The sequence below is a fragment of the Camellia sinensis genome, chromosome 1 (assembly GCF_055761805.1).
Source record: "Camellia sinensis isolate YWXY chromosome 1, ASM5576180v1, whole genome shotgun sequence".
Lineage (NCBI taxonomy): Eukaryota > Viridiplantae > Streptophyta > Magnoliopsida > Ericales > Theaceae > Camellia > Camellia sinensis.
Genome location: NC_138961.1, coordinates 67401575 through 67473663, shown reverse-complemented (window position 1 = coordinate 67473663; position 72089 = coordinate 67401575). Strand labels below are relative to the sequence as shown.

The following is a 72089-nucleotide window of genomic DNA, read 5'->3' as shown; positions in this document are numbered from 1 at the left end:
AGTAATCATGCATGATCCTAGTTCATGTTAAAGTAGCTAATGCATCGCATACAAAATGTCATTAGAATAGGCTCAGCTAATCTAAGGATGGCATGTGAAATACAACAACTCGGTGCACGTATTCAAGTTTGAAATTGAAATACTATGCGGTTAACATGATGCGCCGAGCCCGGTGTATACAAGACAAATGTATGAATGCACGCATGCACAGCATAAGGTATGATAATTTAAATATGCCCTAATACTAACCATTGAAAGCAGGTAAGTAAAAAGAGAGAAAGAAATAGGGGTTGGAAGACATGCACACACGCACCCACACTTATTACAAATTCGCCCTTGCTCAGAGGGACCAAAAGAGTAATACAATTTAATTAACCTGTAAGCTTATTAAATATTACAGACCACCTAATTAATTAACAAATCAATTTAGTAAAGAAAGCGATGAAATGCCTCGGGAAGTGGGTCCAATGCATGCATGCTCGGATTTGCTCGGAAACCCGTCGTCATGCACAAGTTGCCTCTGTTTTCCCTGCTCTGCTTCTCTGAAAATTGCAAGAGTCCCAAAGAGCACTCTTTGGACACTATGGAACACCACCGGCCAGGGGGAATCATCACCGGCCAAAGGGAAGTGGTCATCGACCATTGGTTGAGCTATCGGCCCAAAACCTTTGGTCGATCGGCACTCTATGTAGTTGACCGGCCATCTTTGTCTACAGAAACCTGTTTTGACAACAGCAGAGGGCAAAACATGGCATGGCAATGCATTTCAAGCAATGTTTGCACCAACCACTCTCCTTATCGTGTTTATGACTCAAAGGGGTATGGTACTCAATTCTCGGACCACCAATCGCGCATTTCAATGCGTGATGGCCCAAGAAACCAAGTATGCATTTTCAATGTAGAATGAAATGCACATAACAAACAATGAGCTCAACCTCTATCATACTCAATTCAAGAGGAAAAGCATGCATGCCAATGCAATGCAACATGGCAATGCAAACAAGCATATAAGACATGTGACAATCATGCTAATGACAAGTATGCGAGATGCAATGTGGATGGTCAAGCATGCAAGCAGGCATGTGACTTCATTCAATCATGCAACAACACATGGGGTAAACATTTAACAAAATGTTAAACAACCTAAACATGCAACAACACACATGGTAAGCATGCACCAACACATAAAGGGTGGACTTAAACCAATTTGGGCAGCCCTCAAAACAGTGACCAATGCTAAGGAAATGGGGGCCAAATGCACATACAAGCATGCATGCAAACATGGTCCATCACTTAGGCGTCAAAGAGCAACTTCTAAGCACACTTAAAAGAGGCTAAACATGGGCATAGGGCAAGCAATATAAGCTCTGAAAATCACATGAGGATGGTGCCAAACCAACCTAAACCAAGCAATCAAAGCATGCTAACAAGCCCAAAGCTTGAGGCCAACCAAAGGGCTCAAACCATGGCCATGCCAACCAAGCCTCAAAGGGCCAAGGGGACTCCAAACAGCCCCAATGCAGGTCTAAACAAGACCAAAGACACACCTAGATGGCGTCTAAATGGTTTAAACATGCAAGCATACAAAAGAGACCAAACATGGAGCATAAGATGACAACCTTATAAAGCATTAAAGGGACATCAAATGCAAGCATAGAAGCATGCCATGAGAACTGAAATGATGCTATAAGTGGTTCTAAGCCACTGAAATGATGCAAGAATAGCATGTTAGAGGGTCCGATACTTAAGGCCTACAAGAGGGATTACATGGTAGCTATACAAAGCGAAGCATGGATGACCCAGATGACCAAAAAATAGACCTCAAGCACACAAAAACAAGCATAAAAGCTTCACAAAGCTAGGCCAAAACACATGAGCATGGTAGTCTAAATGCTATGTGCATGTTAAGGCAAATCATGGCATTACATGACATGTATGCAAGGCAAGCATCGTGTGTCTAAACCAAGTAAAAACAGTGTTATATTATGGCATAATAAGCATAAAAAATAGTTAAGGCATGGCCAACATACACTTAAACAAGGTGCTCACTAATGAGGCTTAAATGGCCATTATTGAAGACAACAAGGAGAGGGGGTGGCCCTCTACTTCCTAGGACCTTAAGGCACCATCCTCACCACCGAAATCCCTCAAGATTTCAGTGGTGAGGAGGCCCAAACAAGGTGGTCCCGGAGCTCAACCAAAATGGCACAAAATGGGGCCAAACAAGCCCTAAGAGGGGTCAAACAACCCCGAAGCTCAAAACATTCTTAAACAACTATTTTAAGCAGGTAAAAATAGAACTTTTATATGTTATATGAAATGTCTAAAAACAATTGCAAGATAGTCAAAAAAAGCTATTCAAAAATGGGGAATAAAGAAGTAATTTCTTACCCTTGTTGACCCTCTTCAAGAATGATGCTCCAGCAGCTTCTTCAAACTCAAAACCACCCAAAAACGCCAAGAACAGCCTTCTGGTCCCTCAGCAACCAAGAGAAGGTGTAGGACTAGACGTTTGTGTGCAATAGTAAGACTAAACACACACACAAGGCAAAAAGAGAGTGAGAGATAGAGATGGAATAGATACAAATTCAAACCCTAATCTCAGAGCTCTTCTGAAAATTTTGTAACCCTAATGGAGGGAGAAGAGGCTCCCTCTTATAGACAATCCCTCTTGTAAAGCTTTCCAAACAAGCTAGTTAAGAGGGAGATCCCTCCATACACGTGTATGGTGGGGAGCAAAGTGTGTGCCAGCTAGCACAGCTGGCATAAAAATATCTGCAAAAGCAGATGAACAGTGGTCGGCCAGCCAAAAATGCAATTTGACCAAAATAGATGGCAAAAAAACACAGCCGATGGCCTAAAGCCATGGCCGTGGAGTGTGGGATGGCCAAAAAGCCATTCCCTACCCTCCAAAGCAAAAACACAAGTGTTTGGTGCAAAATCAAACACAAAACAGTCGAGTCGAGAGATCTTGAGGCAAGGCGCGTAGCCGAGACCTCCGGAAACTCAAGACGAAAACAAACAAGGATGATCACCGAGTGTTCAAACGGTGACGTCCAAGTCTTGAGGATGGTCAAAAATGGGGTGTCTACAACAGTGCGATACAAGGTGAATGCACAAAATAATGCGGTACAATTCACAACCAAGTGCAAGTAAGGTGCACAAAATAGCGCGATGCAATGCACAAACAAATGCAATTAAGGTGCGTAAAATAGCACGATGCAATGCACAAACAAGTGCAGGTAAGGTGCACAAAATAGCACGAGGCATGTTCTATGCAAAAGATATGAGTATTTTCTATGCAAGGTGAGAGCATGTAATGAAATGCACAAGATAGTGCGATGCGCTAGAAAGCGCAAATGTAAATTTCACCAAATAGTGCAAGTGTGATACAAAGTGCACAAAATAGTGCGAACAAAACAAATGCACAAAATAGTACGAACAAAGCAAATGCACAAAATAGTGCGAGCAAAGTGAGTAATTGTGTGATAAATGTACGAGTAAGATTAGTGTGCGATAGATGCACAGAAGTGAGATTATTGGTTCACAATGCAATACATTGACAATACATGCTCCATGCAAGATAAACAACTGATGCAGGATGTTCATTGAAAGCATGTTCTAAGCATGAATAAACGCATATTCTATGCATGATCGAAAGCATGTTCTATGCATGAAACATAACGACGCGCGGCACACATGCAACAGAAGTGTATGTGAAAATGCACATTCTATGCAATAGAAGAGAATCAAATATATGTTTTGGTGCCTCCAATTTACCTCTTGAAGGACCTTTCAACATGCTCAACTCAAAAAAGATACATTCCATTCATATTGGCGAAGGGTAACATCTGCATGTGAAAACCACGGGTGCTGCTTGGACTGCCATTCTGACTTGAAGCAAGCTTAAGCTTGGGGTTGAGATACATTCATACTCCAGAGAAAGGCGAGGCCTGAGAAGGTGCTGGAATGCAGTCTCAGAATTTGCTGAAGTTAAAACACACTAAGATGCTCCAAATTTTCCCTTTTTTCTTTTGCCTTGCAGTCTGGAACTCATGTAGCTTCAGATAGGTCCTTGTTTAATTGTTCTCACATGACCTGGGTTGAACCTTGTAGTTTTATGAAAGAACAAATCCTGTTTTGCACATATGTGGAGAACGGCGCAGCACTCTGAGCACAAAACAATTTATTTTTGAAATTGAAATTGAGAAATGAGTTCTTAACCGGGTATTGAGCCTACGACCGACCACAGTCAAAATGACTCAACAAAGGAAAACAAAGGTAAAACAACCTAAACACATCTATTAACACTCGAAACGACTCAAAACAAGAATTGAGACAAACAAAACAAACAAACACAACACTCAAATGTGTTCCAATGGCGAGAGACCTCTCAGTTCACGAGGAGCCTGTTTCTCCGGGTATTGTTTCCCACCCTTTCTCATTTGTGATTCTCACATCATTTTGGCACTCAATCTTTAGTTTTCTAAAAAAGCATTTTCCTCACTTTTTCTCTTAACGCACATCTCTATATTCTTCAATCTCTCTTATTTTTTTTTATCCCTCCCCTAGGTGGTTGATGGATAAGCAAGAAGTTGTGGGCTCTTGCCCCTAGTATTCTACTAGGTTCTCCTTCGTTCGCTCACAACTAGTGAACTTTCCCACAGAGGGGTTATGGTGTGACTGGATGTGTAGTAGATCTGTAACTGACATCGGTTGACGATGCCCTTGGCTTAGCTTGACGGAGATGAATTACAGCATGTCCCACCAGCCAGGTATACAATTGATTGGTCTCACACATTGCGTTTTCTATGTCCCTATACCAGGCCAGATGCCAATTTGAGCGTGATCGTCCAGATAAGGGAACTGAATATCCTGCTCCATTCTTGTTCGTGCTTCGCACTTGGCTTGATACCTCGCTACTTGGAGGATGTGAGCTTTTGGCCTTCTCCTGTTAGCTTCAGCTGTGCCCTTTCTGGCAAGTATAGTGCCCTTTCTAGCAAGTATGTTGACGAAAAAGACAGAAAACCTGACTCAACTGTGCCCCTAGTTCATCATTTTGACCATTTTTTGTTTTTTGGCTTTCTGCTAAAACAATTTTGACCAACATGAGAGTTAGATTAACATACTTGTTCCATTTTCTAATTTGAAATCATGCAAGTCAGGCTATGAGCACTGAAAATTTTCCTTTTTTGGGTCCAAGAAATGGTCCAGTTTTGGAAAAATGGAATAATTTTTTAGAGAATTAGTCAACCTCATTAAAAATCCTCAAAACTGTTTTTGCAAATGGCCATTGCTCAACCAACGCAGAATCTACTGTCAAGATGCACAACCTCAAATCTGAATTTGATTTGTCTTGCAACTGAATCTTGTAACGGAATAGGACACCCGAATTTGAACGAAGACAAGCCAATTTGCACATGGATAAGATAGCCAAGTTGAACAAGGATAAACCAATCAACAAGGATGAGCCAAGCAGGTTGAAAATTATTGAGGCCGGACTTCGGGATGAAGTTTCCTATATATCCCAAAGATGGGAATCAGGCCGTACGTAGTTCCGGGTTGAGGTTCACTCAGGTGTTGACACTCTCCTTTTGTGCTCTAACGTTTGCCAAGGCCGCCCTTCCGAGTTTTCAACCTTGCGAGCTATGTTTTTCTTTTCCTTTGTTCTTCTTTTTTTTCTTTTCCTCTTTTCTTTTCTTTTCTTTTTTTCTTTTCCTTCTTTTTGCATTCATTCTTTTCTTTTCTTTTTGTTCTTTCTTTTCTTTTTTTGCATTTTTGCTCTTTCCTTTTTTTTTTTTGCTCTAATTTTTTCCTGGGTCACCCTTTTGGGTTTTCAGCCCAGCGAGCCTCTCAAGGATAGGAAAGTTTAACTTGTTCATGTTGATTGGCCATAGGATCTCTAAGCCATCTGAATCTAGGAGAATGGCTACTATTCACTAATGATGTAGGAGTCCATCTAATTGGGGTATGAAATTTGTCCCTAATGTTGTGGATAGGAACTCGATTGTCCTTTCAGCAATAATTTCTCTTCTCTCAGATTCTGGGATTTGGCTTTCTTGCCAATCTTCATCAGCTTAAGAAATGACTCATCCTTGACTCTTCTAGCACATCTGACATTCTTGCCCCTAGTTCAACAGCTACTTCTAATCTGGCTTTGCAAGCTTCCTTTGATGACATCTGACCTTCTTGTCCCTAATTCAAGGGCTGCTTCCAATCCGGCCATACAAGCCTTATGTTTTGGTTGATCATTGAACATTCTGAATTAAAGTTCAAGGTTTGGAAGCAAAAGGGGTCGAGTCTTGAGGCCAAGAGTGATCCTCTGCTGTATGATCTCGAGAGCGATTTCACGCATGTCTTCGCAGGACCACGCAAAACATTTTTTGAAATCTTTTAATAAAGCGAGTAGTCTCTGAAGACAATGCAGAACCAATCTGGGTCAAGCTAGGATCATTCTCAGTACTCACATTAACAAACATGATTTCATTCATTAAGGGCCTCTCTTTCTCTCAATTTGATCAAATTTTTGCAAATCCGGAGGAATTCCTCCCTCTTTGTTTTCATCACAGTGTTAGAAAAGTTTTGAAGAACTTAGGTCAATGCAATGACTAAAAGACACAGAAAAGTAGGTGAAAATCTTTGTCGTTTCATTCAGTTCTTCTGGCACAACTGGGTCAATGGCAGAAATAGATGCAAAAGAAAGAGTGTAAAAGACAAACACAAAACAAGAAAGTGATGCCCGAGTTAACACGCTCGAAAGCACCAACCTCCGACACAACAAGACGGACTCCATACAAAAAGACTGACTCAATACAACACAACAGAACTAACTCAATACCCAAGTCAGAAAGTACAATAAATAACATTCGCACATTGCTCGAAACAGTGCGTGCTATCCGCCATATCTAGAGTAAAATGAGCGCCATCAACAAGTGGTTCATCCCCCGATCACATAATCACATTATCCCCCAAGTTCATCGATCCAGTACCGATAGACTTTGCAGGACCTCGTGCGACGATGACCTCATTGTCAATCAGATCTTGAACTTCATAGCGAAGATGAAAACACCTGTCAATGTCATGGCCAATTTGTTAATGGAAGGCACAGTACTTGGTCAGATTATGTTTACCTGGAAGGGTATCCAGGAGAGGCCGAGGCTCAAAGGGTTTGAGATGGCCTTGTCCTATAAGGATTTGAAGAGCTTTGGACAAGGTCATGTAAAGCGGGGTGAAGACCCTCTGGCCTTCGGGTTGGTGCTTCGAGGTTTGTGGAGTTATGTTGGATGTACCAGCAAAGGGGTTGGCAAGTGCTGATTGGGTTTGATGATCTTTTCCAAGTGTAGGATTGGAGCTGAAAGGGGCATTTCTGGTACACATCCCTTTTCCCGGCTTGCTCCTTGATTTAGAATGCTCTCATCCTAAGTGGCAAAAGTGCTATCCACAGTCTTTGCAACAACTGGGACCACTTGCTGTTTGTTCAGTCTTTCGGCTTTCAAAGCCTTAACAGCCCACAAAAGGTGTTCGTGGGGACCAATGCCTGCCCCTACCTTGTTCTTGCCATTTGCCTCCACTTTGCCAAGGGATTGGCCTTCTTCCAATGCAGCTTGTCCCAAGATTAGGAAGCCTTTTGACATGAAATTCCTGGTATGTGATGTAGGCGATGACAGAGCTAATATCCCAAATGTTAAATCTGCCACTATTCTTTAAAGATCTTCAATCATGCTCATCAGCTCAGAAGTAGTGGGTTCATGGGTTTGAGATGACTGGGGTTCGAGTGCATCCATCATGCACAAGTTCGTGCTTTCTGGAATAAACACCTCAGGCTTGGGTAGATGGGCCAAGGTGATATACATGCTGGGGTTATAGGTGGATTGCAGTGTATGGATGAGCTTAAGGTGTGGATGAGGTACTTGGTCATTGGGGTCTTAAGGTGGAGCTATCGTCTGGTTGTCGATGAGATTCTGGACCTTGTGATGAAGGGGATAGCAACGATCGGTGCCATGACTGCACTGTTGATGATACACGCAGTACTTAGTGAGGTTATGTCTAACAGAGAGTGGGTCAGGAAGAGGTTGAGGATCAAGGGTTTTGAGATACCCTCTTTCCATCAGGACTTTTAATGCACTGGTTAAGCTCATATAGAGAGGGGCGAAAGTTCTGCCCTGAGCTCGAGTTAGACCGGTTGTTTGTGGGTTGGTATTAGCAAAAGGGTCGGCAGTTTTTACAATGGCGACGGTATTGATTTCAGTGGGTTTGGGAATAGTTCTACTACCAGCATTGGTACTCCTTGCAAAAGCCCTCCTTCTTGGTTCACTTGTTCTGGGAATAATCCCTCTGTTGAACGCACTCTCGATCTTAATCCCCAATTCATGCAAACTTTTGAAAGTGAATAGTAGAGCAACTATCAACTGTTACAACATATCAGGCTCAAGGTGATGCACCATTATCCGCACTTGGTCCCTCTCAGAAGGCCGATCTGTCATCTGTGTTGCCTTTGCTCTCCACCTTACAACAAATTCCACAAAACGTTTTGTAAGATTCTTGTGAGTTGCTTCAAGCTCTTGAGTGGTTATTTCAACTTGGGTATTGTAAGAATACTGATCAACAAATGCCTCAGCCAATTCTTCCCAGTTCAGCTTCACTTTATCCTCCAACTTGGCGTACCAAGTGGCTGCTATGCTCGATAGGGTTCTTCCATACAGAGAGAGTTTCTACGGCTTAATCAGACCCATCAGTTTCAGAACGCCCAAGAAAAGCCAGATATGTACCATAGGATCTCCAGACTCGTCGAAATGTCAATATATGGAATTTTGAATATGTCTGGGAGTCGTACGGCAGCCTCAGTGTACCCATCCTCAATGTCGGGAATGGAGTTGAGGCCCTGTGCCTTTTTGAATTGCTTCTCAAGGTTCGCAATTTTCACCGAGGTCAGATCGAGATCATTAGTATCTAGGGGATAAAGCCTCTCATTAGGCTGCACTGGGGGTCTAAAAACCCGAGCTTGAGACAACCCTTCTATAACGATCCCGGTTTTCCCTCCATTGGTTATTGTATTCCGAACTCAGTTCCGTGGATGTCTGTTGTTGTATATGTTTCATTTCCATCCTTTAATTCGTTGTATTTGAGTTTTGGGATGTGTTGGGCAGGTTTGTAACAGGTTGGGTGTGTTTTGAAACAAATGGTTCCTACCCAGTTTTTGGTGCCTTCGCTCAAGCGAGGCTTTTGTCGCTCGAGCGAGCTCTGTGTTTTAGTTCATTTGCTCGAGCCAGGGTTCATTTGCTCGAGCGAGAGTTGAGTAGTGTGTCTGTTGGCTCAAGCGAGCATTCTTACGCTTGAGCATGCGTCTGTGTCTAGTTTGGACCTGAAGGTTGTATTTCTTGGCTCGAGCGAGCTTTCCTTCACTCGAGCGAGCGAGGACTATGTTTTGGGTTTCTTCGCTCGAGCGAGCTTTCTTTCGCTCGAGCGTGCTTCTGGGTTACAGACCTGAAGCTTCGTGTTGTTGGCTCGAGCGAAGCTTTTTGTGCTCGAGCGAGGTTTCTTTGTGTCTGGTCGCTCGAGCGACCACTCCTTAGCTCGAGCGAGGCTCGAATATATCAATTCGCAACAGTTTTTTCTTCTTCACTTTTTCTTTATCTCTTTTACTCAAACCCTAGAATGACTGCTCCCTCTCTCTTTACATACCTTTTCTCTACAAATCCATCTAGTTCTAGTGATCTCCTACCCTAGTTCCTTCGTAAAATCTGTGGAGCTTGGCGTGGCCTTCGTTTTAATCCGAAAATCATTGGGTTTTGAGCATCTCGAGTTTTCATCATCTTCTCCATTGGGTCTCTTCTTTTGAGGTGGGGATACCCTACTCCTTCTTTTGAGTTTTGACATAGATTTTAGTCATTTTGTATAAATGGTGGATTTTGGGAATTTTGGGAAGGTTAGGGTTTCATTTGTAATTTATAAAAGAGGGGTTTTCCATGTTCGAGTCAAATATGTATAAGAGACTTGAAATTGGGGTTGTTTATGAAAGATGAGTGAAATTTGGGCCTTGGGGGCAATATTGTGAATAGGGAAAAATTAAAGCCCTAATTGGAATTAGACAATTAATTTGTATAATTAATTTGGGAATATGAAAATCATGAAATTGGGAAGTTGTAAGACTAAATGGTGTAGTTGGATAAATTAATCACTCACCTATGAAAATGTTGGTTATTTATCTGTTTGATAAATTTATTGTCTGCTTAGAGATAATTGCTTTGGACTATCGGTGGAGGATAGTCTTGATTGTTGTAGACACTGTATGTTGATTAGGGAAAACTGAAACTAACCAAATGGTTAAGTCATTGAATATGACCGTTGAATTAACACATTGAATATGTGCCTGGATTGATCATTGTAGATAATAAACTGTTTAAATACATTGCATATGTATCTTATTTGGGAGGAGGTAGGGGATGTACTCCAAGGTTTGAGAGGAGATAGGGGATGTACTCTTAAACCTGTTTGGGAGGAGATAGGGGATGGACTCCATTGATAACTAAGTTGGCCGGAGTGTCAAGGGTGAAAGTCCCGAAATCTTAATTACGTTTGTATTGCGTAGATAATTGAAGTATTGAAATGTTTTCTTACGAGTTGTAGTCTCTTTTGAATTGTGAATGACGGAAGTGTTTTAATGTGAGTTGTAGTCTCATTTAATTGTTTGGCCAGACAATGAGCCATGTTTATGAATCTGAATTGGATAAGTAAATGAAGGTGGAATGAAACACGAATGTATTTGAAATGAAACTGGGAAGTGTTGTAAGGTGGTTTACAAGTGTTAACCTTTTATCGAATGCTAATGTTTTAGTTATTTCTCATAATTGGTTTAGTATATCTCTACTGGGCATTGGCTCACCCTATATGGGACGACATTTTCAGGTACAGGTGATATGCCATGTAATAACCCGACTCTCGTACATGATTCTGGTATCTTTTCAGTCCTCTATTCTGTGCTTTTGAATGCTCATTGTGCGACGCTATGTGAAATTACGCTAAATTAAGTGAAACTTGGAAATATGAATTCCTATCTGTTGAATAAGGAAATTATCTGTTGCACTTAAACTATTTGAATCTGAAATTGGACGTCTTAGAGACTTAATTTTCTGAAATTGATTTGATATTTGAAATCTGCATGATTTTTGAGCTCTAATGGGATTTTCTGTGTAATTTCAATTTGGGATGATTAAACGATTAAATTTTGTGTTATTCCCTTTTTATATAAATAACTATATCTATATTAAGCTTTGAGATATCTTTGACTTAGAAATATCTCCTGTGTGCAACCTAGAAGAGGGACATTCGTGAGAGTTGGAGAGGTCCTTCAAGTGAAGGATTTGGGAGATTTTGTGAAGATTGTCTAAATTGAACTTAAGGTATGAAAAAAATTACTTTATCTAGACTCTCTCTTGATCATGGTTGGAAATTCTCCTTTGTTTGGAAAAGTTAAAATAGATGTTGAAGGTTCTATGTAATGATTATATGTTTAAGAACCAAATTGAGTTAGAGAATGGACATCTACATCCTGCTCCTTGTTATCTCATGAGCATACTTAACTATGTGTTTGAAATATAAGCTTAGATGGCTCTATATGTATGTGTTTATGTAAACTCAAAATAATGAGAACTTTGGAAAGGTTATGGTTGGTTTTGTGTATGGATTCAAATGATTGAGAGTTTAAGGAGTGTTGTGATTAATTGTTGTGTGATTTAGCACTTTATTTTGATGTTAAATCTATCCATTTTGAGACCTTGTTTTGTGTTTTCAAAGATGGAGTTTTGTATGGAATTGAGCTGCCAAACAGGGGCCAGGCCGCACGTGCGGAGGTCGTGGCCGCACGTGTGAAGAGGAGGAAAAAATTGGGTTTGGCTACTGCTTTCGGCCGCTCAAGTGGGGAGAAGGGACTGCACGTGCGGTGCATGTCCGCACGAGCGGAGGGGATGGCCGCACGTGTGGCCCAGTTCAGAAATCCCGTTCACTCTGTTTTACGTGCTTAACCCTCAGCTCTTTTCAGAATTTATGTTCGATACCTATTTATGATTGTACATACAATTGAAATGAAAAAAATGCAAGAAATGGTTAAAAGAAGAAAGAAACTAATATGTGTTATCTATGTGTGTAGGACACACCACAGGAGGAACCACCGCTCCACAACAACATTGTGAGTAATAGTATACGGAATGTACGTTTATTTATCGTTAATATCTGTTATGACCATTCTGTTTGCTATTAAACACGGCATTAGCATATGTATTGATCGAAATTTGGTGACAATGCAAGGTTGACTACATTCAGTATATTTCTGGGCCAAAAGGCTGTTCAGTATATTTCTGGGCCGAAAGGCTGTTCTGTACATTCTGGGCCGAAAGGCTGTTCTGTATTTCTGGGCCGGTAGGCCGTTTTGTAATAACTGTAATACTAGGCCCAAGGCCGTTCTGAAAGTAAAACAATATCAGACTCACTACTTGGGTTTCATTTTTGTGAATGCACTGTTATGCATTGAGGTTAAAGTTGATTATTAAACTGCTTAAGTACTATTATTCACCGAGCTTGTCTCACCTTGTAATTTTGTCTGATTCTGTAGGTAATTAACTCGGAGGTCAGTCCTAGCATCATTGTCATCTCTCTTTTGTCAACCTAAGGACAACCAGGCACTTGGAGAAGCCCTTTGCATGCTAGTGCAGTTTTGCTAGACTTTGTCATTTTGTACTAATGTTTTGTGGGCTGAAGTCGATTTGTATCTAATGTTTGTTATATGCCCAACCTCTGGGCTAGACTTGTAAATGTGTATATAACTTAATCTCAGATGCATGTTCGCTAGATGTTTAATTCCGAGTCGTGGTCCTGGCATATTTGTAGTAGCTCAATGGATGTGTCTGCATGTTATTCTATTATGTTAACGCTTCTGTTCAGGCCCCGGATAGTTTTATATAGCAGGATAAGTGTCTGTTTCTGGGTAGGTCATGCCCGAAATTTTAGGGGCAAGTTTGGGGTGTGACAAGTGGTATCAGAGCACGAGTTGCTATCTCACACATGGATCCATTGAAATTCAGGATGTCTAGAAAGATGTTGGCATCATGTAGTAAAGGAAAAGTGATAGCAACATTAAATGTTTTCTGCTAACGCTAACGCTAATGATGTTGATCAATGTCTATTGTATTCTTTTGTGTATGTTGTAATTGATTGTTTTGTAGACTATGGTGAGAACAAGGACTGAAGATCAGGAAGATGCTACCTCAGCACGGTTGGACAGGATGGAAAGAATGATTATGGAAATGGTGGAAACTCTACGGCAACAACAACAGCAACAACAGTCACAGTCGCCACCACCACCAGTACCCCCACCTGTAGTGCAAGATTTTCACGTTGAGGACTGCACCATTACACTTACAAAGGAGTTTAAAAAGATGAAACCACCATCGTTTAAAGGAGGAATTGAACCAATGAAGGCTGAGGCATGGGTGTTAGGGATAGAAAAATTGTTCGAAGTTTTCCTTTGTACTGAAGTTCAAAAGGTGCAACTTGCTGCTTTCACTCATGAAGATGAAGCACGGAGGTGGTGGATGCTTACAAGAACAATGCATCAGGGGTTGACATGGGACAGGTTCTTGGCGCTGTTTTATGATAAATATTTTCCCCAGAGTATGCGAGACAAGAAGGTGACCGAATTCGAAACATTGAGACAAGGAAACAAAATTGTTGCCGAATATGAAGCTCAATTCGCGGAATTAGCCCGGTTTGCACCTCACATGGTAGATACAGAATATAAGAAGGCACGGAAATTCGAAGGAGGATTGCGGGGTACTATTTTGGACCAAGTTAATGTGTTGAAGTTGCCTACCTACGTTGATGTGTTAGAAAGGGCTGTTATAGTAGAAGGAAATATTGCTGCTCAGACTCGGATTTTTGAATGGAAAGGAAAGAGGCAGAACAACCAATGGTTCAAGGGGTCAACTACTCCACCAAACAAGAAGCAAAATTCAGGGACCTCCAGCACTACTACTTCTCCTTAAAATTCAGCTCATGTGTGTCCAGAATGTGGATGGAGGCATTGTGGGATTTGTCACTGATTGTCTGGGGCATGCTTTCGATGTGGCAAAACGGGTCATTTGATAAAAGACTGTCCGCAAAAGAATCAACAAACTGGTAATAAGGCTGCCACAAGCTCAGCAGGGTCTACACCGGCTCCTAATGTCAAGTCAGCTACTAAACCTGCTAATAATAAGGACACTACGAGGCAAGGGAGGGTATTTGCGTTGGTTCCGGGAGATGTACAGAATGCAACAACAGTGGTGTCAGGTACATTTATGGTTCATGGTCATTCTGCCTACGTCTTATTTAATTCTGGCTCTACCTGTTCCTTTGTGTCAAAATTATTTGCCAAACATTTCGATAAACCTGAAGAAGACTTGACTTATGTGCTGTGTGTATCTTCACCTATGGGAAATTCCATCATCTATACCTCTATATATTCTGCTTGTGAACTTCTAATTGGGGATGTCCATGTATATACTAATCTATTACCACTTGATATGACTTCTTTTGATATTATTCTGGGAATGGATTGGTTGGGTGAATATAGTGCCACTATAGAATGTCTGACGAAGCAAATCAAATTCCACCCTCCGGGGCCATCAGAATTTACTTTTCAAGGACAGGAAGTAACTTCTCCACCGTATGTGATTTCTGCAGCAAAGGCTTGTAAATTAATTCAGAAAGGGTGTTAGCGGTATTTATGTAGTGTTTTGGAAGGGCCAATAATAAACAAGAATACTGATGCGATTCCAGTTGTCTGTGAATTTCCGGACGTCTTTCCGGAAGAATTGCCAGGAGAATTAGTGGACCGTGAAATCGAGTTCACGATTGAAGTGCTATCGGGAATCCAACCCATTTCTAAAACCCCGTATCGAATGGCACCAGCTGAAATGAGGGAATTGAAGACTCAGTTGCAAGACCTACTGGATAAGGGGTTTATCCGCCCGAGTGTTTCTCCATGGGGTGCACCAGTCCTGTTTGTGAAAAAGAAAGATGGAACACTCCGATTATGTATAGACTACCGGGAGCTTAATAAAGTAACAATCAAGAATAAGTATCCATTATCGCGGATCAATGATTTATTTGATCAATTACAAGGGGCACAGGTCTTTTCCAAGATTGATTTATGGTCCAGATACCATTAATTGAAAGTTAAAACTGAAGATGTCGAGAAGACAACTTTCCGAACCCGATACGGTCATTATGAATTTCTAGTTATGCCCTTCGGAGTTACTAACGCACCAGCAGCATTTATGGATCTGATGAACCGTGTCTTCAAACCTTATCTAGATGAGTTTGTAGTGGTCTTTACTGACGATATCCTTATTTATTCAAAGAATGCAGAGGCTCATGAAAACCATCTTCGTTCAATTCTTCAAGCCCTCCGAGAAAAGAAGTTGTACGCAAAGCTAAAGAATTGTGAATTCTGGCTACGTGAAGTGGCATTTCTGGGGCATGTTATAACTAAGGAAGGAGTCTCTGTTGATCCAAACAAGATTGAGGCGATTGTGAACTGGCCGACTCCGACTAATGTGATTGAAGTGCGTAGTTTTATGGGGTTAGCCGGATATTATAGGAGATTTGTTCAGGATTTTTCCAAAATTGTTGTACCACTCACACAGTTGACTAAAAAGGGAGTTGCATTTGAATGGTCGGAATCTGCTTTCCAAGAATTAAAAATGAAGTTGACTACAGCTCCGGTCCTCACCCTACCGTCTGGTACTGAGGGATTTGTGATTTACAGTGATGCATCACATAAAGGACTTGGTTGTGTGCTTATGCAAAGTGGAAGAGTTATCGCTTATGCTTCTCGCCAGCTTAAACCCCATGAGAAGAGTTACCCCACACATGATCTTGAGCTAGCCGCAGTAGTTTTTGCTTTAAAGATTTGGCGGCATTATCTGTATGGGACTACTTGCGACATTTACACCGACCATAAAAGTCTCAAATACCTTTTTACCCAAAAAGAGTTGAATATGCGCCAGCGGCGGTGGTTGGAACTTATTAAGGATTATGATTTACAGATCCACTATCATCCTGGTAAAGCCAACACGGTGGCGGACGCACTTAGTCGGAAAAATGTGGGAAATTTGGCAAGTCTATTGGCAGAGAAAAAGGAGTTGATAAGTGAGCTGAATAAGATGGGGGTCGACTTGGTGATACATGGTCAAGAAGCAACAGTGGCAACAGTGGCAACAATAATGGCCCAACCGACATTACTTGAGGAGATTAAATTACGCCAAATGAAGGATGGAGCTCTAAAGAAGATATGTGATAAAATGGAGACAAAACCAAAACTGGGGTTTACTTTGACAGATTTTGTGCTTAAATTTCAAGACCGAGTATGTGTTCCTAATGTGTTAGAACTTAAACGGAAATTGATGGAAGAAGCACATGCCTCAAGAGTTACAATGCATCCAGGAAGTACCAAAATGTACCAGGATTTGAAACAAAATTTTTGGTGGCCAAATATGAAAAAAGAAATCGCGAAGTTTGTCTATAAGTGTTTGCAATGTCAACAAGTGAAAGCAGAACATCAAAAACCAGCAAGATTATTACAACCCCTTCCAATCCCAGAATGGAAATGGGAACATCTGACCATGGATTTTGTTGTAGGCTTACCACGGACACCTCGAGGGATGAATTCTATATGGGTCATTGTCGACCGATTGACAAAGTCCGCCCACTTCCTGCCTGTGAAGACCCAGTATAATGCAAATAAACTTGTTGTGATCTATGTGAATGAAATTGTAAGGCTTCACGGTGTTCCGGTCTCAATTGTGTTAGATAGAGATCCAAAATTTGTTTCAAGCTTCTGGCAAAGTCTACAAGATGCAATGGGTACAGAATTAAAGTTTAGCACAGCTTTCCACCCTCAAACAGATGGACAATCTGAGAGAACGATTCAGACGCCAGAAGATATGCTTCGAATGTGTGTTTTGGATTTTCAGGAAAGTTGGGAAACTCATCTGCCGTTGGTTGAGTTTGCGTATAATAACAGTTACCATTCGAGTATTGAAATGGCACCGTACGAGGCTCTGTATGGAAGACCGTGTCGTTCTCCCGTGTGTTAGGCTGAGGTTGGAGATAGGCCATTGTTAGGGCCAGAGATTGTCCAGTTGACAACTGAAAAAGTTAGAATTATTCGAGAAAGATTGAAAACTGCCCAAAGTAGACAGAAAAGTTATGCAGATAACCGGCGAAGGAATTTGGAGTTTGACGTGGACAGTCATGTCTTTGTGAAAGTTACCCCAATGAAAGGACATCCAAGATTCGGAAAAAGGGGTAAACTGACACCCCGATATGTTGGTCCCTAGCAGATCTTAGAAAAAGTGGGTCCAGTAGCCTACCGAGTTGCCCTTCCGCCACATATGAGTCAGATTCATAACGTGTTCCATGTTTCTATGCTTCGAGGATACCTTCCAGATTCGTCTCATGTTATTGATTATCACCAAATTATGTTGACTGACAAGTTAACATACGAGGAAAAACCAATTCGAATTCTGGACCGTCAAGTGAAATAGTTACGGAACCGAGAAATTCCAATGGTAAAAGTGGAATGGCAAGAGCATTACGGAACCGAAGCAACTTGGGAAAAGGAAGATGAAATGCAACACCAATATCCGCATTTGTTCCTGTCTTAAGGTAAAACAAGTTTGGAGGACCAAACTTATTTAGGGGGGGGGGAGAGTGTAATAACCCGACCCTCGTACATGATTCTGGTATCTTTTCAGCCCTCTATTTTTTGCTTTTGAATGCTCATTGTGCGACGCTATGTGAAATTACGTTGAATTAAGTGAAACTTGGAAATATGAATTCCTATATGTTGAATAAGGAAATTATCTGTCGCACTTAAACTATTTGAATCTGAAATTGGACGTTTTAGAGACTTAATTTTCTGAAATTGATTTGATATTTGAAATCTGCATGATTTTTGAGCTCTAATGGGATTTTCTGCGTAATTTCAATTTGGGATGATTAAACGATTAAATTTTGTCTTATTCCCTTTTTATATAAATAACTATATCTATGTTAAGCTTTGAGATATCTTTGACTTAGAAATATCTCCTGTGTGCAACCTAGAAGAGGGACATTCGTGAGAGTTGGAGAGAAGTCCTTCAAGTGAAGGATTTGGGAGATTTTGTGAAGATTGTCTAAATTGAACTTAAGGTGTGAAAAAAATTACTTTATCTAGACTCTCTCTTGATCATGGTTGGAAATTCTCCTTTGTTTGGAAAAGTTAAAGTAGATGTTGAAGGTTCTATGTAATGATTATATGTTTAAGAACCAAATTGAGTTAGAGAAGGGACATCTACATCCTGCTCCTTGCTATCTCACGAACATACTTAACTATGTGTTTGAAATATAAGCTTAGATGGCTCTATATGCATGTGTCTATGTAAACCCAAAATAATGAGAACTTTGGAAAGGTTATGGTTGGTTTTGTGTATGGATTCAAATGATTGAGAGTTTAAGGAGTGTTGTGATTAATTGTTGTGTGATTTAGCACTTTATTTTGATGTTAAATCAATTCATTTTGAGACCTTGTTTTGTGTTTTCAAAGATGGAGTTTTGTATGGAATTGAGCTGCCAAACATGGGCCAGGCCGCACGTGCACGTGCGGAGAGGAGGAAAAAATTGGGTTTGGCTACTGCTTTCGGCCACTCGAGTGGGGAGAAGGGACTGCACGTTCGGTGCATGTCCGCACGAGCAGAGGGGATGGCCGCACGTGCGGCCCAAGTCAGAAATCCTGTTCGCTCCGTTTTACATGCTTAACCCTCAGCTCTTTTCGAAATTTGCGTTCGATACCTGTTTATGATTGTACATACAATTGAAATGTAAAAATGCAAGAAATGGTTAAAAGAAGAAAGAAACTAATATGTGTTATCTATGTGTGTAGGACACACCACAGGAGGAACCACTGCTCCGCAACAACACTGTGAGTAATAGTATACGGAATGTACATTTATTTACCGTTAATATCTGTTATGACCATTCTGTTTGCTGTTAAACACGGCATTAACATATGTATCGATCGGAATTTGGTGACAATGTAAGGTTGACTACATTCAGTATATTTCTGGGCTGAAAGGTTGTTCAGTATATTTCTGGGCCGAAAGGCTGTTCTGTACATTCTGGGCCAAAAGGCTGTTCAGTATACTTCTGGGCCGAAAGGCTGTTCTGTATTTCTGGGCCGGTAGGCCGTTCTGTTATAACTGTAATACTAGGCCCAAGGCCGTTCTGAAAGTAAAACAATATCAGACTCACTACTTGGGTTTCATTTTTGTGAATGCACTGTTATGCATTGTGGTTAAAGTTAGTTATTAAACTGCTTAAGTACTATTATTCACCGAGCTTGTCTCACCCTGTAATTTTGTCTGATTTTGTAGGTAATCAACTTGGAGGTCAGTCCTAGCATCATTGTCATCTCTCTTTTGTCAACCTAAGGACAACCAGGCACTTGGAGAAGCCCTTTGCATGCTAGTGTAGTTTTGCTAGACTTTGTCATTTTGTACTAATGTTTTGTGGGCTGAAGTTGATTTGTATCTAATGTTTGTTCTATGCCCAATCTCTGGGCTAGACTTGTAAATGTGTATATAACTTAATCTCAGATGCATGTTCACTAGATGTTTAATTCCGAGTCGTGGTCTTGGCATATTTGTAGTAGCTCAATGGATATGTCTGCATGTTATTCTATTATGTTAACGCTTCCGTTCAAGCCCGAGATAGTTTTATATAGCAGGATAAGTGTCTGTTTCTGGGTAGGTCATGCCCGAAATTTTAGGGGCAAGTTTGGGGTGTGACATGCCACCTCCAAGGATGTAACTTGGGAGGCTTAGAGGCTGAAAGGACTTTTGTTGTTATCCTTTTTGTATCACATGTAAATCAAGCCAAGGGCTTATTTTGTATAAAGAGTTAGAACTCTTCTTTTGTTAAACCCAAGTGTTGACTTGGAAAGTTCTAAGCCCGTAGGGCAATTACTTTTATTGTCAACATGTAATACTTTTGTACTTAATACTCTGATGAATGGAAATATGCTTTATTCTCTTAAGTTTATGGATGTCATGAATGTATCATTTATGGGTTGATTTTGAAGGCGTTACACCTTCTCGGGGATCTGGACCATGCAAATCTTCAGCTTGCGAAAGTGGGTCAAAGTTCGGCTGGGGTCCTGAGACTTGATGTGTGGTAGGTGTCCCAGATGGGTGTTGCATTTCAGTATTGGTCTCATCCTGCATAGAGATTCCCTGGTTTAATGCCGCTATCATGCCACAACTTCTTCCGAACTTTGTGCCATCACGGGTCCACTGAATTGAACAAATGTGATCTAACTGGTGACTGTCGGATCAGTGGAACCGATGAGCCTTGACTGGCCTTTCTTTGCCTTACCTCTAGCAAAGGAAACACTGGTTTCCCTTGAACTAAATCTCCAACCTAACAAAGTCTATCAACACAAGTCCAATGTACTTGGGGGATATTGGAGCCTTCTGAAGCTATAGTGCCAAGACTACCTAGCAAAAGAGAAAACAGATAGCACCTCAGCCTAATTTCACTAGAACATGTATGAGCATAGCTGAATGATTGTACTCTTTACTGAATTCTGCCCCAAAATCAGATACCCAGACTTGCAACTGATACATACATTCCTGCAGAGTTTCACTTTAAAAATACGTATCAAGCAAGTGAGAGCCAAAACACCCCTATGATGGGGTGGGGTTACCCTATCCTAATTTCTTAAGGAACTAGGGATTCACTGCGCAAACAAATGGTTTCAAACAATTCCTAAATTCGGGTGAGCAACATGTCCTAGTTTGGAACAGCCTCTATGGCTTCCGATATGTAACTAGGTTGATTGGTCAAAAAGGGTACCTCGGCAAGACTACCTAATATACCTCTCACACCTAACACCGAGAAGTGAAAGGAGGATCAAGCGGTACAGCGGTAGTCCAGATCCAAGGGTTTTGTTCCCATCATGGTAGAGCCCGCAACCGGTCAGCCTTTTGGCAAGCTTTTCCAAGCAAGCCTCCGGCAAACGGGTCAAGAATAGCAGATGGCAAACACTGTGACTTAGGCGCACCAATGCAAATGCAAATGCAAAGAAACACATAAGTGAAAATAAAACAACATATCATGAGTTTGAGTTAAGTTCTTTAAATTCGCAACAGAGTCGCCAAAAATTGTGGGCTCGCCTTTTTCCATGCCCTGCTTTCAGAAAGGGTTTGAAAAAAAGGCCTCACAGTTCAGACTCCTACGGTTTTGAATCTAGTCTCACAAGTGCAATGTGAAACTAATAATCACCAAAGAGTCCAAATCCGGCAAACTTTTTTGGAAAATCAATTTTAAATCAAATAATGCCAAAATTGGACTGCTTTGCCAGATATAGAGTCACCACCTAAATATTTGATTTTGGGGAAATTTAGGAAACTCTGACTCATGCCAAAGGCCACGTGTTTGTCATCACCAAAGTTGCCTCGGCTCGGGAACTTGGGTACGAGAGGAGAAAGTCCTAAAATGAGCACCCCCGCTCGCCCGATGAAAGATCGACCTCTAGTAATCATGATATGATCTTTTATAAATATTATGTGTTCTTGTTCCAGTTATTAGCTAACTTTACTATGTGACGCACACAAGCAAGTCTAGACTAGTCGTAAGATTTAGAACAATTCAACTCATGTTTGTTTTCGAAAATGGTTTGAATTTGCCACCCTCAAGTGGGCTTAAAGATGCGGATTTGCCACCAAACATAGTGGGCTTAAAACAGGATTTGCCATAACAACGTGGGCTTAAAACTCACATTCGTTGAATTATTCCAATTCAAACAACCAAGCCTTCATCCACAGGCATTCATGCAGTTTAGCAAGTAAGTACATAGCCTCATGGCAAGCATGCGAAACATGGCAATATGGCAATCACACTCATGCAAGTATGCTAAAGCGTAAAACTTACTGAGTACTCCAAGCCAAAACAAAAACTAGTTAGAAATATGCATGATCCTAACTATACAAAGTGCCTAATGCAACACAAGCAAAGAATGAAACTAAATAGGCTCGGCTACCTAATCATGGTATTTGCAACATTCTAATAGCATGCTTTGAAACACATATTCAAAGAAGTGTATTGAAATTGCAATGCAGTTTGAATGATGCGCTGAGCCTTGGTGCATGCAAGACAAATGAATGGATGCAAACATGCAAACATGAGGTATGCTAATCAAAACATGTCCCTAATCTAACCAACAAAAGCGGTTAAATAAAAGGAAGAAAGACGTGGGATTGGAAGACATACACAAACGCACGCACACTTATTACAACGTTGCGCCCTCACGAAGGAGGGTCCGAATAAGCTAATTAGTTACGCTAATTAAGCTAATTATCACAACACAAAACTAATTAACTAACTTATTCTAAGCTAATTAAATATTACAACCCGGATTTGAGTAACTAGCTACACTAACTAATTACTTACAACGCTTGAATTAACTAGCTATTCTAAGCTAACTAAAACAATTAAATAAGTAACCATCTAAGCTAATTAAATAGTTACAACACTTGCATGAATTAGTTACAACTAACTAATAAAGCAATTAAATGGCCTCAAGGGACGAGGGATGCAAGCATGCTCGGCTTCTCCTCTGGAAAATGTCACCGCCTTACCATTGCAGCCTCTGTTTGCATATGTGTTTGACCACTGGAAATTGCGCCAACTCCCAGAATACTTCTGATACCCTTTAGGAGCACACTGAGCAACTTTCTTCATTGATGGCTGGTCGGGTACCAATACCATTGGTAGCTGGTCGGCTGCTGCTGGTGGCCGGTCAACCGCTGCTGGTGGCCGGTCGGCCACCCCTTCCCTGAACTTCCTTTTTTGCTGCAATAGAGAGCAAACAAAGGAAAAGTAATGTATTCTCAAGGAGTGTGTGTACTGTTACCCTCCTTATCATCACACAAGCTCAAAGGAGTGCAACTCTTGGTCCTCAAACCATTAACCAAGCATTTTTCATGCATGATGGCTAAGGAACCAATCTTGTACAAGCTTAATGAATGCAAAACAGGACTCAACAAAACCACTACCCTATCATGGATGATCAAGGGTGATGGTGACTAAGGAAAGTGGCACGTTTCATCACTTTGATTATGAAATGTCCCATTTTCCTCGTGTTCAAATTAACGTCTGATCCGAACACATGCAATGCAACACGAAAGGTGCTTATCTTGCCGCTTTTACTTGTTCATTTTTGTTTACTCATTTTACATTACCGATCCATTCTTTAATTGATTAAGTCCCAGGTGAGTGTCCTCTAATGGAAGAGGTGTCAACCAAGGGATGATTTAAGGCAAGAGAGAGGTCATGCCGTTGATTAGTAGAAACCCTCAAAAGAGGATTGAAACCATTAAGCACGAACTTCGATCTCAAGCTTAAACACAACCCGAAGGTTAACCAACCCTCAAAGAAAATGAAAAAGTGAAGAAATGAGGGAGGTTTTAGATATTTAGGTGCTGGAATGGAGTACAAAACAACAATAAATCGTGCTATTACCTCAAAAGAAAGATGATCAAAGCATTAAAACTCTAGGCTAATGAAGGAATTAACTCTACAACCATGCAATACAAGCCTCAAAGGACTAAACTAGTCCCAAACAGATCTAAAACCAGTCAAAACAGTAGAAAAAAATTCTGAGATCAAGTTACAAAATGCTAGAAAAATATGCTCGCGTGTTAAGCTATCTAGGCATGCAAGCAAGACACAAGGAGGGAAGGCTAACCCCTCCAATTTTGGACTTCAAAACAAGGTTTTTACCACTGATATAACTCTAATTTTCAATGGTCAAAAGGCCCAAAAAGTTTGATTTAAAGGTGATGAAAGATGGCACAAAAAGCTATACAAGCTAAGGAACAAAATAGAGAGACAACCCCCTAACTCAAAAAGGCCTTAAACCACCATTTTTAAACCATGAAAATAGAGTTTTTTGGAGTTCAAAACCACCCCAAAAATAGTACAAAAAGATGGCAAAAACAAGTATGAAAAACAAACTTAAAGGGTAAAGGTTATACCTTTTGAAGCCAAGCACACTTTAGGCACAAATGAGGCACCAAATCAAGCTAAAATCACCTTCCAAAGCTCAAAGAAGATCCCAAGGAATCTCAGCCCAGAGATAAGAAACTTTGCTTAAGTGTTGATAGCCAAACTAGAAATGTATCTCTACTTGTATGCACAAAAGGGCAAGAGAGAGAGAAATCTAGAGAGAGAGGATTGTGGAGAGAGAGACTCCCAAATATTTCTAACCTTGAAAACAATAGAGAATGGCCTTGATATATAGAAAAATATGGCTTCAGGTCAAAAATATTTGAATTAGAGACAGCTGGAGCAGTGTGAAATAGCTGGAGGAAAAGATCTGCACAAAAAGTGACTTTTTTGCACCAATGGCCGATCGGCCATCACTGGTGGCTAACCAGCCACCACTGGTGGCTGACAAGGGTCACTCTTGGCCGATATATGGCCATCAAACTCTGTCCAATAGGCTTCACTAGTGGCTGGAAAACAAAAACTGGTTTCTGGCCCCAACTTCAAACAGGAATATCTTCTTCATCTAGACTCCTTTGTAGGTCATTATTGAGCCTAAATTGAAGCCCTGGAAGTCTTCTTTCCAATGGTGGAAGCCTCACATCCAAATTCCAACTGTGCAAACAGATATGCCTCTTTTGGTGAAGACTGCTCAGTTTTGGTCCTAACCAGATTGATGCCCAACTTCAACCAACCACAGTTCCCTCATCTGGACTCATCTTTAGGAGATTCTTGAATATAAAATGAAGTCCTGGAAGTCTAATTTCCAATGGTGGTGTCCTCATGGCTGAAATCCAAGTGTACAAAAGGATAGGCGTGATTTAGCGAGGGTTGCTCGACTCTCTCTTAACGGTTCATGCCCATCTTCTTCCCCAACTTGGTTTCTTCCCTCTCCTCTAATTGTCTTCAACTCAAAACCTATAAACAAGATGTTTAAAATATCTTTCAAAGATTTCACCTCACTTTCATTCATTTCCACTTTGTCCTTGCTCGGTTTACCGAAAAGCACAACATTTAACGAAATGCGAGCTTCGGAACATCGTTGGAACTTTTTTAAAAAAATATTTTTAAAGAGAGGGTTTTAAGGTCTAAAATTTTGGCCAAAAGGCTTTGGTCCAAAAAGGGGTGTGAGGTTTGGGATTCAACACTCTCCTTGCCGAAGAAATCGAACCTTTGCACAAGATAGCCTTCGTCCTCGAACAATCAACCTGAGGCCCCCAAGTCTTAAGGGCATTCAAAAATGGGGTGTCTACACATACCATGTTTGATCCCAAGGTGATGGACAGCAACCTTTGGACTTAAACCTGACATCTCCTTATATGTCCATTCGAAAACATCTTTATATTCGAGGAGTAGTTTGAAAAATGTCTTTTCTTCCTCAGGCGTTAAGAGTGTTCCCATAAACATTGGTCGAGGGTCATCAGGAGTTCCCATTCAAATTGTCAACAGTTGATTGCCCCTTATCTTTAAGTTCTGGAGGAGCGTCTTAGAGATCATAATCCTCCAAATCTGAGCTAGAATCTTCTTCAACTGTTACATGGTGAGAAGCAGCATGTTCAATTTCTTCTTCTCTTTTACTTTCCGCTTGAGTCTTAACTTCTCCAATTAGTATAATAGTGTGCCTTTTGACCTTAAGCGGATCTTCAACACTAACTTCAAGTGACATCATACTTTTTATGCGAGAAGGAATCAAACTTCGAGTCTCATTGTCCTCCTTTGTAGAATTCAACTCAATTGTTGTTGTGCTTCTCTTGTTCTTGCCTTTTCTAGGTGATGTATTCATATCACCAAGTTGAGCAAATGGACTTTCGTGGCCAGGAAGTTTGTTTTTCATCCCCTTCCTTAGTAGTGCCTAATCTGTTAAAAACTGAAGGTTTAGAAATTGTACCTTCATTTGTCTTATCAATAGTGCTCATCCTATTAAAAATCGAGGTTCGAGGTGCAGAAGCTTCAATGCGATCAAACACTAAGACTCGAGGAGTTGGGCTTGGACTTTTGTCTTCCTTCACTTCTTCCACAGTGATATGTTGTATGTCTTCCTCCTTCCCTTTTCTCTTGGCAGAGATACGAATGGGTTTAGTTGGCATGAATCCGACTCCGGTCTTTGGAGAGCTCACCCTGTACCTTTGTTGCCTTAACTTTCTCTGAGTTTCATTAAGACCATGAACTTTCTCACCTGTAAGTTATGGACTTAACTCTCCCAGTGATGAGGGTTAGCAAAAGTCATAACCTGACTTGGCTAGAAGCTTGTAAGCTTGTGGATCAAACCCTTCCATTCGTCTTTCAAGTAAGAAGCCGTGTTAGATAGAATTTTGCGTAGGCCTAACAAATCCCTTCAGTGGAGGTTTGATTAGGCTTGACAATCCCACCTGTGGAATTGGTATTGTTGCATCTGCTCGTAGTAACTGCAGATCTTCTTTTATTCCGGGGTGAGCAAAGTCTCCTTTAACTTTGCGGACGTTGTGACTTCTTCAAATGGCGACTGCCCTTCTTTCCGTTAAGACTTCGGCACATACCTGAAGACTTGTGTCATTGCATGGCCTTTTGAGGATAAAGGTTGTTTTTGTGGCGATGCAACCTCAGGTGCTCTTTTGCCACTTGATACGTCTTCCCTTGAGAAATCCAACACAACTTGCTTTTCTTCATTCATTTTCTCTTTTCTTGAAGAAGGGATTTTTGCTGGAATAATTTCAGGTATCCCATTGGAATACAAATAAAATTTTCCATCAACGAAGTGAGACTCAGTTTTTATAAATGGATTGTCATCGCTAACACCGTCTTTATTCCACCTTGGTCAAATTTAAAACATTAATGGAAAGTTGACGCAACTACACCATTTCCATGGACCCAAGGTCGCCCAAGCTACAAATTATAGGACGTTCTTGCATCGATGACATGAAACAAAATACTGACTGTGAGTTCTCCAATTGTGAGGTTCAAATGAATCATACCAATCGTGCATTGCCCCCCTTGGTTGAAACCTTGAATAACTAGACAGCTTCGAGCTAACTCATCAATTAGGATTCCTAGTTTCTTTATGGTGAACTTTGGCATGATGTTTACCACTAAGCCTCCATCAACAAGGATGCGATTAACTTTTTGTTCACTAATAAAGCCAGAGACAAACAATGGGCGATTATGTGGCTTTGAACCAAGTTGAAGGTCTTTATTAGTGAAGATGATTGTTGTGCAACAAGGAACAGAAGTGATGGAGTTCACCTTGGGATAGTCTAGCTCATTAACAACAAACTCATACTTCCTAGGATCTTCTAACACTCGAACAAGTGCAAGTTGTACAGACCGAGGGAGATGAGATGCTTCCCACAAACTGAAGCGTAGGGGTAGTTCTTTCAAGGTTGTCAGAACATCAATTTCCTCCTTATCTAGCGTTGCCTTAATGGTGTGAACTTGTTCCATATCTGCTTCAATGGTTGAAACCATATAGACCGCCTCGACCAAGTCATCCCCAAAATACCCAATGGGGAAGAAGTCTTGTAGGATGATTGGGGCACACGAGTTTTCTTCAGAAAATTTATCTTCTTGTTGCATCTTCTTTTCATTCTTCCTTTTGTCCATCACCTCTTTCTTGAAATGTCGATGAGAGTTCTTCTTTTCTTTTACTTTCTTGAGTGGAAAATATTGAGTCTTGGACTTGCTTCTTCGTGCCTTCCTTCATGTCACGAGAGTCCAACTTTCATCTTCTCCAATAGTTAAGACTTCTTCAAAGCCATCATGGATATACATGTCTCGATTTGGAACTTAAATAACAATACATTCAAGTGAACCAAACTAGATGACTTTGGGAATTGCTTTCACTGTTGGGATTGCAGATTGTGACACTTCTGTCTTGGATTTTGAGGATGGAGAATTTGGAGGTCCTACAATATCCGTTGCATGGTTGGATTCTACCGATTCGTCAAGGTCCAAGAGGATTTTGTTCTTTCTGGCCAAGTCCACGAGCAATTCCTTTAACACGAAGAATTTTTTAGTAGGATGACTAACTATCTAATGATAGTGGCAGTACTTCGAATCCTTCACACGACCTATTTCTTCAGAATGTTTGCACTCAGGGAGTTGAATGACTTTCTTTTCAAGTAAATCTTATAACATCCCCAGTACGTTAGAGTCAGGAAAGGGATACTTCTTTTCTTGTAGTTCCTTCAGAGATGGCCGTGTTTCCTTCCTTTCTTCTTTCTTCTTGTCTTTCATTGAAATCTTGATTGGAGCTGTGGTTACTAACATTGCTTCTTTGGTGGTACCTTTGAAAGGCTTGCCTCCTTTTTTCACTTCTTTGTTATCGTTCCTTTGTTCAAGAATGGGAAGGTATTTCCCACCATGGTTGGCTACGCTAATTTCCATGTCATGTGAACATGTAGCTAACTCTTCATATGTTCGTGGTTTTATCCCTTCAAGGATATAAAGGAGTCCCCAGTGCATGCCTTGCATGCACATCTCTACAGCTGAGATATCAGAGAGTCGATTTTTTTGCAATCTAGACTTAGAGCACGCCAACGATTGATGTAGTCTACCACGGGCTTATCCTTCCATTGCTTGGTACTGGTTAATTTCATCATGCTTACCATACGATAGGTGCTATATAAATGATTAAGGAATTCATGTTCTATTTGCTCCCAACTATCGATTGACTCAGCCTCCAAATCAATATACCAATCAAAGGCATTTCCTTTGAGTGAATGAACAAATTGTTTGACGAGTAGATCTCCGTCTGTCCTGGCATTGTTGCAAGTTTCAACAAAGTGAACGACATGTTGTTTAGGATTACCTTTTCCATCGAACTGCTGGAACTTGGGAGGTTGGTAGGCATTCTGAGAATGTCTATCCTCTTTGTGTAAGGCTTGGAGTAATGAAAGTGCTTTGCGAGGGCCCACCGTATTGTGCTCGGATGGTATTTGCAATCATGTCTTGGAGTTATTGAATAGACAAAGAAGCAATGGATGTTGGTTGACTACTTGTGCCAATCACTTGCCACGCAACAGTGTATGGCAAGTTTCCTCACCAACAACTTGCTTGGACTTATACGCAAGGTTCACCTTCTCAACAAACGTGCCTTGTAGTGTAAAGCCAGGTTGATGAGAATTGTCTTGACTTGCTTCATCATCATTTCGTGCTTCTAACTTGTTCATCAAGGTGGGAATCTAAAGATCTTTCTCTTCCACAATTTTGGTGAGCTTGTCAATGGCATGAGCCATGGTCGCCAATTGTTCTTTCACTGAAGTGGTGCCAGTGGTCATGACTTGCATAGCCACCGAGTGAGACAAATCTGAGTGATTAAATGAAATTAAACATTGAGGACTACTTGGAGATGATCCTAACTGTGAGCCCGTAGTTGAGTTTGCATCAGAAGCTAAGGGTGTTAGGTGTGGAGAGAAACCTTCTGGTAGAGAATCATTTGAGACAGAAATGGACTTCTTCCATTCCCTCACTTCCTTTTGCTTAGCCCTGGACGTGGATACTATGATAGATTTGTGAGACTTGCCTTGCGCTTGCTTTGTTTCTTTGGCAGTCAGCATGACCCTGTGAATGGCGAGATCAATGGTTGCCTTGGTCTTGCTATGGGTAATCAGACTCGTAGAAGTGCTGCTGTTGTTAGTCATGACAACGGCATTCTTGCTGGCGTTCTTACTGATCGGAGCAATTTGAACTTTCTTTGAAGCCATTATGCTTGATCAAACAAGATTTCGGGAAGATGCTTTAAGAGAAAGAGATGAGAGGCATAGAGGTCCCACTGGGCATGCCAAAATTTGTAAACACAAATTTCATATCCTGCAATTAAGACACGAAATAAATGTACAAATAAGTAATTTTATTGATTATAATAAATGGGTACAATCCTCTGTAGTTTGCTCTATTACAAAAGAGTGGCTTCTTTGATTAGATCTCCGAAATGGGTGCAATTCAACGGCTGTAAAAGCTTGTTGTTTAACTAGACAAGTTGATGAATTTCTTCAAGTCTTCGAATGGAGAAACTTGGAGAAGAAAGGCTTGATCGAGGGCTTGAATGGCTTGATCTCGAATGAGTCTTCAAATGATCCCCTTGAAAAGAGAGACCAAATTTGTGTTTGTAACTTGAAAGGATTGGCACAAGTTTGGAGTGCTTGATAATCCTTTCGTTTTGAGTTTGAGGAATTTTAGAGAGAATTTTAAGAAGAGAATTTAGCAGAGTCTCGAGATTGCTTAAGAGCTTGCAAGACCATTAGCCAAAGAAATGTGTCTCTCCCCCTATTGAGAGCCTCTATTTATAGGCTTAGGAGGGGAGGATTAATTTTGGAAACTTCAAAATTGACTCCAATTTCCAAGAAACAAGCAATTTACTTCTTGATTTATGGACATGATTTGCAATCAAATTTAAATTTAAATTTGAATTATTCCACTAAATTTTGATAAAAATATCTTCATGGGCCCTATACTTTTGGGTTGACGCAATTGTCAAAATAATTTCTTTTGGTGTGACCCATAATTTAAAATGGGTTAAGATCCATAATTTTAGTAAGACCCATACCCAATCGAAAATTTTGACCAATCAAAGAAAATTTATTTTCCTTGATTAATTAGACGGTGATCAAGACACGTGAAAATTTAAGTGTCTACACTCTCCTCCATACCCGAAACCATATAGATCTCCAAACCTTGATTTCATCTATTTTATGTTTTTTTACCAAGAATCGATCCTTTGTCCTTTTATCAAAGTTGTTAATCTCGCCGTAAGCTACACATTGAATCGATTGGATCGTGTTATTTTGCTAGCTCACTCCTTGAGTCTTCATCTCTTCTCTCCTCTCACAACCTTGATGTAAGAATATTTTTACCAATGTATATCTGTATTTTGGTTTGAATATATATTAATCTCGTGATATGAAGGTGTGATTTGGAATGGGTGATATATATACATATATATATATATATGTAAACACTAATGGTGATAGCAAGTTTTGTTCTAAGATTTGTGAGAGATTTAGTTATTACTTAGTTAAAAATAATGTGTACATCAATAATCTTGGAAAATTAAAGAATGGAAAGAAAAGTCCTAAATTTCTTGTGAAATCTAAAATTGTTGTTCCTAGGACTTACTGAGTATTAGGAAAGGAATTAATGGGTAAATCGGTTAATTGTTGAGATGAAATTTGATTTTGAATTGTTGCTTGTTGTGTGATATGGTTTACCCGCGCGGGGAAATTGACATGGCCACTTGCCCAGTCGTGTGAGGACAACAACTGTGAGAATGTTTGAGGTATCCATGTGCCCAATCGTGTGATAACGATAAATGTGGAAGGTTTGAGGTGCCCACTGCCCATCTGTGTCAGGACGGAGAAAAGTGGAGTTAAGTGAAATGATGTATATTGGGTTATGAGGTTGAGAAATTAATGTCCATAAGTAAAGGAACATGGTTATGCATAATTTAAATCAAATGTTTATATACATGGTTAAATATATTCTTTACTGGGTAATTGCTCATTCCTATCTAACAAATTTCAAGACTTGTTGAACTGCAACTAGCCCAATGAAGAAGAAACTGCCCAACTCTCTTGTTTAAAAATTCAATGATATTTTGAATTTGTATTGTAATTGTTGAACTTTTACTTAGCTTGGAGATCATGGGCCCCCATTTGTTCAGTGAAGACCATGTATTTAATATTGTACATTGTGGGCATTTGTTAAATTTTTTCCATCTTCTTGAATTGTGAATGCTTGAACATGTATTTTGTAACCTTGAAATTATAGTTCAATGAGAAAGAGAAACTTTGGTATTTGTTGGGAATTTGAGTTGAATATTATATGTACATCTCTGCCGTATTGGATAGTTTATAGTTTCAGATTTTGGGGCATTACAACCTTGCAATAACTTGCATAATCTATTTATTGTAATTTTAAATGACTCAATTCAATCTTAGAGGAACTTTCACTAACTACCTTAAATTAGAGAATGATTTGAATAGTTAGCCATAACAATAATTAACTGTGACTGTTAACAAGTGGTTCAGCCTAAGCTCTAATGCTCATTGATGGCCTTCTATCTAAAGACTGCTTACTAACTTCTGTGACTTGGGTGTCACACAGGTTAATTAAAGACTATACAAGAAATTCAAATCAAATCTAAAACAATTATGGCTCTGATACCAAAAAAGCCCCACGCTATATAATCTTTGTGATAGAAACAAGAAGAATCAGAATTAGAGTTATATTAGAACTAGGCTTTAACTTGCGTAATCTATTTATTGTAATTTGTACACAAACAAAAAAAAATCCAAACTACTTGATGAAGAGGGCATCTTCTCACAATCATAACATCGCTCTTACCAGTAAGGGGAATAACAAAATTTACAAGTAGGCTGTTATGGGGTTAAAAAAAAAACAAAGATGTAAGAAACAAAATAATAAAAACAACAAAAATGATGAAATAGTTTAAAAAAAGACTCAATTCAAACTTTCAGATCATTTCTGTTAAACAATGCTTGGTTTTGTAAACATGAGCAAGGATTGTTCATCTTGTCAGATTATTTGCTTTCCAGACTACCCATTTTGTGGATGTAGAAGATGCTATTGAGAATATTTATTCTCTTATATAAAGTGAAATTTTGAATTAGATCCAAACTGTTTAAATTCTCTTCAAATATAAGTGGCTTCGAATAATTGCCATGATTATCACATTAAATACCAAACGGTGTATATTATCACATTACAACAACAAACGCAATCAATTTTTAATACCTGAAACTACAAAATGAGAATTCAAGAAGTGAATTAATTCATTGATTTAAAGTAAAAAACCACATTCAAATACAAGAGACAAACTCAATGTATTGGAAGGAATGAAACCAAAAATACATCAAAGAATCCTCAATCATGCCATTACCATCACAATGCGCGTCACCAACATCACATATCTTCTCAAAACTCTTGTCTCCAAGATTGTACCGTAAAATCTTACCCGGTACATGCAACACCATAAATGAGTCCTCATCGTCTTTTTCCTCTCGTACAAGTGAAAGTATAGCAAACGAGTAATACATTGGGTCCCACGAGAGCCTTTGCATCATCTGGGAAAACGCAGCTCCAACTGAACCAAGATCGACACAATACTTCACAAACCACCCAAAGTAATCTCTCTCCATCTCGTAAAAATCAAATTGAATCCTCGGACCGTATATTATAACGAGATGCAAATGTTCATTCGACTCCCCATAATACCTAAATTGCCTCCCTTTCCAATCCCCATGAGGAATTGGAGGCATTGGAATAGTTCCAATGCACTCCTCCTCCACGTTGAAATATAATGTGTCCCCCGATGTGCTGAACTAGTTAATCGCGCCACACTACTAGAAAACAAGGCTTTTGAGTTAGCAGCGTGTCATCGCAAATAGTGTATTTGCAGACACAAAAAAATTTTGCGATGGCGTTTCGACAGCAACTCAAGGGACAAAATGGTGGGGTTGCAAAAAGTTTTTGAGTCGGCAATCTGCCGACGCAAAAAGTTTCAATTCTTTGAGACGGTAGATTGCCGACTCAAAAAGTGGTTAAAATGTTTTAAAAAAATTTAATCCATAATTTTCTCATTGAGGCTCCCAAGTTTCGAACACACTCCATTTGGCCGATTTGACCCGAAGTCACTGCACTAAGTCCACTTCACCACCATACCTCTTTTAGATATTAAATGAGATATATATTAGTTATAGTATATACACTCAATATTAATACAAAAGTATATGTATAAATAAATATATTTATTAAATATAATCAAGTAAATATATATATATCTTGGCTATAAATTTTTTTTTTTGCTACGGCGTTAGTTGCCAACACAAAAAGGTATAATTTTTTGTGTCGGCACAAATTTGCCGACACAAAAGGTCTATGCCAACTCAAAAGGTCTATCTTTTGCGTCAGTAAATTGAACCGACTCAAGTAATGCTATCAAATATTAATTTTTTGTGTCGGCCAACGGTGCTGACGCTAAAGGTTTGGTATTTGAGTCGGTAACTCTGTGCCGTCTCAAAAAAGCTACCTTTTGCGACGGTAAAATTTGCCGACTCAAAAAACCGACTCAAAAGGCCCTTTCTTTAGTAGTGCCATTCCAGTAGACCCCGCCAAGAAATTCAAAATTTTGATTAGCTGTGAAAGGTTCAGCACATGTCCTCCATGACCTGGTCTCGGATGAGTAAATCTCAATCTGATAACAGTGCTTGTTTCGATCATAATCAACTGACAAAACTGAATCAACGTGATCAACGTGCCAAACGCAGACCACTTTGTGGTGAGGTGATCTTGACGGGTCAAACACTAAATTGAAACCTTTATGGCCATCACGGGGTTGAGGAAAGCGACTTGAATTGCTTGGTGGTAGGATTGAGGATATGATAGCGAAATTGATAGTCGCCTCCTTCAAGGTTGGAATAGCTAGAACAACATAATAATCCACGGCATGAGCTCAAAATCCCTTTACCTGATAGGCTTGGAATTGTTGTTAAAGGTGTCAAGTAGACATAATCATTGTCGTCGCTCAAGATTTTATTGTTTTGAAGAGGGATGAAATTGAGTTCTGCGTTGCGGCGTCTCATGGATGAGTACAAGAATAGGCCGAAGGCAGAGCTGGAGTTGGGATTCCGACAATGTGCGAAGTAGGGATTGGTGATGAAAAAGAGCCAGTGTTTGGATACAGACTTGAATCGCATGAGTGATTTTATCTATGGAGGATGAGTGCACAGACATGAGGGACTCGGGGGAATATGTTTCAATCTTGCTTCAACTCTCAGTATGTGGTTTGAATTATTTTTTATCAATCAGATTAAGCCATTGTATATATATAGAACTTGGTTTTGTGAGTGCTGTGTATCTATGAGTGCTCTGTGTTTCAAACATTGTGCAGTACATTGTTGAATATTTTTAGTCATTGACAATGATAGGTTGCTTGTTGAAATTGGCCTTTGACAAGGTCAGTGGTGTTCGTTCCACAGTAGTCAATTCAATTCTACAACAGGGTATACTTTTCCCAAGCTTCCACAGGAAATTTCTACGTTCTCTGTTTGGCAAGCACGAAAAGCAGGGTATAACCGAAAGAGACTATAAGAAAACATTAGAGCACAATTCTTAATGGCTAAGTTTCAGGAAATGAATTGGTATTGGTCGCGTGAAGTGATATTAGGAATATTGAGGCTTTGTTTGACGTGCTATGTTTGGGTTAAAATAATCACAAAACAAAATAAGTTTTTTAGTTCAATAAAATAAAACATTACATCCAAACTATAATCATTTTATTTTTTCTCTCACAAAAGTCAAAAAAGGCAAAAAGTTTAACCCAAATGAGGCCTTTTATCCACAGGCTAAAATAGCCAAAAAGTTAAAAAGCCAAAAAGTCAACCCACATCCCAAACGAAAGTTAAGTGCTACAGTTGTAATTTTCTTAATCGAACCAATTCTTTTGATCACTACAAGAATTTACACATTTTGCGACCACTTTTGCCGATCGAAAAAATTTTTGTCGCAAAAAATTACATTTGCCGACCAGATTAAAATTTCGTAGCTGAAAATTTTTAATATTACCGACCAAATTTTTTTGGTTGCAAATAAGTAATTTTTTGCGACCAAATTACATTTTTTGTAGCCAAAAATCTAGGCGGTAGAATAAAATCTGGGCTGGAGCTGTATGATCTTTCAGCGACCAATATAGTTTGGTCGCTTATGCCAAAACGACGTCGTTTTGGTATCTAATTTCGCACACAGCCATTAGCCGACCAACAGGTTGGTAGGGGATAATTTACCAATTCAAACACATCTAAATCAGAAATACGCGCCTCTTTCACACACCTCAGTCGAATTCGATCAAAGCTCAGTTGCGCCAATCACCTCACCTTACCATCGACCTTACCGTCCGCCGTCGTCGTGTGATACCCCTGTTCTGTATTATGCTAAATTGGTCCTTAATTTGTTTATGGTTATGTGTTTAGCATGATTTTGTGTGCCATTATGTGATAATATGTGATTTTGAATTCGTATCTGTTCACCGTAGGAACATCTGTTTGAATAGTCTGCCTCGGGAATTAAATTGAGGGCCTTATCGGCCACAGAACCCGAAATTGATTACGCCACTATGATTGGCATAATTTTTAGAGCCTACAGTGAAATTTAATTGAAAATTTATCCTGGTCAATTTAGACTGATTAAATTGATAAATTAAGTGCCCAATTGTTTTATAATAAAATAATGTTGAGTGGGTGCTTATTAAGGGTCAACTACACCCTCATTTCTCTCCTTTAAGCTTCATTTGGCTGATGAAAAACTCTTAGACTTGAGAGAGGATCGGCTAAGAGAGAGAGGGTGAAGGAAATTGAGATTTTGGTCCTAAAGCTTGGTGATCTTGGAGGCTAGCTCGAGAATTTACCTTAAATTGTGAGAATTAAGCTTCTAGGTAAGCCATTGACCCTTGAATTCATGAATTGAACGTGAAATCTTGTGAGGTCAAGTATTTTTTGTGATTAAGAGTATGATTTAAATTAGTCTTGATGAGATATGACCATGCATGCATAAAAATTCTGTTGAATTGCCATAAGTTGCATAATCTGGTATGTACCATGTCAATTAAGCAAAAATTGAAGTTGATCATGCATGCAAGCTTGGTTTTGTTGAGTTTTGGCACCATTTGCATCTTTGAAATGGAAATGAGGTCAAGATGGCCTTGCATGTTCGAATAATTAAAGATATGAGCTTGAATGCAAGAATTTGTTCTATGGGTGAAGAGTTTGTCATGTTTTGGGACATGCATGTAGGTAAATCAATAAATTGAACTTCATAATGCTATAATCTTGCAAAGGAACCATGTTAGTATGATTATATTTGAGATTTGAGCCTTTGCATGCAAGAATGGTAGCTGGGAAATTGAATTGAAGCTCAAGAATACAATCTGGAATTTCCAGAATTTTGACTTCCGCTCGAGCGGGGGAAGCGCCGCTGGAGCGGAGAAATCAAGCTCCCAGCATTTTTGCAGACATGGTTCCCGCTCGAGCAGGGGAATTTGACGCTCGAGCGGGGAGCTATGTAGACAGGCAGTACGCTCGAGCTGCCGAGTTCACGCTCGAGCTGGAATTGAAGGCAACCAGTACTTTTGCAGACCTAAGGGTCCGCTCGAACGGGGAAGTCCACGCTCGAGCGGAGACCCTATTTTCTGAGATTCTGTTTTCCGTTCTCCTTCACCTGTAAGCACTCTTAGGCATATGTTAAGCATTGTAAATGAATTAATGAGATATGAATAAAGCCTAATGAGGAACGTATGAAGCAAAGAACGGGTTGAACTGTTAGTGACCCTTTTTGTGTTCATGAAATGTGTAGGGTCAAGCTCCAGGGCAAATCCACAAGCCGATCACTGTGAGTAATATCAATATTTAAAAGCTTGTGAATGTCTACTTGTTATTCCCTTATAAGCCTTATGAATTTGCTAATTGGGATCGTGGACAAAAGCCTGATACGAATGAATGATTGGACCAGAGGTCGTTTTGATAGAGATAATGGGCCAAAGGCCGTTTTGATATAAATGAATGGGCCGAAGGCCGTTTTGACATGAATGAGTGGGCCGAAGGCCGTTTTGACACAGATGAATGGGCCAAAGGCCGTTTTGACAAGAATAAATGGGCCGAAGGCCGTTTTGACAAGAATAAATGGGCCGAAGGCCGTTTTGACAAGGATGAATGGTTCGAAGGCCGTTTTGACATAAATAAATGGGCCGAAGGCTGTTTTGACGTAGATGGAAATCAGAATGGGCCAAAGGCCAATATGTTTAGAACTACAGTCACTTGATCTAACCTTTGTATAAATGTACATATGTTAAGTAGGAATATGAATTGGGCCCAAGGCCGTTTGGAGTATATTGTTCTGCATATTGTTTATATGACTTCTGTATTTGATATTATTCATTGGGCTATCACTCATGCTCATTCATGTGTTTGTAGGTGAGCCAAGGCAAGTCCAAACCCAGCCCCAGTGAAGTCTGCTAGGGAAAAATACAAGTTTTGAGGAAGTCAGCCTTGCGTCTCACTCTTGAGACCTATCCTTGCCTTTTTGCAATGTAATTATATTTTGTCTTACCGGCAAGGACTTTATGTATATCTATAAATAGTCTGTCATGGGTTGACTTAATTAGATGATCCTGTTTGTAAGGAATTTTATGGTACTGTACTTTTGACGTGGGTTATTAACGTTTATGAGTTTGGTTTGTTTTGAAGTGCATATAAGCACGGCTCTATGGACAAAGTTATTGATTATTGCTTCCGTTTGGCCCCTCTACTCTGTTGACTTATGTCTATTCTGGTTTGAGGCCGTAGGTAATCTCAGGATTACTGGCCGGTTACATCCTTAACCCATGGGGGCGGGTTCGGGTCGTGGCACGTCGCCTCTCCACCATCTTCACCATTTCTATTTCGTCTTCTCCATATCTGATTCATCTAGATATTTTTTTCAACTTATAATAGGAAATCTCTGTTTATATCTCTGTGTCTCACGTTTTCTCTTTGATTTCCATTATTTGGATTGGCCACCATTGCTGCTAAGTGCAGGTGAGCTTTGTTTATATGTATTTTGGCATATGTCTGTTTGGTTGCTGAGAAAATTTAGGAAAATAGAAGCAGAGAGTTTAGATTTTAAATCTGATAATGTATTTTTCGTTGCTTTTTAAGCTTTTCAGTGAACTGAGGAAAACTGAGAAAATAAAGTTTGAATCTTTAGTGTCTGGTTGAATCTTCGTTCCCTACCACTGCACTGGATTGTCTGGATTTCTTTTTATTTATTTATTTTGTATTTCTCTTTCTTTATGTATATTTCATAACTTCCTATATCCTTCATTGCTGATAAATTTTGAAATTGAAGAGAAAATAGATTCTCTTAGACCAAGGATTTAAGATTCAAACTCTGTTTCTTTGATTACACACGTTTTCTCAGCAACCAAAGCGGGTCATTCTTAGATTTTGGGCGTAGGTTCTGTTTTCCAAGTATTGTTTGTTTTTCAGGTTGAGTCCTTTGTCATTTCTATGTATTTTTGTATGATTTCTTTGTTCAGATAGTTTGAATTCAGCTAATTTTTTATTTGGGTATTGTTTCTTGCTTTCGTTTGTTCTTTTTTCTCTTATTTTATGTTCTAAAAAGATGAATGCTATTATTTCTTCACCAAGGTTTTAAATTTTTGGTCAATATCTGCCGTCTGAAGGGTGTTCCCTTTTTGATTTTTTTATGGGCTATTGCAAATTAGGGTTGTTTCAGATTTTGAGTTTGGGTGTGTAATATTAGTGTTCTACATTGTTATAGTAAAATGAATAGATCTTGTTTTTTTTATTTATTTGTTTTATGGTAATTATTTAGTTGTTACTTAAAAGATTCTTTTGAATTGAGTTTTTGGTGTTTCAATTGTGGTCCTTGGGCAGAACTGAAACTCTTTTATGTTGTTCTATGCTATGTTGGGATATTGTATTGTGAGGTGGGGTGTAAACTGTGTCTCTGTGAAAAATGGTTAATTGAAAATATCAAACAAGTGGAGAATAAATGACTTTCTTTCCTTTAATTGCTGCTATCTGAAAAAGTTATTCTTGACAAGGACAGTCTAGTGTTTTTCCTTAGCAGACACAACAATAATTGTTAAATTTTTAATACTATTAAAAAAATGTTACATTTTTCTTCAGAACTTGTTTGGTTAATTACTTTGATTGGAAAAAATGTTAATTTAATTATTGTAACCCTGTCATTATAGTGTCTCCACTTTGCAAATTTGACCCATTGTGCGCTTTCACAGGAATCTAAGAGAGCTGGATTTGCAAGAGTGTGAAGTGGATGATTTGAGTGGGCATTGGCTCAGCCATTTTCCTAATACCTGTACATCACTTGTATCCCTTAACATAGCTTCCATCTCTGAGGTAAGTTTATAATCTTAGAGTTGATGCATTTATTCTTGTTACATTATTTGAACTAAACGAAACCTTCAATGATCTTTTATTACATAGAATTAGTAAAGTAACACCAAAATAGAAATCACTACAAATGCTGACTTATACATGATTCATATTAATTGAACTGAATGACCCAAAAAGTATGGGGTCTTCTTGCTGCATTCCATCTTTAATTTGCTTAGAAAACTTTTGAGCATTGGTTCGACTTGTTTGTGAGATTGCGAAACGCGCAAATTCACTTCCCGTGGGTTGCAAGCAATAGTTCATGCACCCACGTTACATAACATGGATGACTCCACAACTTTCTTAAACAATTCTGGTGGTTATTCTCCTTAGAGTGGTGGTAGAGGTAGTGACAGTGGGAGGAGGAGGGTGGTGCTAGTAAAATAGAAAGAACTTGTTAAGGAATATTTTCTTCCTTTTTTGAAGTTTCTAAACTAATCAATTACCAATAAAAATGCATATCAATTAGTTTCTTCGTTTCACGTACGTATATATCATTACTTTAAAAAACTTGGTTCCTAAGTAACACAAATACAAACACACGACATGGACAAGCCGACACATTTATTTTCATAACATGCAGGGGACACGTGTCCCTTTCATTTAACAATTTTTTTGTAGGGGACACGGTGGGGACACGCGTGTCCATATTAGGACACGGCATGGGACACGGTGGGGCTTACTCTTTTTTTTTTTTTTTTCCTCTTTTATTTAGTGCTTTTGTGAAGAATATTGTTGGATGTTGAATGTTTCCCCCTTCTTGTCATAGTTCTTGTTATCGTTTATTATGACTTTTTTTGTGAATGGATGCTCTATTAATTTGTTTAAATGTAGTGTTTATATTTATTGAATTAATGTTACTATGTTAGTGTTTGTTAATTTTGATTTAGGATGAATGTAATATGAATCTACATAATACATAAATATCTATATATATATAAAAATTCGCCGTGTCCCCCGCCGCGTCCGTGTCCCCATTTTTTGGAAATTGTCGTATTCCGTGTCGGTCTCGGTGTCCGTGTCCGTGCTTCATAGCCCCTAAGATTAATATTCCCTTTCTTATTTAGTGGTGGTGCTTTGTTTAGTTGTAGTGCAATCATTGGGAGGTTGCCGCTGGGGTTATAGCTGATAGTGAAAACCTATATCTGTTTTGTTTTGAATTTTTTCAGCCTGTGGACTGCAAGAAACACATTGAACTGGCTACTTCTTTAGAATGTTATGTTTATCTCATATTTATTGCTTCATTGATTATCGCTTGTCCTTGCACTACTGTAAACTCTCTATTTATTTTTATTTTTGTGCCTGTGTTTTTTATTTCTTCATCCTTACGCTTGAGATTACAGGGCTTCTCCTAAAAGAATTGAGGGGCCAGATGGACGAAACTTGCAGCTACACTTCAGGTCAAGGTTGTCTCTTCCCCTTTTCACTGGAGGAAAAGTAGAAGGGGAACAGGGTGCTGTAATCCATATTGTTTTACTTGATGTGAATACAGGTCATGTTGTAACCTCTAGACCTGAATCCACCATAAAACTTAATGTTGTTGTGCTGGAAGGTTATTTCAACAATGAAGATGATGAAGGTTGGATCGAAGAAGAATTTGAAAGCCATGTTGTGAAAGAGCGTGAAGGAAAGAGACCACTTTTGACTGGGGATCTGCAAGTGACGCTCAAAGAAGGTGTGGGAACCCTATGAGAGCTTACTGATAACTCAAGTTGGATAAGGAGCATGAAGTTCAGGCTTGGCCTGAAGGTCGCCTCAAGCTTTTGTGAGGGCATACATGTACGTGAGGCAAACACAGAAGCTTTCACTGTTAAAGATCACAGAGGGGAATGTAAGCTGTGTTTATTTTTGAACTCCTTTTTAAAATTATTTTTTCTGGATTGTCTTTGGAATATTGTTGTTGACTTCTTTTCATTTACAGTATACAAGAAGCACTATCCACCTGCTTTAAATGATGATGTCTGGAGATTGGAGAAGATTGGCAAAGATGGGTCATTCCACAAGAGGCTAAATAAGTCAGGAATATTCACGGTTGAAGACTTTCTTCGACTTGTTGTCAGAGACTCAAAAAATATGGACTGTAAGTGCATGCTTGGTTGTTGAATAAGAGTATCCATTCTTTATAATTGTCTGCTGACTCCTCTGTTGGCTGTAGATCCTTGGCAGTGGTATGTCAAATAAGATGTGGGATGCTCTCATAGAACACGCTAAGACTTGTGCCATGAGTGGGAAGCTTTATGTGTATTATGCTGATGATACAAGAAATGTTGGTGTTGTCTTTAACAATATTTACGAGCTAAGTGGCCTTATAACTGGTGAACTATATTTGTGATCTGATTCCTTGTCTGATAGCCAGAAGGTTAGTATGAGACGTTTTTTTTGGCAATGCAATTCTTGTTTTATTAAAACACTTCCTTGAAACCAAATAATAATGCCATGAATTCAGTAGACACTTTACACATCTCCCTTCCGCTGCCAGTGTTTGTTCACTTTTGGACCGGGTTGGTAAACATGTTGATTGTATATTTGATCAAGTTCTGAGTAAAATACTTATCCTTAAATCTAATCTTTGATTGGAAATGTTAATCACAGGCAGGTATATATGTTTAGGTGTGATTTTGGGTATTTCTTTTCTTCAAACAAACTAATCAACCAAACTAGAATTGGAGTGCTTACTATTACTAATTGTTGTTCTTTTTTCCTTTTCTCCTGGTACCACCCTTGGAAGGTTGTCATAAAGCTCATAATTAGAGAATGTGATGCTTATGGAAACCTGTAAATTTTGTTGTTGCAGTTATATGTGGATACCTTGGTGAAGAAAGCATATGATAACTGGAACCATGTTGTTGAATATGATGGCAAGTCACTTTTGAGCTTCAAACAAAGTAAGAGGCCAGGCGCTTCTCAAAATGAAGTTCCAATGCGCCCAGTCGATTATCCTACTTCTTTTGAAAATCAACTTCCTCAACAACGGTTAGCAAGCTCAGTTCCTCCTGAGCAGTCGTCAATGGATTCAAGTCTACTAATTGGAGGTAGGCATGGCCTCTTTTTTGTTCTTTTTGGATTGCTTACGAATTGCTCCCCCCGCCTCCCAAAAGAAAAGGGGAAAAAAGGAAGAAAACGACTTTTTTCTTAGGCTGTTCATGGGTAGGTGGTAACAAGCCCATTGGATAAATGGGTCGAACTATTGTATGGCATTTGAAGCTTAAATAGTTTGGCTGGTTGCACTCTAAAAATCTGAAACCACTTGCTTATCAGTCCGTCTACCCATGAACCTAAAATCAGTTGTTGAAATCCTCAATTCTCTCTTGTGCGTTTTGCTGTTCCTCTTGAAATGGATACCTCCACAATATTCTCAAATATTTTAATTCTATTATGATGTCAGTAGACTTGTGAAAATGATAATGTCCAATCCAAGAAATTGGAATCCTTGCCATGATTTATATAGGAAAAAAATGTGTTGTATGGACTTTAACAATTTGCTGCTAAATAACCCTTAATTTACCTCTGCTAAGTAGTTAAAACCATATTGTGGTGTTGAGGCTTAACTTTAGTTGACAAGTTCTTATGGTGCTGCAACTTTGCTCCAGTCTGGCACTCTTAAACTTTGTCAAACTTTAGAGTTGAAAATCATTTGACGAATAAGGGCAATCTTGACAACATCCAACTAAAGATAGGAACGAAATTGTTAAAATGTACAAATTAGTACCCACCTGATGTTTTTGAGAATTGGTGAACTTGGTAAAGGGAATTAAGTTACTTAAGTTTTGTTAATAAAAGTAACACATTAATTAAATCAAGGGTTCACCCCCCAAAACACGTTTAAGAAATCCTTATTGGTTTTATGCCACAAGCATTAGTTTTCACTTGAATTCACCTCTCCATTGGTGAACTGGGTAAAGGGAATTAAGTTACTTAAGTTTTGTTAATAAAAGTAACTCATTAGTATAATCAAGGGTTTACCCCCCAAAACATGTTTAAGAAATCCTTATTGGTTTTAAGCCAAAAGCATTAGTTTTCACTTGAATTCACCTCTCCATTATTCTGGTTACTTACTAAAGTTGTTAAGGCATTTCTAACTTCAATATTTCTGAAGGGCATATTTGTTTTACCTAAAAACAGTGGTAAAAGCATTTTTTGAATAGCTTGTATGTTAAACAGTCTGATTTTATCTTATTAACAGAAAATGTCTCAAAACGGTGTGGAAACAGAATCCTCTCAAATATGAATTTGTTTGGTAAAATACAATTTTTAGGACTACCAAACAGCGCCCAAGGACCAAAACAGTGTATATAACTAATTTTTCAGTAGATGCGGTGTGAATTTTGCAAAATTTCATTTTTGTGGTTTAAAAGGTGTGTTCTTGAAACACAAATATTGCCAAGTTTGTCAAAAACATTTTTTTCATTTTAGGCATATGAAAGTCCCAATTTTCAAGTGATAGCTTGGTCTTTAAACATGCATGAATCCCTCAACATGCCACATTCTCTTCTTTACTTTGTTTTAGCATCAAGGCCTATCGACATGCATTGTAACAAACCTTCCAATTAAACATGTATTTCATATCATACGTGCCAATATGAAAGCTAGACTTATATACAAGTCCAAGAGCTTTATAGTACCACTATTACATGCCATAAATTCAAATTATACATAAAATAAAAGGATAGCTTTTCAACTCTAAATAATAACGAGACAAATCCTTCACAAAAGAGGGAAGCACCAAATGCTTCAAACAACCAAATTACCATCCATACCTGTAATTTGAAACGTTGACCCATGATGGCTACATAGGAATAATACTAGGAAATCAAATATGCAAGTACCAAGTGTAAGCATGCAATATAACCATATATGCCTATATATTATGATGCTTTTTTTTATTTTGAAGACCGCAATTTTTACTTATCCAAAGGATTTTATCTCACGCCAAACTTTTCGAAATTTAAGTGTTCACAAAATCAACCAAATTTCATGAGGTTATTCCAATACTTCAAAATCAACCAAAATCAATGAAAAACCAAGTTGTTTCAAACAAAGGGTTCCAAAATCAACTATTTGAGTCACAAACTACAAATTGTGTATTGTAACCCCACCAATGTTGCTAAGCACAAATTTAGGTAACATATACCTATTTATGGGCTACTAACCCAAAAGGACCAAAAGAAAAATTGTGTTCTCTTTTATAAGAGAGAGACACCTCCTGTTTCTGTCTTTTCTGTGTGGAATTGGGGTCAGCGGGTCTTTTATGAAACAAAATCAGCCTGTTTGGTTCCACTTTTTTGAAAAATTTTAGAAAAATTTAGACTTTCTATTTGGTTATCCAAAAAATAAAAAAAAATTAAAAAATGCCAAAATTCACAGGGGAGTTTTTAAATGCCTGCTGCTGTATTGTTTTGGGGGACTACAGCAGAGGGGTTTCTTGCTGAATTGTGTTGGTTCGGTCTTGTTTTTTCTGTTGTGGATATTTTAATAGTGCAAGGGGTGATTGTTGTCATTGCTTGATCCTTAGAAATGTGTTTTCCATTGCCATTGCCATTGCTTCACCCATAATAGTCAAATTACATGACAGACTATTTATTAAATGTGTCCTTTCTTTTATGAAGTGATGTTCTTTTTCATTAAATTTTGCACGTCGCTGTAATTAAATATCACCGTAACTACATATTTTCAGCGTTCACATTACATAATTGCAAGTTTCTTATTTGGTTTGCATTCATAATTATAGGATAAATTTGAAATAGGGGATAATTATGAGGACAATGCACTATCCCAGCAAGTTGTGGAAAAGAAGTGTAACGTGTTACATAAAGATTGGAAGTGCAGAATGAAGAAGAAATGGGAGAAGCTTGTGGAAGCGGGAACTAATCCCTATGCTCATCCATAAAAAGGAATCAGATTAGATGATTGGAAGTATTTGATTGACGAAGTATGGTTAGATCCTGCAAACAAGGTATGTTATGATTTAGTTATATAATAATAATGTATTATTAACAAGCTCTATGAAATCATATAGAATGAAGGATCAAATTATCTACCAATAAATGCAAAGTATTTGACCACCTTCACAAGGCTTCTTAGTACTGTTATCATTGTTTAACTATATATGTCACAAACCCTTACAATGTGGATTTTTGTATCTAACCATGACCCAAAAAATTGACTTAGTACTTTAACTATATATGTAATAAACCCGTACAATGTGGATTTTTGTAGCGTCGCTACGACGCCGGCAAAAATAATAGGAGCAAGCTACCCTACAATCACACTAGTGGGTCGCGATCTTTTCCGGCAGCGATGAGTATTGCGGTGAGATGTATTTCATTGATTTTATTAACTTTATCCACACTTATTTAATATTTTACCATATTAATGAAGGCGTGTTCTTGTTGGTGTTTGGCATATCACAGGTGAAGGAAAATGGTGGATTGTTGCCAGATCTCTGTAATTTCTACAAGGACACTCATCAACACAAGAAGACAAAACAATGGATTGATCCTATATGCGGTGATTTACATGAAAGTATTCCAATCATTTGGACACTTATACATGCAACTTTTGTGTTTGTCTTATACTAACAATATTTATATTTTACAATTATAGGAGCAAATGACAAGGGTGCGGGATGAGTCTATCGAGGCTAGAACGCCGATGAGGCAAGAGGATATATCAATAGTGGTTCTTGGCAAGAAGAAGGGATACTTGAGAGGATTTGGGGTTGGACCAAAGCCTTCTTCTTGTGATACTGGGTTCTCTGCTTCATCACAAGCACGTGACGAGCAATGGAAAAGGCTTACATTCGAGTTGGAGATAATGCGTGCGGAGCAGCAGAGCAACCGTGAGGAGCAACAAAAAAAAGAAGAGGAGCAACAAATGAAAGAGGCAGAGAATACAAGACAGCGTGAGGAGATGTAGCGGCAGCTTTTTGGACTTCAGAGCATGTTGGCGCAAGTTTTGGAAAATCGCAATCCACCAAATTCTCGACAATAGATAGTCATGGTAATTGGTAAGTGTGTTAAACCATATTTGATTATATTTATGTTCAACGTAAAGGCAAATAAACGTTTGATGAGAATATCATAGAGAAATGATTGTCTTTAAACTAATTTTAGTTCAATAATTAAAAGATGGAATTTACAGTTTAGTTTATGTTGACTAGTATAGAAACTTCAAACATTGTAATGTTCCACTGATCTAAGGATGAATAGTTAAACAAGAATTTTTGACAGTTTCATGGAAACCAAAATGTGATAGAGAAGGCAAAAATGAGCCGGTTGGGGCAAAAAGTTGGAAACAGCCTGGAAACAACCCGAGATGGTAGCGGTCACCTCGGCCTAGATCAAACAAACTTGTGAAAGCAAGCAACGCTTCGATAGAACGCATTATTAGTTATGTAGGACATAAAAGTGTGACAAAGTAGGCAAAACCGGGGCGTTTGGGGTCCAAAACTGCTCTAAATTAGCTCCTCTCTATTTCTTTTTTTTCCTTCTTTTCTCTTCCTTTGGTGGTCTGCATGGTGAAGTATTGCATCAGTCATGAAGGTGGACTGATCTGGAGCAATTCTGGTGGTCTGCATCAGATCTGTCTGGATGCTTGTGGTGGTGTGCTCCAGATCAATTCTGGTGGTGCGCTCGAGATTTGTGGTGGTCTGCTCCAGATTTGTGATACTTGTGGTGGTCTGCAGCAGATCAATTCTGGTGGTGTGCTCCAGATCTGTCTTGCTTTTTTCTGATCTGTCAATCACCCTCATCTGTCTGGATGGTTATCCTGATCAGTCTGGATGCTTGTTTTTGGTGTAAACTGGTGGTCTATATTGTGAAATTAGAAATTTTCACAATTTTTGTTCGAAAAAATGTCGAATTTCACAATTTCTCAAATCGAGAAACTAAAAAAATTACAATGTTTAAGAAACTGCAAAAGTGCACACTTTCTGTATAGAAATTGAGAAACTTCTTGATTTTTAAATATTGTGAAATTTCTAAATTTCAAATGCTACACATTGGAAACTCTCCAAAAAAAAAAGTGCACAAATCATCATCATGGATTGTGGGCCTTATTCAAGATAATATAATACTGAGAACACTATACATTCTGTTGTATGAAAATTTTAGTGTTTGTATTTATTTTGATGGAATATGATCTTCAGGTGGTGATGTCAAATGACATCGTTACAGAAGAAAGAATACAAATTAATAGTCAACTATATATGGTGGTGACTATCAACACCAATTCATAGTTTGTATTTATAGGTGATAGTCAACTATAAATACAAACTATTAATCATCGATGTATCAAATTTATTAGAGAGTTGCTATATATTATTTTTTGTTTTAAACATTTTTTATATCACTGATCAATACATGCATGATAAATATAAAGTAATATATTAGTATTTGCTTTTTATAATACTTATCTCTAAATAAAAACGATTAGAAATAAAACTACCCAATAGTCACAAACTTAACTTTTTTCCAGGCATTAAAAGTTTCGTTTTACAAGTAGACTACCTACCTCCCCTTTGAGGAGTGAATTGGTTGGGTTAATCAATCGAACAGCCTCTGGGTAGTCAAGTGCCACACCCCTTATCCGATCTTCCGGCATTGGCATCTCCCTTTGCATCTGCTCCGATATTGCCATGTAATGAAACATGTTCATCATCCATTCATTCATTATTTATCAATCTAGATATATAGGTTGCCAAAATAGGAGTTTAGTTTAATTCACATGAAAGGTTCATTGAGGAAGATAGGAGTTATTGACAATATAGATCAATTTCAGTTGTCGTGTTTGGTTTCTGCTGTGTGGCACTATATTGGATCTGGAATGGTGGCTGATCCAATTTATTCTATAGACATAAGAATGCTATTGTTTTATTTACAATTTGATAATGGTAGTCATTTAATTTGCTAATGTGACCTTTGCTTTTCATGGACATTTTTCATTATTTGTCCAATTTTAACTGATATTATTTCTCTTTTTCTTTGGTACAGATGGATGAACTCGTGCACAAAGCTAAATTGTATAGGACAAATTGGCACTTTTTGCATTTTGGAAGGATTATATATTTTTGTATAGATGTATGTGGAAAATATTAGGGTAGACTAGTAGTTATATTTTTGGATACACTACTATAGTTATATTTTTGGATGGACGTGTATAGAAAATATTTGGTAGACTACTAGTTATATTTTTTGGTTGATGTACATGGATAAAAATTTAAAACATAATAACAAGTACTTGTTATGTTTTAAATTTTTATGCTAGATGAAATATGTAGTTTCGAATTATTTGTGGATGTAAACTTATAATAGTTGCTGACTTTAATTAAACAGGTTCAGAAATGGTTGATATATGTATTTTGTTGAATGTTGATGATTCAATTTATTTGTTGGTTTGAATGATTTCTTCTTTTTACAGATTATATTGAATAAATTGGATGGATTATTATAAATTACAAGTTTGTTTTGTTGGATGTTGGCGACCAAAATTTGGTTTTGTTTTTATAGTTTTGGCGACCAATTGATTAGTTGGGAAAGATAAGTTATACTTTTGCCAACTAAATAAAGTAGTCGGTGTATCACCAAGCACATTTGGCGACTAAATAATTAGTCATCAAAATTATTAATTTTGGTAACCAAACCTTTTGGTTGTGAATAGATCTATTGCCGACTAAAGTTTTAGTTGCACAAACATTTTCTTTTGGCGACAAACATGTTTGGTCGTGGAATGTGACAATTGGCGACTAATTATTTTGGTCGCAGAATGTCACAATTGGCGACCAAACTAATTTTGGTCGCAGAATGTGACAATTGGCGACCAAAAATTTTGGTCGCGAAATGTCACAATTGGCGACCAAACTAATTTTGGTCGCAGAATGTCACAATTGGCGACCAAAATTTTTGGTCGCGAAATGTCACAATTGGCGACCAAACTAAGAGGTCGCAGAATGTCACAATTGGCGACCAAAATTTTTTGTCGTGAAATGTCACAATTGGCGACAAAAAATTCTGGTCGTTGAATGTGATAATTGGCGACCAAATTTCTTGGTCGTGGAATGTGACAATTGGCGACTAAGATATTTGGTCGGCAAAAGGCGACTTTTCGCGACCAAAATGTTTTTGCGACAAAATGAATTAGTCGCAGTAATGATATATTTAGCAACCAAAAATTTAGTCGGCAAATCCAACTTTTCCCAACCAACCAAAATTTTGGTCGCGAATTACTTTTGCCGACCCTCAATTGTCGACCAAAGTAGCGACCAAAAAAATTGGTCGTTGATAACTTTTGCCGACTAAAAATAGACTTTTAGCGACCAATTTTTTTGTTGCCAAAAGTGTTAATTCTTGTAGTAGATTGTGAACTGATTGTATCCATTGAGAATAATCAACTACGCGATATGCGTCCAAAATTAGTCTAATAGAAATTATTTTCATTCCCACTAATATATGGTATATGTCCATATCAAAAGAGCAAATATTATGTAGACAAAATCAACAAATACCAAATTCTCCTAATATGATGTTCAAGACTTATGCTAAAATACAAAAATTAAAACATAAAAAGTGTAACGATAGATTGAGATTATTCAAAATATGGATCCCTCTGTAACTCGATTTAATCCCAACCGAGATAGTGGACCAGAAAATTCATCCCAAAAAACACTTAAATAATGAAACTAAAATAATGAAGTAAAACCAACCAGAGTGGTACAATCAACATAAATTGGGAGGATAAGAATTTAGTGCATTATCTTTGTATCTTAGCAATTGGTGAAAAGTATCGTCATGTGGTGTCTCAAGAATATCAAATAATTGATCAAACACCAGATGTAATTTTCAAAAGTTCTTGAAGTTTTGGCTTTTATAAAAAAAATAAAAATAAAAATAAAAAAATAATAATTTTAAATTAATATTTAAGCAGCAATTAAAAAAAAAATTTGTTGATGGATAAGTCAATTATAACTTTTTTAATTTTTTTTTAACATTTTTTAAAAATATAACTTTTAAAGAAGATTCCCAACAGTATGCTTTTAGGTGTGATTGATCATGGACTATGATCCTTTGCAATAATTTTACAATGATTTTTATTTATTTTTTTCAGTACATCAGAAAAAACAGTGATTTTTTTTTTTTTTTTTTTTTTTTGGGGGGGGGGGCTCTTATCATCTTGAACACAACCTACTCCTATTATCATCTTCCCTCCTATTGAGTAGAGGATGGCATAGAGAAGATCAGGGATTCGAGTTAAAATTTCTTATCTCAAATCCATTTCAAAAAATCTCAATCAGTGTGTTTGGTTTGAATTTTTTAAATTAAATTTTTTAAAAATTAAATTTTTTGATTTTCGTATTTTTTTATATTTAGTGAATATTTTTAAAATTTTAAATATTTTTTTTACTTTTTAGATGCACCTTGCTTAGATGTATCTAAAAAGTAAACAAATTGTGAAAAAATATTTTAAAAAATTAATAAATACATAAAAATAAAAAAAAAATGTATTGAATTCTCGTATTTTTTTTGTATTTTGGGTATTTAGTGAATTTTGAAAAGGTTTTCTTCACAAATTTTTTACTTTTTAGATACATCTAAGAGCAACTCCAAGGGAAGAGGTATATTGGTACTGTTAGCTATTTTAGCTCATATCAGCCTAATATTCTCACTCCAACGGGCTGGGTAAATGGCTTCCTATTTTCCCTCGCGGCTTTTTCGCTGGCTTCAATTGGAGAGTGATTGAATGCTCTCCAAACTCGTCTCTCCCGCGAAATCAATCTACTCACGTCTCTCCCGCGAAATCGATCTACTTCTTCAGCGCGAAATCGATCTCCAAACACGTCTCTCCCGCGAAATCGATTTGCTCTTTCAGTGAAATCGATCTTCTCCTTCAACGTTGTCTGCAACTCCCTCCATCGACCTCTTCCTCAAGGTATGGATCCTTCTATCTCTCTGTCTTCCCCTTTCTATGCAACTCATAAACCCTCTCTCTATATATATATATATATATGTATGCATAGCACAAACTTTCCTTGTTCCTCTGTAATCTGGGTCTCTCCCATTTTCTTGGTTTTACAATCTGTAAACAATTTATATGTGTACTTGAGGGTCTGATCTGTGAGTTCAAGCATACATTGATACTTTACTGTTCTGTTTTTGTGTTTTGTGTTTTTGTGTTGTGAATGATTTTGCAAGTTGGACCTTAATTCTACATATTCTAAGAATTTTATCCTCATGAAACAAATTAAATCATAGAATAAATCCAACAATTTAGAAATGCATTTCCAAGGAGCACATGAATTTCTCTAGTTAATCACTTTAGAATCCCACCTGTTGGCTTGAATCCTGTACTTATTTTTACTGGTCATAAGTACAGACTGAATAGAGTGCAAAACACATCATCGTTGTTATTGTTCTTGGGGGTTGTTTGATCTCAAGTATGCTGTGTGCTACCAGTTTTCTGACCCATTTTCATACAGCTTATTGTTCAGTATTACCTGCCAAAAGAAATTCCGAAACTTGCTAAAAAAGATACTGGATTACAGTATGGTATGCAGATGAGTTAGAATTTGGTTTTAAATGATTAGCTGTTTTACATTATATTTTTTTACATACAGCTGATATGAGCATATGAAAAACACTTGATTGAAGAAATCCCGTATACCATCTCTTACTCACTTGACTATACGTCTTTTTGGGCCTTCTTGTGGGACTACCCCCTATATATATATATATATATATCTCCCTCCTCTTCCCTTGCCTCTCCACAAATATTCACTCACTCACTCACTCCCTTCTTTCTCTTTCATTTCTTTCAAACTGATCATATAGCGTAGTGTCTCTCTGTTTCTTCGATGGCGGACACTACTAACTCAGCCTCTACTACTATTAAAATAATGGGTTGTTCGATCCTCGAAAGGCTCCAACTGCACATGTCCATGTTGGCCTTGCAGTTTGGGTATGCCGGTTTTCATGTAGTCTCCAGAGCTACCCTTAACATGGGCATCAGCAAGATTGTCTATCCCGTCTACCGCAACATTCTCGCTCTTCTTCTCCTCTTGCCTTTTGCTTATTTTCTTGAAAAGTGCGTTTTTAATCCAACCCATTAATCAAATTAAATTAATTCTCTAGTCCATTATGATTTCTTATTCAAATTAACAAGTATTAATAACAACATGCTCTTTTTGTTCTTTATTTTGAATATATCAGGAAGGAGAGACCACCACTCACTCTTTCTTTACTTGTCCATTTTTTCCTCCTTGCAGTTATTGGGTATGATCAATGAATTTCTCATGTACACATACTTAGCTATATATATATATATCTATATTATCAGTGATTCTCTGTTCACCAAATTCACCGTCTCGTGTCCCAATTGTTCTTCTAACTGTGTCATGCAACCAAATATTTGAAATCCTTGGTGTACGATCATGATCATAACAGAAAATCCGATAAATATATGCTCTTATGTGGATATATATATGTAATTCATCTCATGTCAATTGAATTGTTATAATAATTCTAATTGCATTAATTTTATTCTTAATTCTTTTTAATTTTATGTTAATTTAGTCAAATTTATAACAAATTTTAAACATTAAGTTGAGGAATATTCATTCTCTTCAAAGTAATTCAACATGAAATGATGAATTCTCTTTTGAATAGATCATTTTACTTTTGATTTTCAGTTTAATTTCTCAATAAATATGATAAATTGGATTAAATGGACATAAAATAAAAATTGAAATACAAAATTTGTAAGGTTTTGAACATATATTGTGACAAATAATGGTAGAAGCAATAAGTAGTTTAAAACTAAAAACTTAAGCACCAGAAATAAACAAATCTTTTTCTGTAGAAAATTGACTGCTCGGAAGAGTCAAGGCATAGTTGGATGTGGTCCTTCTTACAGAAATGCAGTGTACAGATGAATGGCTTCACTGTATGAATTGCCTATATGTATATATATATATATATATATTAAGAATGAGATACATTGACAAGCTTATCTTTGAAACATTTAGGAGGTAGTAATTGCTTGCTTGTTAATGAGTCAATTAATATAAATAATCAAGTTCTCTAAGAAAGGGAGCGTAAACTGATGTTGGTTTATATATTGGTGGAGAGAAGCGAGTGTAGACACCCCATTTTTGACCGTCCTCAAGACTTGGACGTCACCGTTTGAACACTCGGTGATTATCCATGTTTGTGTTCATTTGGAGTTCCTGGAGGTCTCGGCTCGCGCGCCCTGCCTCAGGATCCCCGAACTCGACCGTTTAGTGTCTGGTTTTGCACCAAACACTTGTGTTTTGCCTTGGAAGGGCAGGGTAGGGCTTGTAGACCATCCCCACCCATCACCGGCAGTGGCTAGATGCCACCGGCTGGTTTTTGCTGCCACCGGCAAAATAGTTTGCCGGTCGGCACTATTTGTTGCCGGTCAGCACTTTTTTGTGCCGGTCGGCACTTTGTTTGGCCAAGATGGCATTTTTTGCCGGCCGATTGCTGTTCATCTGCTTTTGCAGATATTTTAGGACAGCTGTATAACTTTTTCTCCCCTCCATACACGTGTATGGAGGGATCTCCCTCTTGCAAAGCTTGTTGAATAAGCTTTACAAGAGGCTTATAGAGAGGGCTCTCTCTAAGGCTTGAAAAGAGAGGCTTAGACATTTTTGAGAGAGAAAAAGACAGAGGAGAGCTCTGGTTTTTTTTAGGGTTAGGGTTAGACATACTCAATCTATCTCTCTTTCCCTCCCATTTTGCACACTAGGTGTTTTGTGCCTTACTATTGCACACAAACACCTAGTGTTTCACCTTCCTCTTGGAGCTGAGGTTCTAAGGAGTGTGTTTTGAAGTTTTGGTGTTGATTTGGAGCCAAAGGAGGCCATTGGAGCATCCTTGTTGAAGAGGACTACAAGGGTGAGAAACTAGTCCATTTTCCCCCATTTTTGCATTGATTTTCTACTAGTCTTAGAGCTGTTTTTGTGATTATTGTATAACATAAAAAAGTTCTGTTTTTAAGCCCTCTTTGTTGTTTATTAAGAGTGTTTTGTTGTTTGAGGGTTGTTGACCACCCTTAGGCCTCAAAAGGCCTCATTTTGAGCCATTTTGTGCTAGCTCCGGGATTTTGGTTTTGAGGTCTCTTCACCACTGAAATCTTGAGGGATTTCAGTGGTAAAGATGATGCTTTGAAGTCCCAAGAAGGAGAGGGCCACCCCCTCTCCTTGTTGTCCTTGAAAAGGGCACATTTTGGCCTTCCTAAGGAAGCCTATGCTTGAGTGTGTGTTGAGCATGTTTGGTTTGTTTTTCATGCTTATATATCCATGATATAACATGATTTAAAGTTGGTTTTGGAACCTTATGCATGTTTAGCATAGTTGCCTTGTAATGCCATGTTTGTGCCTTAACATGATCTAGGTTGTTAGCCTTTGTTGGAGCATGTTTTAGGTTTGCATTTGTGAAGATTATATGCTTATTTTGCCATGTTTTAGATCTGTCCATAGTCGTTTGGGTCGATTTTAGCATGCATTATATGGCTCCTTTGCATTTAGGCTTGTTGGCCTTGAGTATGTGCATGTGTAGCATGCAATCTTTGCATTGTTTTGGTGATTTGGGATCATTCTACATGTCATTTCAGTCCCATTTCCGTGCTTGTTTGATTGCCTCGCATGCCTCTTTAATGCTTTGAAAGCATGTTTTGCAATGTTCCATGTTTTGGTGCCTTTGCATGCCTTTGAATTTGGGCCACTTAGATGCCATCTAAGGAGTCCTTTGGCCTTGTTTTAACATGCTAAAAATCTATTTTTAGTTGTTTAATGCATGCCATGTTTGGTCATGATAAGTGTAGTTCAATGCCTTATCAACTTGCCTTGAACACTTGGACTTTTGTTGCATGCTTGACTTGGTTTATAATTTGATTTGGCATCATTTTATAACATGATTTTAAGGCTCATGTTGCATGCTAATTTGTCCATGTTTCCTTCTTTCAAGTGTGCTTGAATGTTGTTTGATTCATGCTTAAGTGTTGGTCCTTATGAGCATGTGTGTGTGCATGCCATTTAGCTCTCACTCTTTAGCACTTTTGGCTACTGTTTTAGGCCTATTTTAGAGTCGCCTAATTCATGTTTAAGTCCATCTTCGCATCCATTTGCATTGCCATATGCATGCTTGTATGCTTGCATAAGTGTTTTGCCATGCCATGTTGCATTCCTAGCTTGTGTGCCTAGGTTGCATTGCATTTTGCATGCATGCCTTGTTCCTTGAATTGGTGATAGGAATTGGGCCTAATTTGTTTGATTGGTGTGCATTGCATTTGAAACCAAAGTTGCATACTTGGTTCTTTGGGCCATCATGCATGGAAATGCGTGATTGGTGGTCCGAGAACCGAGGCACATGTCCCTTTGAGTCATCACAATGATAAGAGACATGGTTGATGCATACATGCCTTGAAATATGCTACCATGCCTTGTTTTGCCCTTTGTTGCTGTGAGTTGCAGGTTCTGCAGGAATACTCTGCCGACCGGCAGTGTAGTGTGCCGACCGGCACATTCTTCTCTGCCGACAGACCCTATTTTGTGCCGATGGCCATACCACATTGCCGGTGGAAGTTTCACTCAGCCGGTGATGATCCCCTCTGTCCAAGGATGTAGTCCTGAGGCTTTGACAGCCTCCAGAGGAGGAAAGGAAGGAAAACAGAGGCAGCTTGCGCATGGTGGCGCGTCTCCCGAGACGCTTTCCTGCTTTAATTAATTTAATTTAATTTGTTAATTAAATTAGTTAATTTGTAATATTAATTAGCTTGCGTAGTTAGTTAATTTTGTAATATTTATTCGGTCCCTCCGAGTGAGGGTAAATCTGTAATAAGCGTGTGTGGGTGGTGTGTATGTCTTCCAACCTCACTTCTTTCTTCCCTTTTACTTACCCGCTTTAATGGTTAGTATTAGGGCACGTTTAATTTAGCATACCTTATGCTATGCATGTGTGCATCCATGCATTTGTATTGCATGCATTAGGCTCGGTACATCACGCTAATTGCATCAATGCTTCAATTCCCAAACTGAATACGTGATAATTGTGCATTTTCACATGACATGTTTAGGATAGCCGAGCCTATCCTAGTAACATTTTGTATGCGATGCATTAGGCACTTCACATGGACTTGGATCATGCATGTTTGCTAACAAGTTCTTTGTTTTGGCACGGAGTACTATGTAAGTATTTCCGCTTTAGCATATCGCATGAGTGTGAATGTTACCATAACAGCATGCTTAACATGTGGCTAGATGCTTATGTGTTAAACTGTTTTGAATGCCTGTGGGTGAAGGTTGGGTTGTTTGAGTTGGAAAAACTCGTTGAAATCCGTATTTTAGCCTACTTGCGAGTAGCAAATTCCAAAGCATTTTCAAACCAAACGGATATGCAATGTTTATTTCCAAATTAGGCAATCTAGTCTATACTTGTTTGCTGTGCGCATAACATAGTAATTCTAGGCTAATAAATGGAATAAGAACACGTAAAGTTTTCAAAAACGGATATCACGGTTAGTAGAGGCCGGTCTTCGGACCGGGCGAAAGGGGGTGCTCATAGCTGACCTTCCCCGATCGTACCCAAGCTCCCGAGCCGAGACAACTCCGGTGATGACGGACATGTGGCCTTCGGCACCGAGTCAGGGTTTCCTAAATTCCCCCATTTTAAAATATTTAGGTGGCGACTCTGTATTCTGGCAAAGCAGTCCATGTTTGGCACTACTTTTCAAAAAATCTGTTTTCTCAAACGATTTGCCAGATTTGGACTCTTTGGTTCAGATTAAGAACCGTGACACAAATCGAGAGTCCGAACTGTAGCGCGAGGCCCCACGCGGGCGCTGTTACAGTTTCTGGCGACTCTGCTGGGGATTTTTAGAGAGTTTGACTCGAACTCGTGATATCCTGTTTTGATCTCATTTATGTGTTTCTTTGCATTGCATGTGCATCGGTGCGCCTAGGAACACAGTGTTTGCCATCTGCCATTCCTGAACGGTTTGCCGGAGGCTTGTCTTGTCAAGGCATGTCCATAAGGCTGACCGGCTATGGGCTCTGACAGTATGGGAACACAAACCCCGGTTTACCGGGGCACCCTTTTGACCATTCGACCTAGTGCATATTCGGAATCCATAGTGACCATTCCAAGCTAGGACAGGTTGCTTACCCGATTATAGGTTGTTTGAAACCGCTGCGTGCGTAGTGAAATCCTAGTTCCTGACAAAATAGGACAGGGAAACCCTACCCCAACATAGGGGTGTTTTTGGCTCTCTCTTACTTGCTATGTGCTTTTAGAGTGTATCTCTACAGGAATGTACATACCAGTTTGCAAGTTTGGGGCATCAGGCCTAAGGGCATTGGTATCAGAATTTGAGAATCAGTTATCCGCGGGTATCAGATTCAGTATTTTAGGGAACAGAAATCTGGGAACAGTGATCAGCAGTAGGGAACAGTTGTTCGGCTACACCCGTGTTTGATCAGTTTGGGCTGAAGTGCTGTCTGTTTTTCTTTCAGTTCAGAGAGTTGCAGAGTTGATACAGAACAGCCAGTGTCTCCCCTTTGCTGAGGCAGGATTTATGGCGGCACAAAATTCAGAAGAAGTTATGGTTATGACGGCTGCATTGGAGCAGGGGATCGCTCCACAGAGTGAGGCCAACATCAGTATGTCATATCCACCCAGGTCGCCCGTTGTGCACCCGGTTTGGGCTCCCCAGTTATACCAGGCTCGTGAGCCCACCACCTTTAAACTGATGGGGATGATAGGTGACCTCCAAAGGTCTGTGGCAGACCTCGCCTATGGAATGTCCGCTTCACCGCCAGCGGCGTCGTATGCCGGGAATTTTGTACCACAGGAGCCCCCGCTACTGGGGCGGATTGTGATAGAGCTCAGCCAGCCAGAGGTGGCTTCCGGCTATAGCCACGACATGCCAGAACCAACCCAGGCCCTCGATCAGGCTGAGGCCAAAGGAAAGGACAAGGCAAAGGTAGACGCCGACCCCATTGAGCAACTGCTGTGGGCAGTCGAGGCTCTGAAGGCCAGAGGGATGAACAAGCAACAAACATCCGCAATAGTGACCAAAGCTATAGATGATGCTTTCCCCGCTCCAACCAAAGGTAGTTCAAGCCAGGCAGAAGACCGGGATGGGCCCCGTCATGCCCAGACAATTCCAGTAGCTCCCAACCCTGCACCGGGGAAGGTTCAAAAAGCCAAGGCAGCGCCAGCTGATCCTTTCGCCAGCGCATCTGGCAAGAATCCTCAAACTGCAAAGTACCTGCCCCGAGGGCGCAGGGTCTTTCACGACCTCCACATGCCTTTGTCTAGGGCATTGCTGATATTGGCGAAGAATGGGCATCTTAAGCCTTTGGAGTCCCGGCCACTCCCGAAGAATCTCCCCGCCACCCATGATGCTACCTTGTACTGCGCGTACCATCAGCAGTCCGGTCACAGTACCGATGGATGTTCCCGCCTTCGTCATGAAGTGCAGGATTTGATTGATAACAAGGTTATCCTACCACCCACCTCAGGCAAACCCGTCACCACTCAGTTGTTGGATTTCGAGGGCTCAGATACTGCGAGTATGTAAAGTAAACCGCCTGCGGGCAACATTTGGTACATTTTTGATGAAGCGTCTGGCACGCATTTTTGAGTATCGGTAAAACCGAGTTTTGTAAATCCCGGCTTGGATGCCAAGTCAGTCTTTTGTTTTGAGTTTGTCTCTTTGTCTTGAGTCAGTCTTTTTTGCTTAAGGGTCTGTCTGGTTGTATCGAGTCAGTCCCCGTTGTATATAATACCAGGTGATTCTGGGGTTGTTGTCCCGAACGCCATTTTGTTATTATTTGTTTTTGTTTTGAGTCTGTTTCTGCCAAGGGGCCAGTTGCACCAACAAAGCTGATTGAAACAGCTGTTGCTATCTCAACTTCATGCTTGCTTTCAGCATAAGTGCCAGAGAATTTGATTGGGCTGACAGTACATCTCGCCTGCTCTCCTGCGCGCCAAACTCATTGCATTAACCTAAGTTTTTCAACAAAACAAACTTTTTGAACACTGCGGTGATGAAAACGAAGAGGAAGGAATTCCTCGGGTTTTGTAAAATTTTGATCATTTTGAGAGAAAGAGAGGCGTGCTAAGTCTTTTTATGAATAAAGCCATGCTTGTCGGCATGAGTACTGAGAAGGACCCTGGCCTGATCCAGATTGGTTCCACACTATCTTCGGCACGAGCGACTTCTCGCTTCCTTAAAAACTTTCAAAAACAAATATTTTACGCGGCCCTGCGAAGACCTGTGTGGAATCGCTCTTGAGATTGCGCAGCCTAGGATCGCTCTCAGCCTCAAGATTCAACCTATTTGTTTTCCGAGTTTGAACCCTTTCAGAATGTTCAGAAAGCTCAACGGACAAACGCCATGAAAGGCCCGTGTGGCTAGTTTTGAGGTAGCCTTCTATCAAGAAGCATCAAGGCCGAATCAGAAGGAGTAGATCTCGCCGGGAGAAGCTCGTAGAGTAACCCTGATGGATTCTCCGCAAATCAGTGCAACAGCCGTTCTCCTAGACGCAGAGAGGCTTCAATTTCAAGAAACCATTTGGCATGGACTTGCTACACTTTTACCCTTTGAGAGGCTCGCTGGGCTGAAAACCCGGAAGGGCGGTCCAGGCAAAAGTTAGAGCAAGAGAAAAATACAAAAAGAAATATTGAAAAGAAAAGAAAAAGAAAAAAAGAGAAAAAAGGAAAGAAGAAAAAGAAAAAAAAAGAAAAAAGAAAGAAGAAATAGAAAATGAAAAGAAGCTCGCAAGGTCGAAAACCTGCATTGGGCGCCTTGGCAAAAATAAGAGCCAAACAAAGTGAAGGTTAAAATACCCGAGTGGACCTTAACCGGAACTACGTAAGGCTTGATTCCCATGTTTGGGATACGTAGGCAACTTCATCATGAAGTCCAGCCCCCAACGCTTTCATAAGCGTCTCAGTCCATGCAATGGTTTCAATTTCGTTCCAAAGTCCAGTGGCCAACACCCTTCAAGGTGACTGTGTCCATATATGTGTTGTGACCGTCTTCGTCATCGCTGTGTCTAAGAGCTCGACCACCGCCAATGAAGACTGTCTGTGAATTGCTGCGGCACCATCCCAAACAAGGGGCAACTTTCCGTTGCCACGAGCCGCTGTGAGCCGCCTTTCAAACTAGGGGCAACTTTCCGTTGCCTCCCAACCTCCTTCAAACCAGGGGCAATTTTCCATTGCCTCCGATCCGAGGTTGCACATCTCGAAGGGTAAGTTTCATGCTTGTTGAGCATCAGCTATTTGAAAAATAGTTTTTGAAAATTTTTACTAAGGTTGACTATTTTCTCGAAAACTATTTCATTTTCCAAAACCGGACCATTGTCTTGGACCTAAAAGGAAAATTTTCAGTGCTTGCTGCCTGACTTGCATGCTTTTCAAAACAAAAGTCGAACAAGTACGTTAATCCGACTCTCATTTCGATCAAAACCGTTTTAGTAGAAAGCAAAAACGAAAAAAATGGTTAAAATGATGAACTAGGGGCACAGTTGAGCCAGGCGTTCTGTCTCTCCCCCGTCATCGACGTACTTGCCAGAAGAGCACTCTGCCTGCCGGAAGAATAGCCGTGAGCTAACGGTGTTGAGCATAAACCCGCACCTTTCCATTTATCCATCAATCACCCCGGGGAGGGATGAAAAATGAGAGAATGAAGAATAGAGAGGTGTAAGTTGAGAGAAAAGCGAGGAAAAGGGTTTCGAGAGAAAATCCGAGCTTGAGAGTTGAGTGATGTGAGAATCACAAATAAGAAGGGGTGGGAAACAATACCCAGATTGAACTGGCTCCTCGTGGTCCGAGGTCCCCCATCTTTGGTTACGCGTCTGTGTGTCGTGTCTCTTTCATTTGACGGTCTCGTCTTTTGTTTTTAGTCTTTCCCGAGCGTGTCTCGTTGTGTTTAGGTCGTGTACCTATATTTGAGTCCTTTCCGCTCTGTTCAGTGGTAGGCTCGATATCCCGGTTTGAAAAACCCTTATTCGATTTCAAAAATCGCTTATGCTCAGAATGCTGTGCCATTCTCTACATTGGAACGTGTTCCGACTCCAACCGGTTCCATCTTTGAGGTCCGTCCTGATTAGATTGGGCTGTCTTGTTTGAGAATTGCCGTGTGCAGAATGAATCGAATGCTGTGTTATGGGCTGTGTGCAGATTAATCCCCAACAGAGTAAGGGCTGTGTGTCAAGAATCAAGCGGTGGGTTGCTTGGGTTATTTTACTGTTGGCTGTTTAAGTTATCTGGTCATTACAGTGCAAGTGTTTAACTTTCAGACAACCAATCAATTTCGTTTACATTGAGGTGCAACATGATGAGATGCGATGCAATGCATGAAATGTGTAAATGTAAACACTTTTTCAGATAAAAAGTCCGTTTCATTTCATTATCTTTTCAAATGTACAAGTTTTGGAAACAAAAATCTGTCTGCGGCAGTACAAGGTAATCTATCTACCAACAAAAAGAAAAGTACAAGAAAGAAGAAAAGATAACAAAAATCTGCATCTGTGTCGATCACTCCAAGGGCCGTCAGTCCGTCCTAGTCCTCTTCCTGGACGAGGGTCCAGGAGCATCATCAGCGTCGTCATCAGAGCCCGAGCTAGAACCGTCTCCGGTCTCCTCCTCCGATGACCCTGCCTCCGCCTCTGACTCCTCGTCGTCGTCATCGTCCGGGACTGGAGCTCGCGAGCTACTCCCGACGTGAGTACGCCCTCCCCTGGTACGGGGAAATATCCTGCCCTCCTCATCTCTCCCCCGAGCAGGGACAGAAGGTCTAGCTGGAGCACCTCCTGCCATGGGAATCTAGAAAGGAGGCTGAAAAGTACACGAAAAGGAAATGCATCAGTATGCCGTGAGCAGTTTATCAGTGCAGAATGCAGTATGTAAATACAGTGTATGAATGCCGTGAGCAGTTTATCGAGTGCAGAATGCAGTGTGTGAATACAGTGTATGAATGCCGTGAGCAGTTTATCAGTACAGAGTACAGTGCAGAATACAGTGTATGCAGTGTATCAGATGCTGCGAGATCAGTGTATCAGGTGTTGTGCCGTGAATCAGATTATGCGAAGCAGTGTATGAATGGTTTGAGGCCAGTGTCAGAAGGACATACCGGTATGCTGTAGACAGCCAGAAGGTCAAATGTCCGCTGGAGCATCCCCATCATCGAGGCATTCATCGCCAACGACTGACGGGTGTACTCAGAAGAAGCCTGCAAAGGTATCAGATGCATTAGTATTCTGTGGAATATCAGTAAACTGAAATGAATAACTGTACGAAATGCAGTAGAACATACCGGCGGTAAGTCGGAGATGTCAATAAACTCGTGACCAGCCGGTGGAGGGGCGAAGGGGATCTGATAGGTCGACCCACCCTGCCCCTGGAAAGTCAGTACAGCAGGCAGGGCAGGCCAGCCAGCTCCTCGTCCACCCCGCACTCCGCCCCTGCCACGGACCCGGGCCCTCCTCGAAGATCCAGCCCCTGCTCCCGCTCCGGCCTCAGCCGCCGATGGCACAGGCTTGGCCCCCTCTGCTCAACGGCCGCTCAAAGGTCGCATCAGGTACGTCCGCACGTACTCCTGATAGTCGCCGGTGCCTCGGAAGCCGGCCTCCTCCCAGCCGATGGAGTAATCATCCAGCTGCTCAGCGGTAAGCCCCTCGGTCTCCCTCATCTCTGCAGGAGGGTGAGCCGGGACTATCTGCTCAGGTAACCCGCGGGTCTGGCGTAGAAAACGCTCCCCCAGGTACCAAGCCCGACAGACCGGGCCCTCTAGCAGAATCCGGAAACGCGAGGTCTCCTCAGCACCAGGGAACCGACCCCGCATCGCCGACGGCAGCGAAGCCCATGGCCGCCATGTGATCTGAAAGTAACAGACAGTTTGTTATCTACTGTTATTGAAATATGCAGTGGGAAAGCGAAGCTAAACGAACTGAAAGTAAAGCATACCTCTGTGGGGGTGATGGTGTCGAAGTATCGGCGGAAGAAGCCGAATGTCTCCCGAGGTCGCCGGGTGCATCCCCCGTCAAAGCGACTCGAGAAAGGAACAGCCGGAGGAGGCTCCGCGACTGGCACAGGTGCAAGCCTAGGGAAGTAGGCATAAACCCACAACTGCAAAACAGATGTCAGTATGACCATCAGATAAAGCAGGATATACAGAATGAAGCAGAAATGGCAGAGCCGTGTGTTGAGCCGTGTATTGTGTACAGTGTGAGCAGTGTACAGTCAGTGTGAAGCAGAATGTATGCGCGTGCCGTGTGTACAGTATACGGTAAGTGTAACGCAGACTACAGTGTGTGCAGTGTACAGACTACGGAAAGTACGAGACAGAAAGGAAAAGAGGAGAAGAAATGTACCTCCCAAGCCCGCCAGTAACCTCCGAGCAGCTGGCCGCTGCCGCGAGAAGCCGAGCTCATATAGCCGTACAGGGTGGCCAGAGCAGCGCCGCCCCAGTCGTAATGCAAGATATCTCGGACGTCCACCAGTGCACTGAGAAGGCAGAGAGGCACGGTGTTCGCCCGGTCGGCGAAGATAGTAGTCCCGAAAAGGAACATGAGGAAGCCCCGAGCATACCTCTCCACGTCCTCCTCGGTCATCTGAGTCTCCTCCCCCAATGCGGGCAGGACCCTGAACTGTGCCTCGAACCAGGAATAGCGGACGAAGCCTGGGCGAGCTAGCGGAGGGGCCTCCCCCAGTAAATGAACCTGAGCGGCGGTCCACTCATCCATCGCTATGTCGAAGGGGATCGGATCACCCCCTACCCCAATGCCTGTGAGCATCGAGAAGTCATGAGGGGTCATCGTCATATCTCCTGTAGCAGAGAAATGGAAAGAATCGGTGGTGTCCCACCACCTCTCCGCCAAAGCAGCAAGGAGAGGTCTGCATGTGGAGAGCCTAGAGAGCCCTCGGCAGAAGGTGCCGAAGCCCGCTCGGTCCACGATGCGCTGGACCGCATCAGGGAGCTCGTCATACCACTCCCGCGCACCAGTATTCCCATACCCGCGAATGGTATGGGAACCCTCCTGTAAACAGAAAACAACAATTGCAGGACAACATTCAAAATGCGATTTTGAAAAGACAGATATGGCATGTATGCAAGTTTGTCAGATTCAGGCAGATACCGGGTGCCGGTGTGCTTATAGAAAATACGTGTGCTGTGTCAGCGTGTTTGAGCGTTTCAGAACAGATGTGGCGTGTGTGCAAATCGAACAGATTCAGACAAATACTGGGTACCAGTGTGTGTGCAGTAGAATACAGTAAGTACAGTGTGTTTGAGTAATTCAGGGCTAGTGCAGTGTGTGTGCATGTGTCAGTCTCAAGCAGATATCGGTTGCATGTATGTTTACAGTCAACTACGGTCTACGGCATATCAGATTTCAGCAATTAAAGAATACAGCTAACTATGGCAGTTTTGTATCCTACATTGCAGAAAGTAAAGCAGAAGATGAAGAGTTACCTCGGGAGTGCCGAATGAAAGGTGGGAGGTAGGCTCGCGTAGCAGTAACTCAGGGGGCGCGTACCTCTCGAAGCTCCGGAACTGACGCAGGCCGTCAGGGGGCAGAACGTGGATCGCCGGCCGGTAGGTCGCCGGGTCGAACGGGCGCTCGCTCAGTGGTAAGAGCTCGACCCCGGGGTCCATCTCGTGGTCCGGGGGAGTCCCGACATGTGGAATGTCGTCCGCCATGTAGAGAGTGGTGTGAAAATGGCCGGAAAAGGAAAACCGAGCCGGAATACGAAGAGTCAACTGAAAAGTCAACTCCCGAGAGGGTCGGAAATGGCCGGGAAGGCCGGAATGTGAAAGGACACGGAAATGAAGAGGAAAGTGAGGGGAACAAACCCCGAGAAGGCGAGAACGCCGAACGAGGCGCCGAAACGAGAATGTGATCGGTGGAAAATGTCCGAAACGCGAAGAGAAACGCGAATCCGACGACGAAACGGGCGTAGAACGCGAAGAAACGGGCGAAAAATGAGACAGAAGCACTCTAGAGAGAGAGGGCAAGAATTTTCGGCGGTGGAAAAGTGAAGAATAGGGTTTTCAAGCCCTATTTTATAATGCCCGAAGTGAAAAGACAAAATTGCCCCGATTCAGCAACTGTTTGCCGGTCGGCAATGTTTTGTGCCGGCCGGCACTTTTTTGTGCCGATAGAATTATTTTTGTGCCGATGGCCAGCCGGTGGCCTCCCCTTTCGGCCGGTGGGGTTCCCACAGCCTTGTTTAGGCCTTTTGAGTTGTTTTGGGTCTTCATAGCTGAAGAAAGTGCAAGAAAGCGCATCTCCGACATTCAACCGGCCTCCGTTTTGACTTCGGGCCGTGTCTCCAGTGCGTGGCACTCGAATTCGTGCAAGGTGTATCCTTTTTGTATCCTTTTTGAATTCAAAGGTTGCCCCATGTGTGTTGCACAAATTCATCACACTACTTCGGTGCATTACATCGCACTGTCGTGCGCCACACATTTGCATTGTTATGCACGTGTTACATGCGTTGCAACACGCACCCCTTTGCATTGTCGTGCACATTTCTCATGCATCATCATTGCATTTCCATTCCATGCATTGTCATGCATTCCGGAATACGTGCGTTGTTGCGCATTTGAGCCCATTTACACTCCGTGTGGCATGCACGTCACACTTGGCATCGCACTGTTTTGTGCATTACATTTCCTTCGCGCTATTTTGCGCATCGCACTATTTTGTGCATTGCATTTTGTTCGCGCTATTTTGCGCATCGCACTGTTTTGTGCATCACATTTTCTTCGCGCTGTTCTGCGCATTGCACTTGTTAGTGCATTACATTTTCTTCGCGCTGTTCTGCGCATTGCACTTGTTAGTGCATTACATTGTTCGCGCTGTTCTGCGCATTGCACTGTTTTGTGCATTTCAAACCTCGCGCTGTTCTGCGCATTGCACTGTTTTGTGCATTTCAAAATTTTTCGCGCTGTTTTGCGCATCTCATTGCATTTTGCATGCATTCCATCGCACTGTCCTGTGCACTCGCGTTGCCTAACGCATTGCGCTATTTTGCGCATCATACCGTCGTGCAATACCGCCGGTCTGGCGAGACCTTAAACACGCACGGTCTGGCGAGACCTTAAACACGCATGGTCTGGCGAGACCTTAAACACGTACGGTCTAGGAGACCTTAAATCCTTGGAAGGTGTAAGACCTTTAGTGTTCGCATTGTCGTACACTTCGAGAGCCGCGTGTTGTCGCGCATTCCATGCAACATGCATTTCACTTGCATCATTTGCATTTCAAAAAAAAACACAAAAAAACATGCATTGTCATGCATACATTTTGCATTCCGATCTAGGAGACCTTAAATCCTCTGAAGGTGCAATTCCTTCGGTGTTTGTCGTGCCCGAACGACTTTTCGGTGGTCTGGTAAAGCCACCTGTCTGTGCTTGCGATGAGTTCCTAGAAGACCAACGGGGACGGTGGAAACTGGAGTTCGAACGGCTTATGCCTAGAACGCAAAGGTTCGGGAGTTCCGAGACTAAAGTCTGGTTTAAATACCCAGAGGTTTACCCTCGGCTTGAAATCTGTATGGAAGCCCCATAGGTTGAGGCGGCATGTCTACGCCTCAGTTCTGGATACTGAACCAACCTAGTATATCACCCTGTTGGTAAGATAGGGAAAGTTGCAATCATAGTCATTGCATATTTGCATTGTCTTGCATTTGCATTGTAGTTTGCATGCATTCATTGCATCACCTTCCGCCTTTGGCTTGCGCCTTTCCATGTTAAGCTTGGTCTGGTATGTGCCCTTACTTTTCATGTTAGAACACAGTTCTGTATGTGTATCGCGCCGATTCCACGTTGATATGTTGGTTGAGGGTTGCGGCACCTTTTCTGTGTTACACATGGCTCGTATGTGTGCATGCCTTTCCTAGGCAAGATTTGGTTTGGCTTGTATGCCATATCCATTGTATCCATTCCATTGCATATTTGTAAATATTGCATTGTAGATTGCATGCATTCATTGCATCACCTTCCGCCTAATGGCTTGCGCCATTCCAGGTTGAGCTTGGTCTGGTATGTGCCCTTACTTTTCATGTTAGAACACAGTTCTGTATGTGTATCGCGCCGATTCCACGTTGATATGTTGGTTGAGGGTTGCGGCACCTTTTCTGTGTTACACATGGCTTGTATGTATGCATGCCTTTCCTAGGCAAGATTTGGTTTGGCCTGCGTGCCATATCCACCCATTACATTGTAGTGTAATTTTTGCATCCGGCATTAGGATCGTAGTCCTTTCTCCAGCGGTTTGTTTCCCCACTTGTGTCATTCCACCCAATACTTGTTCTTGCGTCTGTCTACAATACTCATAGTTCAGTTGACCGTTCTATGGTAGACAGACTTGTTACCTCCATCAATCTATTTGACATAGGTGTGGTTTCGAACCGCTCGTGATTGGATCACGATTCAATTGCTTTGCATGTAGCTTGCATTGTTTCAATTACATTGCATCTGCATTTGCATTGTTTATACATTGTTTTGTATATATCGCATATCGTTTTGCATCCACATTTGCATTGTCATGCATGTTGCTAACCATATTGTACCTGTTAAGTTTGTTTTCTTTGCAGGCACGATATTGTATGTACGGTTCATTTGAAGCTGGTGCAACCAGACGAGCCGCACAGGTATTGTATCTCCCGAGTGAGACGCATTGAGAATTCCATAATTCTCTTACATCCTTTCTGCATTGTAGTGTAGTTTGGTATGCTAGCTTAAAATTGTCGCATGTTTGCTTCATTACAGCTTTCTTTGCATGATCATAAGTTATGCTCGGCTCCGTGCATTGTCTTGCATTTTGCCCCTGCCTTCGGGCGCATATCTTATTTGTATTGCATGTTTGTCTAAGTCTTCGGCCTTGTCAAAAATGGGTCGTCTCTGGGCTTTGACATTCACTCCCGTCATTGTTATGACTTTCGAGTTCTGTCAAAGAGGGGCAACTGTAGACACCCCATTTTTGACCGTCCTCAAGACTTGGACGTCACCGTTTGAACACTCGGTGATTATCCATGTTTGTGTTCATTTGGAGTTCCTGGAGGTCTCGGCTCGCGCGCCCTGCCTCAGGATCCCCGAACTCGACCGTTTAGTGTCTGGTTTTGCACCAAACACTTGTGTTTTGCCTTGGAAGGGCAGGGTAGGGCTTGTAGACCATCCCCACCCATCACCGGCAGTGGCTAGATGCCACCGGCTGGTTTTTGCTGCCACCGGCAAAATAGTTTGCCGGTCGGCACTATTTGTTGCCGGTCAGCACTTTTTTGTGCCGGTCGGCACTTTGTTTGGCCAAGATGGCATTTTTTGCCGGCCGATTGCTGTTCATCTGCTTTTGCAGATATTTTAGGACAGCTGTATAACTTTTTCTCCCCTCCATACACGTGTATGGAGGGATCTCCCTCTTGCAAAGCTTGTTGAATAAGCTTTACAAGAGGCTTATAGAGAGGGCTCTCTCTAAGGCTTGAAAAGAGAGGCTTAGACATTTTTGAGAGAGAAAAAGACAGAGGAGAGCTCTGGTTTTTTTTAGGGTTAGGGTTAGACATACTCAATCTATCTCTCTTTCCCTCCCATTTTGCACACTAGGTGTTTTGTGCCTTACTATTGCACACAAACACCTAGTGTTTCACCTTCCTCTTGGAGCTGAGGTTCTAAGGAGTGTGTTTTGAAGTTTTGGTGTTGATTTGGAGCCAAAGGAGGCCATTGGAGCATCCTTGTTGAAGAGGACTACAAGGGTGAGAAACTAGTCCATTTTCCCCCATTTTTGCATTGATTTTCTACTAGTCTTAGAGCTGTTTTTGTGATTATTGTATAACATAAAAAAGTTCTGTTTTTAAGCCCTCTTTGTTGTTTATTAAGAGTGTTTTGTTGTTTGAGGGTTGTTGACCACCCTTAGGCCTCAAAAGGCCTCATTTTGAGCCATTTTGTGCTAGCTCCGGGATTTTGGTTTTGAGGTCTCTTCACCACTGAAATCTTGAGGGATTTCAGTGGTAAAGATGATGCTTTGAAGTCCCAAGAAGGAGAGGGCCACCCCCTCTCCTTGTTGTCCTTGAAAAGGGCACATTTTGGCCTTCCTAAGGAAGCCTATGCTTGAGTGTGTGTTGAGCATGTTTGGTTTGTTTTTCATGCTTATATATCCATGATATAACATGATTTAAAGTTGGTTTTGGAACCTTATGCATGTTTAGCATAGTTGCCTTGTAATGCCATGTTTGTGCCTTAACATGATCTAGGTTGTTAGCCTTTGTTGGAGCATGTTTTAGGTTTGCATTTGTGAAGATTATATGCTTATTTTGCCATGTTTTAGATCTATCCATAGTCGTTTGGGTCGATTTTAGCATGCATTATATGGCTCCTTTGCATTTAGGCTTGTTGGCCTTGAGTATGTGCATGTGTAGCATGCAATCTTTGCATTGTTTTGGTGATTTGGGATCATTCTACATGTCATTTCAGTCCCATTTCCGTGCTTGTTTGATTGCCTCGCATGCCTCTTTAATGCTTTGAAAGCATGTTTTGCAATGTTCCATGTTTTGGTGCCTTTGCATGCCTTTGAATTTGGGCCACTTAGATGCCATCTAAGGAGTCCTTTGGCCTTGTTTTAACATGCTAAAAATCTATTTTTAGTTGTTTAATGCATGCCATGTTTGGTCATGATAAGTGTAGTTCAATGCCTTATCAACTTGCCTTGAACACTTGGACTTTTTGTTGCATGCTTGACTTGGTTTATAATTTGATTTGGCATCATTTTATAACATGATTTTAAGGCTCATGTTGCATGCTAATTTGTCCATGTTTCCTTCTTTCAAGTGTGCTTGAATGTTGTTTGATTCATGCTTAAGTGTTGGTCCTTATGAGCATGTGTGTGTGCATGCCATTTAGCTCTCACTCTTTAGCACTTTTGGCTACTGTTTTAGGCCTATTTTAGAGTCGCCTAATTCATGTTTAAGTCCATCTTCGCATCCATTTGCATTGCCATATGCATGCTTGTATGCTTGCATAAGTGTTTTGCCATGCCATGTTGCATTCCTAGCTTGTGTGCCTAGGTTGCATTGCATTTTGCATGCATGCCTTGTTCCTTGAATTGGTGATAGGAATTGGGCCTAATTTGTTTGATTGGTGTGCATTGCATTTGAAACCAAAGTTGCATACTTGGTTCTTTGGGCCATCATGCATGGAAATGCGTGATTGGTGGTCCGAGAACCGAGGCACATGTCCCTTTGAGTCATCACAATGATAAGAGACATGGTTGATGCATACATGCCTTGAAATATGCTACCATGCCTTGTTTTGCCCTTTGTTGCTGTGAGTTGCAGGTTCTGCAGGAATACTCTGCCGACCGGCAGTGTAGTGTGCCGACCGGCACATTCTTCTCTGCCGACAGACCCTATTTTGTGCCGATGGCCATACCACATTGCCGGTGGAAGTTTCACTCAGCCGGTGATGATCCCCTCTGTCCAAGGATGTAGTCCTGAGGCTTTGACAGCCTCCAGAGGAGGAAAGGAAGGAAAACAGAGGCAGCTTGCGCATGGTGGCGCGTCTCCCGAGACGCTTTCCTGCTTTAATTAATTTAATTTAATTTGTTAATTAAATTAGTTAATTTGTAATATTAATTAGCTTGCGTAGTTAGTTAATTTTGTAATATTTATTCGGTCCCTCCGAGTGAGGGTAAATCTGTAATAAGCGTGTGTGGATGGTGTGTATGTCTTCCAACCTCACTTCTTTCTTCCCTTTTACTTACCCGCTTTAATGGTTAGTATTAGGGCACGTTTAATTTAGCATACCTTATGCTATGCATGTGTGCATCCATGCATTTGTATTGCATGCATTAGGCTCGGTACATCACGCTAATTGCATCAATCCTTCAATTCCCAAACTGAATACGTGATAATTGTGCATTTTCACATGACATGTTTAGGATAGCCGAGCCTATCCTAGTAACATTTTGTATGCGATGCATTAGGCACTTCACATGGACTTGGATCATGCATGTTT

General features: G+C 40.3%; 1 long non-coding RNA gene and 1 pseudogene across 2 annotated transcripts; both read left to right on the top strand.

Annotated features, from left to right (window-relative positions):
* Positions 1–41433: 41433 nt before the first annotated feature.
* Positions 41434–42137, top strand: LOC114308766 (calmodulin-binding protein 60 C pseudogene; annotated as a pseudogene). Its single transcript, XR_014341503.1, has 2 exons — positions 41434–41892; positions 41983–42137. The product of XR_014341503.1 is annotated as a calmodulin-binding protein 60 C pseudogene (transcript).
* Positions 42138–45794: 3657 nt separating this feature from the next.
* Positions 45795–46581, top strand: LOC145789765 (uncharacterized). The gene is made up of 3 exons (XR_014328074.1): positions 45795–46014; positions 46278–46370; positions 46472–46581. It is a non-coding gene; the product is annotated as an uncharacterized LOC145789765 (long non-coding RNA).
* The last annotated feature ends 25508 nt before the right edge of the window (positions 46582–72089 follow it).